Source organism: Rhipicephalus microplus, chromosome 8 (genome assembly GCF_043290135.1).
Source record: "Rhipicephalus microplus isolate Deutch F79 chromosome 8, USDA_Rmic, whole genome shotgun sequence".
Lineage (NCBI taxonomy): Eukaryota > Metazoa > Arthropoda > Arachnida > Ixodida > Ixodidae > Rhipicephalus > Rhipicephalus microplus.
Window position 1 is genome coordinate 70,046,826 of NC_134707.1, and position 72,089 is coordinate 70,118,914.

Here is a 72,089-nt window from a genome sequence, read left to right on the forward strand (position 1 = left end):
GACATGGAACAACCTCCGAACAATCCGGACTACGCGTGGGAGTATTGTAATAGAACAGAAGGCAGCAGAAAGGGGGGTGGTATTGGGGCATTCATTCATAAAAGTACAGACTGGCTGGCAAAGGGTCAAGCAGGAGTGCAAGGAACATTTATGGCTAAAAGGGAAAGTGGCAGGTGAAATGACACTTCTTGGTTTCGTGTACTTGTGGACGGGAGCAAAGGCCAGAGAGGAAAACCAGGCAATGGTAGAGTGTATATCAAAGGACATTCAGGGGTTAGGAAGAGAGTGCGAGATAATTATACTAGGAGACATGAATGCGCACATAGAAGATATAGATGGGTATACCGACCCGACAGGCAAAATGATCATGGATATGTGTGAAAGGCTTGATTTGATCATTTGCAACAGTACCGAGAAGTGTGAAGGGCAAATAACATGGTAGGTAGGAAGGCTTCAGTCGACGATAGATTATGCACTGATGTCACATAGGATGTATGATAAGCTCAGGGAAATGCACATATATGAAAATGGCTCCAGAAGTCTGGGTAGCGATCACAAACGTATCAAGATAAGTTTTGGAAGAGCAGTGAAAGTGGGAAGGAGACAAGATGAGCAACTACAGGAAAACTTTTATCAAGTAAGACAAATTGAAATAGCCACTAAACAAATTGAGAAAGTAATGACGGAGGATAATAAGACAGTGTGGACATACACGAGTCTAATTAGACTCTTTGAGATAGAGCTTGCTAAGACGCGTGACAAGTCACCCCGGGAAAGAAGACACAAACCCAAAAGTTGGTGGGATGAGGAAGTTAAGAGAGCCATAGCAAAACGTCAGGAAGCCTCTAGGGAACACAGACATGCTAAGCAGCGGGGTGAACCGACAGATGATGTGGAAAGAAAATGGGCGACCTTTCTAAGCTGTAGAAGGGATGCATCCCTTCTGATCAATGAAAAGATTAGAAGGAAGGGAGCTCAGTGGCTCGCAGAAGTACATAAAAAAGATAAAAAGGCAGCTGCGAAATTTTGGAACCATCTAAACTCCCTAAGAGATGAGACGAGCCTAAAGCAGAACTTTATAACTACAGCCCAAGGTGCTAGGCTAGAAGGGGACGAAGCTGTTGAATATATAAGAACAAGGGTGACAGAAAAATTTCAACAAAGAAGTACTTCATGCACCACAATAGACGAAGACGAATCAAGTGGTGCAATGGCTCCATTTTCACAACAAGAGTGGGAAAGGGCTGAGAAAAGGGTTCCTAGTAGTACATCAACAGGCCCAGATGGCATTCCAATTAGGCTGATAAAAACATTAGGTCCGAAGTCTAAGCAGGCTTTGAGAGAGGCAGTGAGTACAATAATAATCGATGGTGAAGTTCCCGATGGATAGAAACTTAGCAGGATGAGCATGATCTATAAAGGAAAGGGGGACAAAGCTGACATAAACAACTACCGTCCTATAACAGTGACATCAGTGGTCTACAGGCTGGCGATGCAGATTATAAAGGAAAGACTGCAGGCGTGGATAGAGGATGAGGGGGTGCTGGGGGAACTGCAGAATGGGTTTCGGAAACACAGGAGGTTGGAAGACAATCTGTTCTCACTGACGCAGTGCATCGAAATAGCAGAAAAAGAACACAGGCCCCTGTGGCTAGCATTTTTGGATATCAAGGGAGCGTACGATAGCGTGGTTCAAGAGAAATTGTGGAGAATACTGGACACACTAGGCGTGGAACATGTAGTCACTAATCTTTTGAAGGGTGTTTATAAAGGTAACAAGGTAGTTATAAAGTGGCAAAAACAGATATCCAAGCCTGCAGAGGTAAAACGGGGGCTTAGGCAGGGGTGCCCCCTGTCCCCCTTATTATTCATGATGTACCTACAAGGATTAGAGGCAAAATTAGAGGGAAGTGGACTGGGCTTCAACCTCTCTTTAGTCAAACAAGGAAAACTTATTGATCAGGCACTACCAGCATTAATGTACGCAGATGATATAGTGCTAATGGCCAACAACAAGGAGGATTTGCAGAGATTGATGGACATCTGCGGTAATGAGGGAGATAGGTTAGATTTTAGATTCAGTAGGGAAAAATCAGCAGTCATGATTTTCAATGACAACGAAGGTAGTGAGCTTAGAATACAGGAGGTCACGCTACAGATGACAGATAAATACAAATATCTGGGCGTATGGATAAGCAATGGGACCGAGTATCTGAAGGAACACGAAATATACGTGACGACTAAAGGTAACAAGAATGCAGCAGTCATAAAAATGGGGCACTGTGGAACAATAGGTATGATGTTGTGAGAGGAATATGGAAAGGGGTCATGGTTCCTGGGCTGACGTTCAGCAATGCGGTCTTGTGCATGAGATCAGAAGTTCAAGCAAAATTAGAAATTAAGCAACGTGGAATAGGTAGGCTTGCTTTAGGAGCTCACGGGAATACACCAAATCAGGGAGTACAAGGTGATATGGGATGGACATCATTTGAGGGCAGGGAAGCTAGCATCAAGATAAAATTTGAGAAGTGATTGAGAGAAATGGGGGAAGAGCGTTGGGCTAGGAAGGTTTTCAGCTACTTGTACATGAAGAATGTCGATACAAAATGGAGGAAGCGAACCAGGAAGTTGACTGGTAAATACTTAGAAAACAGCAGGTGGCCAAACCAAAAAGAACTATCGGTTAAGAAAAAAGTGAAGGAAACGGAGACTGACATGTGGAGAATGGGCATGATTAAGAAGTCCGCACTAGAGATCTATCGAACTTTTAAGCAGGAAATTGCCAAGGAAAGGATCTATGATAATACTCGGGGTAGTTCTCTACTGTTTGAGGCCAGGACGGGAGTACTGCGAACCAAGACATATCGGGCCAAATACGAAGGGGTCGACACAATATGCAGTGCGTGTGGAGAGGAAGAAGAAACTGCCGAACACTTGATAATGTTCTGTAAAGGGCTTCACCCTATAGTTCAGGATGATGGCGCAGAGTTTTTCAAAGCACTGGGATTTAGGGACAGCAAGGGCAAAATAGACTTTAAGCGGGTAGACTTAACTAGAAGGAGGTTATCTGATTGGTGGCTAAAGTCAAGGCACCAGTGAAAATTAAACCCTTCACTGCGAAGTACGAATCCTCAACTTCATTATTTAGAGAAAAAAAAAGATAAATGTAATGGTTAGTTCACTAAGTATTACGGCTGGGTGGCGTTAGCCGCCGCCCGATCTAAAGGGTACAGCCACATCCATCCATCCATCCATCCAGCTGCTTTATTTCTAAGGGCATACGTCCAGTTGAACCAAACGTATCTTGATATTCTCACGTAAGAGTGAGGGTAGCCCGAAGACAGGAAACCAGGAGGCTCGTAGAAATAGAAAGGAATCCATTTATTTGGTGGACTTGCGCTCACTAAAGGAAAATATACACATCGGCTTAGCGGGTGGCGGACAGCGAGCTCGACGGCCGTCGGAGAACAGAATGCCCCACTGGATTGCAAGGCGCGTCCACTATCCAAGATACAGTCGTCGTAGAATCTGGGGCTATCTCGTAATCAACTAACGGTCAACGTGCAGGCCACGATCTTCGCAGATGAATCGCGGTGCATCCTGGACCACGATAAGGCCACGTGCCGGCGGTATTGGCATGCGTAACACTATCCGCAATACGCTTTGCGGCAATATAGTCAATACGGTGAACTCAAAGTGTCGTTGAGCGCTTCGCATGCAGTGAGCGCAACGTATCGTGTCACTACGTAGGCTCGTTACATACGCCCAACTAAGTTGTGTCTAATCTCATAGTGATTTTGGGACGTTAAACCCTACATATCAATCAAAGCGTTCGACATAAAATTACGATCGTTGGCAGCAACACAGATGCTATTTGGAGGCGTCGCAGAACAGCGCCGAGATATTTGCCCAGCGGTGGGAAGTCGCAGATCATCTCCGCGGACAACCTTCGCTGATCGAGCGACCGGTTAGCGCACGGCCAATGGTGGGCGACATGGAGGTGGTCACAATGCACAGCCGAGCTGATGCCCAGGTTGGTTTTCACAGCGCATCTCACGTGATATACAACAAGACGGAGCCCCTTCGCAGTATTCCATATGCTTTTCACGAACGTGATAGTTACGGCTGATTGCAGACTGATTACATGTAAAAGTAGAGCCCGCCGATTGGTTCCCATAGTCAGGTCGCAATCATAGATTTGATAGGCCTACTGTACTTTCGGTCGCCATTCCGAGCTAAAGCTTTGCATTGACTAAGTCAGAGAAATGCAGCATGGCATATCGACGCCAGTTCCAGACTTCAAGAGTGCGGCAAAACGTAAAGCAGCATGACACGTTCGTTCACGCGTACGCGTACATCTAAGGCGCCATGGCGTAATATCCACATCACTTAACTAATTGTTGATGTTGAGTGTAGTATATACCTGCAGCATGCAGAAATCGCTTGACCCGACGCAGGGGTGTAGTGGCTAAGGCACTCGGCTGTTCACTTACAGGTCGGGGTATCGAATCGCGGCTGCGGCGGAGTCATTTTCGATTGATGCGAAAATGCTGAAGGCCCGTGTGCTCAGCACGTTAATGAACCCCAGGTGGTCAAAATTTCCAGAGCCCTGCACTACGGCGTCTCTCGTATACATATTGAGGTTTCGGAATGTTAAGCCTCACATATAAATCAATGAATCAATCCACAGCCGCTTGATGTAGCTGTACTGCTAGTGTAACTCGTCAAAATCATGTGCCTATAGACGCAGAGAGAACTTTTTTCCACGTACTAAAGTTCCCTTTTTATAGAAAAAAATTTCTTTCGACAATTTTTGTTGTAAGGGCACCGTGTGTTGTAAAGGCACCTAGTAACACCGTGTGGGTGGTTGAGGTTTGTTCGGGCTATAAAGAATTCGTAAAACATTCTAAAAGGCCTTGATAGTGACGCTATAAGAACCAATCTGCTTAGCTAAGTTACAGCTTCTCACTATACAAATTACTGACCTTCAGGTCATATTGGGGACAACCGCATCACTGTGACTGAAATTCGCGTAGCTGACGCGCTGCCGTGGAAGCCAGGGAGTTACCTGGTTCTTTGCATCTCGAAGGGCAACGCACTGATCATACCGTAAAGATGCGGTAAGCTTTTCTTCATGTAGTGGTAGTTGTAGGGAAATGTCACTATCGTGCTAGTATCACCATGTCATCCTCTTCTGTCAATGCCCAACGAAGCAGTGAAAGCTTTCCCGATGTTTTGAGGGCGACGGGCTTGTGTGAACGCCTCTGGCTTGCAGTGCGGTTACACGCACTGCAGCGAATTCACTGCCCCTATCTCTTTTATCCTTCAGATTCCCCTCTCTCTTATTCTCACCTTTCTATTCGTCTTTCAAAATCACTCAGTGCAAGGTCTCGACCAGAATCCTTTCCAGTTGACCTTACTGCCTTTTACTTTTCTTTTTTTTGTCTTTGTTCGTTCAGGGCAAGAACATATCTGTCATATCGTTGGGCGAAAGTACGGTCCTATTCATCATCCTAGTGTCTTATGATATACCATAGAATTTCTGTCTTGAACAAATCATTGTATTCATAACGACTTAGCCTTCAACAACTGCTTCGCTATTTACACACATGATCTGTATTTTGAACGTCATTGATACCCGGAAAACGGGAACTGCGAAACTATGTAAACAAGTAGTGATCTCAAACAAGCGGCACGATGACCCATCGGAAGCGTCCCGCATCCCGCGCATGACAGCCTTCATCACATGTTTTTTAGGGGCGAAGCTCTTTATAGCGGCACCACTTCGTCCCCCGTATTATGTAACAAGTATAACATTTTGACCTCCAAGGTGGTGACGGTGAGAGACTTCTGTGCGTTGTTGAACAATAAAAAATAGTGCTCAATGTACATGTCAATGGCTGCTAATGGAAAATGAGAGACAGGAGCATTCGGCTCTTAGTTAACGCGCACGCTGCGATCACCATTAGCAGCCATTGGCATGTACATTGAGCACTATCTGACAAGAAAGCATTGCTACGTTATACTCGTTGGCGTAACCTCATTAGCTTTAGAAAGGTTCAGCGAGCATTGAGCCGCAGTGCCATGAATACAATGAGCTTGTATATACCATGAATGAACTCGAGGTGGTTAAAAATAGGAAGTAGATGCGAAGCGCAAGCCGTAAGAAAGTAAAAGGCGAATTCTCCGCCTCTCATTTCCCATTAGCGGCCATTCACATGTACATTGAGCACTATCTGACTGAAAAAGTTTGCTACGTCATACTCGCTGGGCGTAACCTCCTTGGTTTTCTAAAGGTTTAGCGAGCGTCCGGCTGCAGTGCCATGAATACAGTGAACTAGTATATACCATGAACTCGAGGTGGTTAAAGGTAGGAAGTTGAACCGAAGCGCAAGCCGTAAGAAAGTGTGCGTGTGCCAACTGTCGTTTAGTCCTTGCAATGTCCGCTGGATGGCGGTGCTTCTATATGGAGAATATATGATGAAAAGATGCGAGATGGTGGTACTTGGAGTGTTGAATAGATGAAAGAACGGACACATAGACAGATGCATGGATGGACGCATGAACGGACGCAGGGGCGGCTGCATGGACGAACGCAGGGACGGACGCACGAACAGACGGATGCACGGATGGGCCGATGGACGCATGGATGGTCACACTGACGGACGGAAGCAAGAGCAAATGGACAGACGAATTTTTCGCCCCACTCTCCATCATTCACTCCGTGGATATGCTGCCATTTTCTTTAATTTACTTTATGGCTGGCCATTCAGGATATTGTTAAATGAGGCTCTCATAATTTTTTCGCCTACAGTAATTTCTATGGATAAGCTTTTGTTCGAGTAAGGTACACCAGTGGGTCTAGTCTTGACCGTTTGCTTTCAGGAAGCACCGCATGCTGCCCTCTTGAGTTGAAAGATAGTCGCCGAAGAAAAACTTTGCAATACATGAGCGAAGTTTTTAGTGATTGGCAGATCGGTGTGTATGTGGTTTTCGAATCGTGATATCAAATACCATTCATTATTGATACGTGTTTTTGATATACAGGAAATAAACTAGATCAAATGGTAAAAATAGCTCGTTAGCTGACGCTTTCTTTCAGCTCCCTTTCAATATACCTATCCTTCGCGAGAATAAACTTCGGAAATGCGTCTTTACAAACAATAACTTGAGGCTCCTTAAGTAGAGATTACTGCTTATGCAGCAAACAATATGAACGTTGTAAGCTAAGCAATTCATTTTGATCGTCAGTGTTCATAAATTGAAAATGTGCAACGTGTGCTTTTTTTAAATATCAAATTAAGCGGTGGTCCCTTTTCCAATTACATCAAAAGAATGAGGAGACGTGCAACTTCTGAATTGGAGATAAAAAGATTTACGACTGCACAACTACGCACCTACAGATGAAGAGTTCTTCAGCCTAACTATACTTTTAAAATTAGGCGTGCTTTCTTATATGTATAGAAAGAGCAGGATTCATGCTACTTTGCGAGTACTTAATTGCAGTTCTTTTTTGCAAGAAGACATTAGCAGGCCCCATCGGGAATTCCCGGGAGTCCTTGCTTCATCGTCACCTTAACTAGCAACGTCAGGTTAGTGCGTGGTTCCTACCCGATTTGTTTAGTCTAAGCAGATGCTAGCAGCGTTCCGAAGCGTGGATTGTTGCCAAGTACAATTGAAGCGCATCTTATGAGCGGGGAACGCGAAAAATAACACCACGTATGAAAGCGTGTCTTCAAGCAGTCGACTGTTTGCGGACCGCTGTTTGTCTAGTTTACCATGTGCCGTGCAGTGTTAGCAGTTTCCCGTTAAGCGATGAAAACTCCGAAAGAAAGCAGAACTTTCATGCCTTTCCTGCAGTGATAAACACTGATGACAAAATGATGAAGATACGTCAAAGCTGTGCATAACAGATATTTGATATTTATATCACTCTCGTCTTTACGAGATTGCACATGCAATATAACTGTATTACTCATCGACATCAGTCGCCTGTCTCGTCCCGCCACTGTTCGAGTGATATCGTCATGATTTTAGTGAAGAGTGCGGACTGAAGGCAAATTTTTCAAAACCGAGGTTAAATGCTTTACTGAGAATGAATATTGAGCGTCTGAGAGCTATATGGTTGCATATATGTAAAAATGGATATATGTATATATGTATATATGCATATATGAATGACGCACTAAGGCAACAACAACAACCAAGTGAGCAGTGAAGATAACTAGACCAGATGACGAACTTTACAATGTATTTCCTTTTCTTTTCCTTCTACCGTTCATCTGATGCTTTATTTCCAAACGATTTATCTCTCCTTGCGTGGACAGTCCCTGTAAACATATTCCACCACAGCTTGAGTGAATGGATGAATGGAATAACATTAATTTTTATATATAAAGCGTAGGCTCAGTAATACATAAAGAAGATAGCAACGGAAGCCCTCAGTATATATTTTTCACATGTACATTCCTTACGAACATTTATTTAAAGTTCTCAGCTCAGAAACTGCTGTGTCCTTAAATCAGTGGGAAGCCGGTGATCATAATTTTATGCCTGACTCGACAAGCTGAAAATGTTGTCGACGGACCATTCCTTGCCCAACAACATTTGTATGCAATACAAGTCTTCTAGGCTGCTGAATTCCTACGTGAAATTCAGTGACACTGTATCGATGCGTTGCCCGCGACATCATACAAGCATAGCATGGCTCCAACATGGCGGCTGAGAATGTGAAATGACATCACAGTCACTCGGTAGTTGGCCTGCTATCAATATTCGAGAGCTGAGCTAGTTTATGCGTATTCATTACAAAAAAAAAGACAGGGATTGCAAACATGAACCCTTGAAAAATATCAAGGTACCACGAAGAGGCATTTGTACTGTTCTAACCTCGTTAATTTGTTCGCGTTTTGACGCCCTGGCTACTTACAGCCTCTATCGATCTAATAACGACGTCACCGGAACAGTATTGGGTCTCTGTGCACGAATAGCAGAAGAACGAAGATTCAGTGTACTTGAGCACCATGCACACCCATGCCTCGAAGTTGCCTCTAACTTATAGCACTCAGATTTTTTGAGCAGTCACAAACACCAATGAAGGTCATGAACACGCCCTGTTTTTTTTAACGTTGAGGATTTTTATGCCGGTCTAAAATAACTTTGGTATGTACAAGAAAACCATGCTCATCACTTGTACCAGAAAATTGGGATAAATCCGACGTTTCACCAGTGGTCCGCTGGAGATGAAGAAGGGAGCAGACGGACGTCCTACACCAATGCAAGGAATCAAGGTGTGCTGTTAACTGACATTGTCAGCGTTGACGACTAGTGGGTCCGGCACCGTTAGCACAAAAAAGTGACGGAGAAGCCCATATTGGAGCCAAAAGCTTGGAATGTGTGCAACAAGAAGGTTGCAGAATCGATGGAAGCCCAACGTGAGTGACGTGCCCGTAAGTCTATGGAAGATGAGAACAAACTTTTTCAACACATGTTTATGCCACTGGAATGTTGGCCTCAGTGTCGTATTTGCGAATATATGTAGCTGTTTCTCACTTCAGGCAAATTAGGCGCAGGCAAATGAACATGATCTAAAGATCTGACACTTAGACGAGAAGTTGTATTTCACGAAAATCTAAGGATCTCGGGAAGCTGTATCGCGAGGCGCATGTAAGGTAGTACTCTCCAGTATTTAAGGGCTATGGTTGTAACTGAGGCTCTTTTGGAAAAGCATAATAATTACGGAAAAATGGTCATTACAGAGGTCAAATAAACCACTGATAAAAACCGTTCGCCGATTTGTGCGCAAAAGGGCTCCTCATCGTATCGTCAAAATCTACATCTCACGTCGCTTCCAGCCTTGAATAAAAAAACCGGTGCCGATTTTCGCGTTCTGAAATAAATGTTTATCAAATACTTCTTTACTGGCTGGTACACCCAATACAAAGGGAGAAATTCAATAACTGCGAAACACCAGAAAACTACTGTATGCAAAAGTACATGTACTCTAAAAGATACTCATGGTTGAAAGTTGTGCGAAACAGATTTATTATGTGAATAATATTCAGGTTGAAAAAACCAACAAATTTTATCGAGTATAATGATTTTGATCCAGTGTATGTGGTATTTCTTGAGCCTGTAATGTATCATTGCATATATTCAAAGCAGATATCTTGTTGCAGAGATTTTGTATCATATGCGTTCAACCGTAACTGAAAGCAAGAAAAAAAGAGGGAGGGTAGCCAGACTTCATAGGTTCATATATATGTTATGTTCATAATTCAAATATTTTTATTTTCGCAGTCAACAAAGATAATAGAAAACCGATGTATCACATCGGCTGTGTTTGTCTTTGAATTCATTTGTTGTAGAACGGAAGAAAACAGAGTGCTTCAGAAAAGTTCATGCGACAAGCCTTTGTACTACAACTTTTTACGTAGCATTTCCACTCAGTCATCAATGTGAATTCACCGCGACGTGCTGACAAAGAACTATTATTATTTTATGAGGGCGCATACATGTTTATTTCTAATAAAAATGAACAGAAACTCAGACGGCAGTAAACAGAGAGACTAGCAAAACTGGAAACGCCTAGTAATCTAATACTTGCCAAACTATATTATTTCTCGTTCTCTTCTTGCATGCCAATATTGAGTTCCACTATGTGCTTTCTGCACAGAGTGCTTTTACTGCTGCAACGTAGCTTTGCGAATGCTTACACTTGAAGAAGAAGCACGCGTACTCCTGTGCAGTCAGCGTCAGCATTGTGTGCTCTTTGACTCACACTACGCAAAAAAAGTGCTAGTGAGGAACGTGTTTCAGTCTCAATACATTACTTGCGCTCCAGTTGGCAGTGGACATAGAAGAAAATAGTGAATGTACTAATCAAGATCTTTTAAGACAGCCTTGTTTTAGAGTTTATTAGCTTACTCAGGCCTTACAGAAGCATCTTGTGGCCCGAAATACATCCAATCGGGTCATTATAGGGTTTTTTAAGGACCGCGGAAAATGTTTTCAGACAGCACTGAAAATAGAAGAACCGTAGTCACTGAGAAACATCCATGTTAATTGAATTTATCTGATGAGTTCTTACTGATATAATTTATCTTTTCTCAGGATGCTTTTATGGCGGTCGGTTAACTTTTATTCTTTGTCTCGCGAGTGCACCTAACAACGGTCAATGAACAGTTAGGCAATCCGAACGAAATATGGTGTACACGAGAACAACTTCTAGCTTCTCGATTTGTGTGTGTGTGTGTGTGTGTGTGTGTGTGTGTGTGTGTGTGCGCCCGTGTGCGAAGGAGAGCTGCAATACCCTTATGGACAAGCCTTGGGCTACAAACCACTTGTTGACGCCACCTGCAGCCGGCGCTGCTTGAAAACACAACACTCGCTAACTTGCTGCTATATATATGTAGTTCACATCGTACGGGTATCTTGCGCTTCATGGAGGAAATAAAGCAGCCCAGTTTTTGTGAAGTGTAACACGACTGTGAAACACACTACCGAAACAAACAATAATATTAAGGTGACCTCAAATGTGTTTGCAAGGTACTTTATTCACAGAAGTTCTTCGCATCTAATGCAACAACTGCTTGTGTATACTCTAGTGTTTGGTTGAACAAATATGTGTAATGAGTTGAACAAGATAAGCAGACAAATTTGTACTAGCCGCTTGTAATGAAGCGCCTGGGTAACAACGTTCACACACATTCACTGCTTTATGAGTCGTTGTTCCAGAGGTATCTTGCATTTAGTATTTTTGTGTTATATGTAAGAAGTCTTTTTTGCTCCTCCGTGGAACCTAACTTATCCCATATCAACACAGGGGCAGCCAGTTTTGATTCCCGTCTTCGTGCAATATTTCCTGACTGGGCAGGCATTAATAAATTGTTTCCACTTTGTTGACCAGATTAGAGTCACCTTTAACCTGCGGATTTCTGAGTACACCTTAGGACTCCTCTGCACCAGTTCCAACATAGAGTTAGAAATTACTTGGCATGTACAATGAAGCTGTGTAATTCCAAGTTCGAATATTGTGTTTGATCCTTACAAATACGTGCGATAATTTATTCTACGCTTTAACTTGACCAGAATTGGACAAGAGTTTTTGGGAAAAGCCAGTGGCAGTAAATGAAAAGACTGGGTAATCTTCACATATACGAAAGGTAAAAACTTGCCGAACGGCTAAACGTCACGCTGCTAACGTTTAAGCACATCCCGACATCCAATTTTGCAACTCGTTGCCTTTTTTTTTAAGCGCAGATCATTAAGGCAAGCGCTACTAAATTTGTTTCATCACCCATTTTCTTTCAGATCGTCGAAAGCTGTTATTTCGCCGAGCATCTTTGAACACTACGCCGACTGTGACCTATCATATACAATAATGAAAATAGAAAGGGAAATTTTTGAGAAAAAGTAGCTAAAAACTGGTAGGTGGAATCGACATAGATTTCTCGCTCTTTATTGACACCTTACGTTTGTGTTTTTTTCACTTTTTGTGTTTGTCTCTCGCTGCAGTAAAAGTTGAAAAGATAACTAAAAGAAGATCTTAGGCTTTTTGATTTTATTGATCTTTTGACAGGTGGCACCAGGAAAAAGTGAGTAAGATGAAACGCTCGGCCTACGAGCGTTGGGTAAGCACAACTTGACCACTGAGTCCAAAAAAAACTGTGTGTAGGGTCTTAAGGGCCCGATAAGACACTATACCATTCTGAACGAATGTCACCTAAACAAATTGAAGGTCAATTAAAGGATGTGTGGTGCACAAAGTATTGGAGCTTTTTTTATCTTGTAATTGATTTAGAATTTGAAATCCAATCGCAGTTTCCATTCGCTGCGTGAAGTTCTTTTTATGCAATACTGCGGAGAGCCATAAGCGCATTATCTTGATGCTCTGCCATGTCGAAAAAAAAGGGACCAATAGCATGTTTCCATAAATATACTTCTTCATTTTATGTACACTATAAATGGGAACGTTTTGAAGCGCTTTGAAAAGCCTATGCGTGTTATACCCCAAGGTCAGTCAACAATATTTTGTATTAGCCAAATTCATAAGTTACTGCAAAGTTTCCTGCTTCACAAGGATCCTCTCCGCAGTGATCTCAAATGGTCATGTGACGTGTGTAATGCAATGTAGAAGGAAATATTCTGAAACCTACCAGATCGAAACTGATGCTCTAAAAATGTGGCAAAAATGGTGCATGATGTGTGTCAAAAAGTGTACGTAGTAATTGGAGTTCAACCCGCGTCACTAACCCACGCACATTTTGACTTTTCATGCTACCGCTACTTATGTGTGCACCTTGCATGGCCAATAGTGCCTGGTAACCGCAGTCCGCACCTTTTTTTTCGATGCCATGACTACAATGAGCAAGTGCAAGTACAGCTGGTTCGCAAACTTATTCAAGGGTGCCAAATACGTCCAGCGTTGCAGAAACTTATTTGCGTACACTCGACAGCAAGTTTTACTCAAAGGTTTCAAACTTTGATCCGGACTTGCTTGACTGTTGCCAATCGAGAAGTGCTAGGCGCTGTTGGCGAGGTAAGACCTCGGTGTGCTTTGAGAGTATGTTGGCATGCATGGGTAATAAATACCTCGGCATAAGAATCTATCGCTACGATGAGATGACGTCAAACGGCTACAGAACACCCTGCGGAGCGTTCGTGTTAAGCTTGGTGACGACTGTGCAGGCTCAAAATTACAGTACTGTTGCTCCAATAAAAATTATATTCGAAAACGTCAGGGCAATACTGCAACTCTGATCGTCGAGGGTTCAAACATGGTCCCAACTCGCCGCACTTCTGCAATATATGACGATACGGTATCGCATATCAACGTAATGTCAGCTAAGGGGTGGGATGTTGGGAAGGAAAATTTAATTCTCGGTTTGTTCTCTGTCACGCTACCCGACCTCATGAACGTAGGAGCATCGACCGCTATCTCTTGTGTGGAATAGCCAACTACCCTTTTTATCGGCTGTTGCTGTAGACATTTATAGACAGCTGGACTTAATTTTTTAGGAAGAATATTCCACATCGTTATTACAAACAACGACGTTTACATCCATTCTAACACGTGGTAAGTTTGGTTTGATTTCAATGCACATCGGCCAGTCAGTAAATAGGAAACCTCAGCCTGTGACCATAGATGTAGCCAGGGTTGACGGGTTTAAACTTCCTACGCAATGTTCCCTCAACCCTCCCCTCGGTACAGTTTTCAATTTTGCATTTCCGTATATTCTTGCGCGTATGGAAACACGTTTATTGACATATATAAAGTATAATTTATACGCACCCTCAATAAATTGTTTTGCTGCAGATCTGGCACTCGCACTTCTCATTCCAGAAAAGCAAGTAGGTGATAGTCGCTGATGTGCACAATGAATTGAATAGGTCACCTTTTTTGCTTTATGGGGCTTCTCTAAATCGATGAAAATAATTTAAAACTGTCATGTTGCCCACACTTTTGAGTTCATTGTATTGTGCCACATTGCGCTACAATTCTGGTCATGAAAACCATGGCACTGACGTGATGTCCAGTGTGTTTCTGCTTGCCTACACCATAACTGCCATGCCCCGCCACGGTGGTCTAGTGGCTAAGGTACTCGGCTGCTGACCCGCAGGGCGCGGGTTCGAATCCCGGCTGCAGCGGCTGCATTTCCGATGGAGGCGGAAATGTTGTAGGCCCGGGTGCTCAGATTTGGGTGCACGTTAAAGAATCCCAGGTGGTCTAAATTTCCGGAGGCCTCCACTACGGCGTCTCTCATAATCATATTGTGGTTTTGGGACGTTAAACCCCACATATCAATCAATCATAACTGCCATGAGTAAAGCGAATATTTCTTTGCTGGCCATGTCCTTGCAATGACCGTACGTACGTGACTACGTCACGCCACTGGCTTCTTTGTGCTAAAACTATGTACGCACCTGGACGTAACATTTTGTCATCGAGTGGAGTTGACTGATGAACAACGCCCTCGATTTCACTGCTACCGCCAGCAGCACAAGTGGTAGTCATATTTTTGTCTGACGACAAAGATAGAGTCCTATTTGTATGGGGATAATGGTTCCTCAAAGCGATTCATCTGGAATGCTTCGCTGATAAGGTAGATTATGGAATGTTCTTTTCGCAGTGTTTGCTTCATCGAGCGTTTTGCACCCAAAATAAACGTGAAAAAGACGCACGTTTTGCATGGTCCATTGCACCTTTGGTTAAATCATTACACAGTAGTTTGTGGGACATGCGACGAAAAGCCACGTGATGTTTTTCAAAAGAAAGCGTGCATGAAAGAAAGCCCCCTATGTTTCGGTACTCGCTTTGTTGTCGAGACCACCAGCATTACAGCATAATAATGAGCCAACAAGAATGATGCAATACATTTTGCAATTTCTAAATTGATTATACCCCAGTCGTGTTCTTTGCTGCTAGATTTATTATTGTCCCCAGCCAGTCTCCATGTTGAAACTCTTTCGAAGTGCTCTTCTGTGTGCGCGGTGGGGCGTGGCCAACGCATGCAATGCTGTAAAGTCAGCGAAGTGGGAAAGCCGTGCACTATAGCATTAATGGTTCGGTGGCACCATATATTATTCTTACCTGTAAGTTAACTATACTCTTGTGAAGCATTATTATGAACTGCTTCTTTCTCTTTCTGTTTAATGGTGCAGTGTCTCTTGCGTTAGTTGTACAACTGACCTTATCAAGGTAATCTGACGTACCCACATTGAAACTCTTGAGTCGGAGAACGTTTGAAGGTAGCCTCGACCATAGAGTTTCTCAAAATTAACTATAGGGCACTCTGGCGCTGCGATCATTCAGCGACCATGAGAATGATGGGTAGTACACACATTTCCCTAGTCTTCGTAATTGTGGGCGGCGAATCGTACTGGTGGCTTCGTTTATTGCTGTGTTTCGATTTTGTTTTGAAAGAAAGATTCAACTCTTTTAAACTTCGTGATCCGATTTGAAAAGGTAATGAAAAAAAATAGGCTGGTGAAGCGCAATCGCTGAACTTTTGCCGATTTTTCTTTCATGAGAAACAGCTTCAAGCCACACGAACACACACGGAGTCGAAAGCAGGGCAGAAGTACGAAGTTTAGACAAATGAGTGTACTACCCATCATTCCCATGCTCGGTGAAGCACTGTGTGTTGCATTTCCCATAGACACTAGCGCCAGAGTTTTCTCTAGTAAGTATTGTGAGAAGCTTTATGGCCTCGACGTTTCTGCCATAACCACCATTGCCGTAGCGAACCGCAACACTTTGTGCATGCTCAGAATACCGAACACGTAGTATTATTATTATTGAAAATAAGGTCCGCAAACTCCGTACGTAGAAAGGGCGTACCACTCCCAAACTGACCCCCACATGACCGAAGACAAAGGTATAGCGCCATTTCCCGCGGGAGCGTGCTATCGGTGATTTGACTGGTCGATGTAGCACAGATACACGTGCCAACGTATTCGTGTATAGATCATGAAAGTCGTGCTTAAAATAAAAAAATGAATAAAATACTGAATCGATGGCCTGCCTTAAGGGTCTAAGGCGTTACGTCGTCCAAGTGGGATGCAGCGCTATGAAGTCCAAATTAAGGTACACAACTATAGGCAGTCCAACGGGCCAACAACTTGGAGGAGAGGCTAGGCCTATCTGTCCCGACGTGTAAGTTTCCTGCTACGTGTTAGTTGTCGCCCCAACGAACCTAAGTAGGCGGACATGTTTGACGCACTTGTATTTTGATTTAGGTACACATTAAAAAACCCCAGGTGGTTAAAAATTCCGCAGTCCTCCATTACGGCGTCTATCATATACATGAAGTGGTTTTGGGAGGTTAAACTACACATTTTATTAAGGGTAGTCCTTATTGATGCGTACTCATTATATTCTTAAATTGTATTTCTCTGCATCTCTATTCAATTTTTTATGTCAATGAACTTGACGAGTGTCATTCATGTGCGTGCGCTGCAAGGACAAGCACTATCACTAGCTGCGGCAGCCCCCACATTAGACAAAATAACAGATACACCAAAATAGAGAGACAAAACAAAGCACCTAATGCTAAGTCCAAGCATAAGCTGCTCACCTGTGCCTTAGAAGCACCCTAATGAAGCCGCAGTTCCGCACTGTTGTCAGGTACGGAAGACAACGACAAACACCGTAGGATAATTTCTTGTGCATCTGCAATATCCTTACATAAGATGACTTGGACATTTGTATCTGCATTGTTGTCTCTCATGGGGCCAGAACACCGTACATTCGCCTAATCCCGAGAGTTACAACGCTTTACAATGCTTGGGGACCGGAGGGTAAGATCGCCTGCTCCCTTAGATTCTTCTTTATTCTACAAAAAAATAAAACAAATGCTGAGCAGAATGCCTCAGGAGATTTCGCACGAGATAAAAGTGCCGCTTTCACGTCAGTTGCTCTCGGAAGTGTGTTTCTGGCGCACGTTAGTGCGTGTGGTATAACATAATGGCAGCCACCAGCGAGTTCTTAATTGCGCTTGGGGTATCTCCTCAGATTGGGCCACTCCCGATTCCTGGCTGAGTCTTTCATCTTGCTCGACGTAGCGCCGTTCGGCATTGACTTAGGTGCTTCAGCTCATGAGATTGCTACATTTGCTGGGCCGCTCCATTTCGCCAAGTGGGATGATGCAGAAGTGTTTATATACAACCCTGGAGAATACGTGTTCACGGAAGGGCGCTATGGTAAAAACGTTTCCGACATCATGGTACTTAATTTCAATAAGGTTAGTGGAAATGGGGCATTTGATCAACAATAATATTTCTACTCAAGGAATGCACCGACAAAACGGCGTAATGGATAAAAGCGTTGAAATGGCTTCGAAAAGTTGTCATCAGCTTTCATAGAAGGTACAAGTCAAACAACGAGCTTGCAAGAAACAGTGAAGCAAATTGTACAACAGTGGGCTGTCCATGGAGAGAAAAGTTTGTATGTGCATGTATGGCTAACCATAAGTACCCGCCAGTATATACTGCGAGGCATTATTAGAAAACCGTAGAAGACAAAAAAAAACAATTGACAATTGGAACGCAACAGCACTATAGAATTTCGTTGTCATATGGCGTGTATTGTTGCTTCAATTTGCACGTTTTTTTATTGAGATATCATTTATAGAGGCAATCTCGGCTGTATTTCACCGCCGGTGTTGACGTGGGCGTCGACGCCAATGTCACGCACCGTATTGTATACGTATCTATACACATGAAAATGCCATAAAGAAAAAAAAATGCAGAAAAAAGAGTCTAGCGCCTTTTTAAGCTTCTGCTACAACGTTATCAGAATCAAGCAAATCACCGCTAATAGTGGTATGCAAATCAATGCAATGTAGGCCACACTTCCATGTAATGAAGTTGAAGTCTCAGCGCTAATATAAGTGTAACAGTTACGTCAGAACATATGGCGACCTTATGTTTACCATATGGTTGTAGTTGACGTGCCTGCAAAATTCAGAGCGAACGAGAAACTGCTCAAAGTACACAAAGACGCTTATTAGCCCTGTATGGCATCACTCATTACCATACTAGGCGTTGGCTGCAACAAATTTTTCTCTACGTTCTAAATTAAATCTCACAATGAGTGCAATCCTTGGCATGTTTTTTAAATTGATTACGTAGAACTCGTATAACTATATATTGCCTACCCCCAAATCAAGAGTTGTATCTTTATTGCTATTACATAGTTTTCCTTTCTGGTGTAATAACGGGCCAAATAATTGTATGTGCAAGTAGGTTTCACTACCAGTACATCATGATTCACACAAGAATATGACAAATGGCTTCCCACCCTCTTGAGAGACTGTGTGGAAAGTACTGCATGCCGATTCACTTTTCTTAAATATCCATAAACTACGACCACCTTAGAACATAGGCTGGAACAATGGATTGAAGACAAATGAATAATAGATTTACTTTTTCATTTCCACCAAATTGCCTGTTATTTTGAGCTGCAAGAGAAATGTCACCTATGCATACCCCTAAAAATGCCGAGTATTGCGCAAATTAGACGGGCACTAGCCCTCACAATTTTCTCAAGCTTGCTTGTTAAACTAATTTTCTTTCCTTCCTGTACAAAAAGACATGTTCTGCAGAAATTACAGCAGCCCTACATTTATTCTCTAGGACGTAGAGAGCGCGAATGTTCATGATTATTACATACTAACACTCATACACATACGCACCCAGGCATGTGAAAGCCGCTTCAATAACATGATGAAAGATGTATATCAGGCTATAATTCATCGCACTTAGTGTCATGCATACTGTTTGAAGTTTGAAGTTTGAAGTTTATTTTATTTCTTTCTGATACAGAAAGAGGAGTAAGAGGTAAAGGCCGTATTGCCTGACAGAGGCTCCTACTCCCATGTGCATTCGGCATGCCTGTACATGTTTGCATGCGATGCGAGTATACAAACAATAGAGCAACCAGAAAAATCAAAACATGCATGTACATAACTGTCACTGCAAATAAAGCATTACAGGTAGACATTATACATGAAAACTCTTCATGAAAACAAACATATCATACAGACACTCCAAGAATATATACCTATACACATTAAATTGTGAATTTTCAAATTGTAGCACAAACTGTATATGCGGTACACGTTAAAAATTAAACAGATATATTTTATTGATACGTTATCGTGGAATGTTACAGAAAGTTCTCTATAATTTTTTTAAAGCGGGGGGCATGAAAATCGATAAGATGTTCAATACTCATGGTCCTGACGCCCGTAGTTAGTTCGCATAAGTTCACATTCTCGTTTGCTGGCGTAATTGATATCGAGGGGGAGAAACGGGCAGGCTACTGATATGGAGCCTGTGCTTTTTTATGTGCAAAAGTAATCTATAATAGTAGATTTTATTTGCTCTGATTAACCAGTGTTTCTCAAAAAGATTGTGTGCTGGTAAATCTCGCGGTCTACCGTGATATTTTTTGAAAATTCGCATTGCCCTTTTTTGCAATTTTATTAGTTTGTTGTAATTTTTTGCTGTTGTTGTTCGCCATAATAATGCACTATAGTTAAGTTTTGAGTGAAAGAGGGTGTAGTACATTGCCTTCTTTAGTGTTAGTGGTATAAAACTACTAATTTTATACATACAGCTTACTACATTACTGAGGTCGCTGCTGAGTTTATTAATATGATTGTCCCAAGAGAGATTTTCTTGAGACCATACCCCCAAAAACTTTTGTATTGTTACCTGTTCTATCTGCTCTCTTTACAGTAATCTTGACAGGCATCGGCTTATTTATCGGTTTACATATTATATACTTAGTTTTGCTGACATTTAATTGAAGTTTGTTTAACTTCAGCCAATCAGATGATAGGTCTGAATAATCATTATTTCTTTTTCAATCTGTTGTTGGGATGAATTCGAAAAGAAAAAATTAGTGTCATCCGCATGCATGACTATGTTCGGTGTAGGTGAAACGCTTGGGAAATCATTGATGTATATGTTAAATAATACCGGGCCAAGTATGGATCCCTGCGATACGCCAGTCTGTACTCTAAGATATGGAGAGGTCACCTGATTAAGTGAAACATACTGAAAACGATCCGTTAAGTAGCTTCGCGTGAGATCTAACGTTGTACCGTGTATCCCATAGCTATGAAGTTTAGATAACAGTATTTCATGATTCACACTGTCGAATTCTTTACGGAGGTCAAGAAATAAACCGACCGTGTATAAACGATTTTCAATGTTTTGTAGTATTTGATGTTTTATTTGGAGGAGTGCATCCTCACATGATTTATCTTTCCGAAATCCATATTGAGATGTACTAATTATAGCATACTTATTTAGAAGACCTTCTAGTCGAAAAATAATAACAGCCTCAAAAAGTTTTGAGAAGAGTGGTAGTATTGAAATAGGTCGGAAATTGTTTACAGAATTGTCTGCACCCCCTTTGTGAATTGGAGAGACACGGGCTATTTTAAGTTTGCTTGGAAAAATTCGCATTCGAACATTCTATTGATAATATGGGCTAACCCTGTAGATATGATATTCGATACATATTTTATGGGAGATGCCACTATACCATCAAAACCTGCAGCTGCATTGCATTTAAAACTACTGATTACCTATTCAACTTCACCTGCAGTCGTAGGAAATAATACAAAAGAATTTCGCACACATTGTTTCGTTACAGCGGGTCTGACATACCCGGGATTTTCAAAGGAATTGCTGTTATAACATTCAACAAAGTGAGTATTCATGGCACTGGCAGCCCTAAATACTCACTTGAAAATGACTGTGCATCCGCCAGTCATTTTATGTATGCAATGAATAATGCGAGCAGCTGCATTTGCCATGAATAATGGTGGTAAGAGCAGCATATGCAATCTGTGCGAGTCAGTGCGTAAACAGAAGGAATTCAGGGGTACCAGGCTGTTCGTTCTTTTCGTTGCTGGTCTAACATTAACCACTTGGTTAATGACTCTCTTGAACCAAGTTATCATACAGTTTCTTTGCACTGTGCATACCAAAAGCTCATGATCAACGTGCAAGGACCATGTACTATTTACATAATTTTGGATAAATAGATGTTATATACGTACGCACGTCACAATGATTTTGCGTTGTCTGTATTTAGGCTAACCTTTAGAAGTTGAGGGCACAGGTTAGGCGCACAGTCAAATCTCAAAGCAGTCCAAATGGTCAAAAAAAGGTAACCCAAAAAATAAACTAAGTATGAAACCATTACTTCATTTGAATGATCGTTAGTATACAATATACCCCAAGGTTCTGTGGTAGGTTCATATAAGTTGCTCAGGAGGGACAAATATTACGCGCTGCTTCAGCTGCCTCCAGAACAAGCAGATACATTTAGAACTGACAATTGAATCGTAAATGTGGGAGCTTCGGGGCTAGCGACTGCATCGCGAATGAATGTTCTCGTGGATCGCTTTTAATAAATGTTATCACTTAAGGGTCTCAGGAAAATATGATTAACACTATCAGTGTATGCAGCGCAGTACCTAAATTAAACAAAGCTCACAATAATAAATAATTTTTAAACATTTCAATAAGAACATTGTGTGAATGTTACTCACTCATGTGTGCCATAGTAACATAGTAATACTGAAGTATTTATGAATATGTAACGTATGATTCTGGTCAGACTATATGAGCTAATTGATTGATATGTAGGGTTTAACGTCCCAAAACCACCATATGATTATGAGAGACGCCGTAGTGGAGAGATCCAAAAATTTCGACACCTGGGGTTCTTTAACGTGCACCCAAATCTGAGCACACGGGCCTACAACATTTTCGCCTCCAACGAAAATGCAGCCGCCGCAGCCGGGATTCGAACCCGCGACCTGCAGGTCAGTAGCCGAGTACCTTAGCCACTAGACCACCGCGGCGGGGCAGACTATGAGAAAATGGAGGATTAGTGCTACATATGACTCGACTTTTTGTGGGCGGAGTGGATAGTATATGCTTTGAGGAGCAATTCGCAGAATCTGTCGAGGCACGCAGCAATACTTCTAAAACTTCTAATGCGCAAAAAGTGAAGGTTTGGAGTAAAAGCATTAAAACTTTATTTGCGGTAGCATTCACACATTAATGGATACCCATGCAGTTTTTTCAGCGTTCAAAATGCAGTTTTCGGACCTAGCTGTGTTGATCAGTAGACGAATACATTCATTAGTCATTCTTTATATATTTGTCGACTCTTTACGTTGCTTCACAGCAGACGAAACCGAAGTCACCAGGGACGGCTTTAGGCTCTCCTGTGGTCGAGTAGTAAGTACTCAAATTTATTAACCACCTTTTCTAAACACACATCGGCCGAGTGTGCATACATATTCACTGCACTAACAGTGAATGACATGGGTTCACGGCTTTCATGACAGCCTGACAAAACGTGGTCGCGTTTGTTCTCAGAGCTGTGTCTTTGAAGCATGTCTTTACACATTTACTACGTTCGTGCAGACGCTTTCGAAATACCAAACACTATAGGGAATATAATCAAGGTAGGCAGTGTTTTAAGAATGTGAGAAGTGGGCCGCTTAACGGACGGTGGCGTTTTATTCCTTGGCTAAGGAACAGAATATTCATAAGATATGGTTTTTTGAACTGTATGGTGCCTTAACCTGGTGTACGGCTCGCCTTAAAATCTAAACAGCGTTCCTTTGTTGGCATGCTGGTGATTTGTGGCATGGTGTTGTATACTGACGTATTTCCGCTTGTTGAGCAACAATGACGCGCCAATCGTAGCTTTGATTCCTTACAAAATCAGATGCGCTACAAGAACCGTTATATTTGCTGCTAGGCATGAAGTTTCCTAGAAAGAACCAAAGGAGGCTGTGGCACTGCCATTATTCTGCCACCACGGGAATCATGGGTAGAACACAATTTTCGCCCAGTATCAACGTTTTCGTGCTTCGTACACACTTGAAGCATGTTAATTGCAGTGTTTTGGTTTTGCTTCAAATGAAAAAAAGTAATCATCGTTAACTTCGCGAACGAATTTGAAATGGTGAGTCTGAAAAGGTCAAGGTGGTGAAGCCTAACTGCTGAACCTTTAATGAACTTCGTCATCGGCAAAGTGGATTCAGGCCCTACAGAGCCAGAACAACTTTTACACTAGGCAAGAATGGGCCAACTAGTGTACTGTCCCTCAATCTACTGTCGGCTCAAGTGCTGTGCATTGCAGTTCTCATAGACACTAGTGCCTGAGTTGCCTATTGCGTATATATTTGAACCTCTACGTCACTATAGGTTCACTTAATGCGGATCAAGAGGCTCAAAGGCAAAAAGTCCTGCTGCGGCAAAAGAAGCCAACACTGTTTTGCACAACGTAAGATGGTCATGACCCTCCAAGATATTCTCTGGTACTTCACGTCTCTTGGGATAACCTTTGTCTTCAGAGTACACGACACAGTGTTGTTTGTATTAAAGCCTGTTTGTTTGTAATAAACCAACTACGTCACGTAAACACCCTTTCGCGAAAGTTTTGTAGAGCCCGTTCGCGTCTATATACGCACGCATCGCGCTTTCGAGCCACAAAACCATTTTTTATTCAGTTAAATACAGGGCAAACAATTTCTTGTCCGAGTGAGTGATAATCAGTAGTATGGGCTGTTTTACCGGAACCTACAGGAAATAGTGGTCATTGAAAACTACAAAAGAGAACGCATAATTTACTACTATAACGCATAGAATCCAGGCATTCCATTATATCGTAGCGAGAGCTACATCGGCCGTAATCTCGCCATTTCGCAGCGACTTTCGCCACGCCTACTGACATGACGTCAGAGGACGAGCCACTGAAACCGCGTTTCAACAACAAAAAGGTAGCCAGCCTTCCATCGTATATATTAAAAAGCTAGCTCACTGGGTTCTATCGACATATATAGAAAGTGAGTTGTAAAGAACCCCGAGTGGTCGAAATTTCTGGAGCCCTCCACTACGGCGTCTAATCACATAATAGTTTTGGGACGTTAAACCCCACATATCAATGATCAATCAGAAAGTGCGTTGGAGAGTCAGAAGAAAGCCAGGTGTCATCGTGAGGATGCAATCGAGGAATCAAGTGAGCTGAGGACACCGAGGAAAAACGAACCTCACCTCTCGAGATACGTAACCTCACAGAAAAAAACAATTTAAACAAAAATCACTGCATATAAACGGAATGAATACTGATGAGGGGAGTGAAGCGTCCGTCAATTCGTCCGTGCTTTCGTCCATGTGACCATCCGTCCGTACGTACACCCGTTCATGCGTTTGTTCGTGCGTCCATACGTGTGTCCGCCTGTGTGTCCGTCCGTTCGTCCATTCGTCCTTGCAGCTTTCTGTCTGTCTGTTCATCTCTCCGTCCGTGCGTACGCCTGTCCATCTAGTGAACACTTCCAGTACCATCATCTCAATTCTTTTTATCATATATTCATGATATACAAATATCGCCATCCAGTGGACAATCCAAGGACTAAACGAGAGTATGTACCACATTTCTGCTGTCAGCGCTTTGCTAAGAACGAGAGCGTGATAACGACGCCATGCTACGTGTCGTTTTTTGTAACATGTGAATATGCCGGCATGTGCCCGAGAGCGGGTATGTGTCACTGGTATGCAGCTATGTGTCACTGGTTACGCACTACGGCAACGGGACGTACAAACCCCGCCATAAGGAACTTGGCCCCTAAAAGATCGAGCGTACAAATCGCTAGGCACAACCAGACGTAAATAATTAAGCCCAAACCGATGTCTAAACTTGCGTCGGTAGCAGTAAACTGTTATTGCCTCGTGTTACTAATATGCTGATAATATGAAGTCTTTGTTTGGAAGGCCTTTATTAGGCCCGAGGAACCAGCAACCGAAAGCTACGAAGAACGACTCAAGATGATGAACCTACGCGACAACTATGAGGATGCATGAGCAACACATAAGGATGATAATGTACAGATGAAGAGGATGGGTATAATAAATGCCCTCACTAATCCCCCCCGCGTTAAGCGGCCAGCCTGGCCGTGGCAAGTCAAGGGGACAACGACCGTCCCATGAAGGGCTTCATACGGCAGACATGGACGACCCCAATAGTTCGATAACGGCGATCTGCTAGGGTTGCTAGTGGCGTCACGCGGGGAAGTCTCTTCAATAACTGTGTACGGCTCCATAAACTATGGCTGTAATATGTCGCACAAACCAGGTGCGCGGATAGGCGTCAAAAGGAACACTTCGTTTCCAGGTCGAAAGGATACAGCACGACGAGATTCAACGTAAACTAGCTTTTTCTCTTGCTGTCAGGCCTCAGTATTTATACGAGCATGTTGGTGTCACTGTTCAAGTCGTAAGACGTATCCCTCTGAAGTGGATGGAGAGGAATTCGCGTGGCACGTAAAGAAAGAGACGTCCAGGAAGGAAGTAGGGGAGCATTCCTAAACTAGGAAAAATGGTGAGTATCCGGTCGTTCGCTGAACGGCCGTATTGTTGACATAAGTACCGAATGGTGGAACTAAGTCCTAGTTTTTGTGGCCTGGTTGAATATAGGCGGTGATCGTGTCAGCAGGAGGGTGGTGAAATCCCTCAGTGAGGCCGTTAGTCTGGGGAAGATAACTAAAGGCAATCATGTTAGTTGTGCCAGAAACGTGAAGAAGTTCGTTCACTAGTTTTGAAAGGAAAGTTCTTTCATGGTCACTGAGCAACACAAGTGGAGCACGCACAGTATATTGGCTAAGAGTATGAAAACGGCAATTTCAGAAGCTGAACCAGTAGTGACGGATGCTGTCTCGGCGTAGCATGTCAAATGGCCAACGGCTGTTACTAGCCACCGGTTTCCAGCAGCACTGAATAGAAGGGAGCCATAAAGACCAACGCCTACAACTTCGAATGGGGTGGATGGGCACGGAAGAGGCTGTAGTGTACCGGCGGGAGCAGACGCTGGTTGTTTTCTAGATTGGCAGGCAGTGCAGGACCCGACGTACCGAGCTACGCTAGTGGTAATGACTGGCCAATAAAACCGACTTCTCAGGTGATCGTAGGTTTTATAGAAACCAAAGTGACCAGCGGTCGGATCGTCATGGAGCGCTCTGAGGACTTCGGACCGAAGCGATCGGTTTAGAACGGGAACCCAGCGCTGACCGTCAGGATGGTAAATTTTGCGGTACAGCACCGAGTTGTCCCGCTTGAACAACGAGATTTGGTGACGTAGCCTCGCATTAAGTCGACGGGAACTGCCAGTGAGGTAGCCTATACTACGGCGATAGCATGGGTCAGCCAGCTGTCGAGAAGAAAAATTGTGGTGGTCGTTCAAAGGCAGCCGGTCGACAGAGGTGAGACAGGAATCGGCATAGACGTGGACTCCGACGGTGTGTTGTGCAAAGTAATTGTGGAAACACTGAGTGGAGCTGCTGGTAGTGGGCAGCGAAAAAAAGCGTCGGCGTCACTATGCTTTTTGTCACACTTGTATATTGTCACACTTGTATATTGTCACACTTGTATATTGTCACATCTGTCACACTTGTAATATGATGTCAAAATCATACTCCTGGAGGCGTAGAATCCAGCGGGCAAGGCGTCCCGGAGAGTTCTTGAGCGTCGAAAGCCAATATAAAGCGTGATTTTTGGCCAAATTGGTGAAATGGCGGCAGTGCAGATAGGGAAGAAATTTCTGCACTTACCAAAGGATGGCGAGGCACTCCTGCTGAATGATCGTGTAGTTCCTCTAGGCTGCAGAGAGGACGCGGCTGGCGTATGGAACGACTCGTTCTCCCGAAGAGTTGTCGCGTTGCAGGAGCACGGCTCCTAAACCACCCCCGATCGCTCTTGTGTGTAGAAAGGTCACTGCATCATCATGAAAATGAGAAAGTACAGGGTTGGTCGTTGGGGCACTCTTCAATATGTCGAAAGCCGATTCACATTCCCGAGACGACTCAAAGGGCATACCAGAAGAAAGTAGCTTATGGAGCGGTGCAGCTTTGGAGGTAAAGTTTCGTATGAATCGCCGAAAGTAGGAGGTGACACCAACGAAACTTCGCAAATCTTTCGGTTTGTCAGGGCGAGGGAAGCAAAGCACCGCAGCAGTTTTATCGTGGTCTAGACAAATTTTATCCTTGCTGTCGACATGATCGAGGACCTTGATAGATCTGCTGGCGAAATGGCACTCCTAGGCGTTAATTTGAAAGCCAGTGCCGGCAAGACAAGTGAGGACCTCCTCCAAGCGTTGCAAATGTCGAGGAAACGTCGATCAAAAGACAACAATGTTATCGAGGTAACATAGCCAAGTCTTCCATTCCAGGCCACGCAGCATGATGTCAATCGTGCGCTCAAAAGTCGCGGGCGCATCGCATAGACCGAACGGCATAACAATAAATTCGTATAGGCCATATGATGTTGCAAACGCAGTTTTTTCTTTATCATCTTCGTGCATGGGGATTTGCCAATAGCCGGAACGCAAGTCGAGGCTTGAAAAAAATTCAGCACCTTGTGAGAAAACGAGGGCGTCGTCGGTGCAAGGCATGGGGTATACATTCTTTCTGGTGATCTTATTGAGTGCCGGGTAATCAACGCGAAATCGTAGTGAACCGTTTTTACGCACCAGAATGATAGGAGACGACCAAGGAATGGATGAGGGTCGGATCATTGCCCGTTGCAGCATATTGTTTACGTTTTCCTCAATGATTTTTCGTTCGGCAACAGAGACACGGTACGGACGACGTTGCACATCGGATGTTCCGTCGGTCTGAATACGATGTGCTGTAGCGATATAGTCTGGCCAAGGGTGGATCAATAGAGTAGAAAAGACTTTGCATGTGTTATCAACAAATCAAGCAGCTGCTGCTTCTGTGAGTTTGTCAAGTTTCTGTTGATGGCTGCTGTAAAGGCCGAGGAAGCAGCATGATCAGCAGAATGACCTTTAGAGGAGACAGGTGTAAGAGTCACAACGTACACATGCTCCAGATCGGCAACGCAGACGACAGTAGTGCCGCGCGGCAGTAAAAATTTCATCTGATGTGGTGTTCGTAGCAGCGAGGACAGCTGATTCATTGTTGAAGCAAGTCACACCGGATGTGAGAGCTATGCCTTTAATTAATAAGGCAACTGGGCGACGGAGTGACCAAAATGTCACCAGAGTCGACGTCGTTGGACAAAACTGAGACTAATTGCTCTTCGTGTGGTAGTAGCTCGATGTCTACAGCAGCGGTGAGTCGAAGTGGCCTGTAGGTTTCATCGCTGAGCAAGTGGTCTGTGTCAGTAAGATGGACTACACGTTGTGCACAACAAATAGCCGCAGACGCAGAGGAAAGAAAGTCTCAACCTAGAATGAGTTGAAGGGAGCACGGGGATAGCACAGCAAATTCTATAGGGTGAAGAATGTCGTTGATTAGCACACGGGCAATACAGAGAGTGGAAGCGCGAATCGTTGTTCCCTGGGCTGTAACCAGTATTGGTCCATCATAAGGCGTCATGACGTTTTGAAGACGGGCACACAAATTAGCACAATTAACGGAAAACGTAGCCCCAGTGTCCACCAAGGCATCAATGTCCTCTCCCTCAACTGTGACTGAAATAATATTGTAAGGGCGCGCTGGAGAAATTGCAGTACTGTGTTAGAATGTCGATGAGCTGGTTGATGAACCACGCCTTCGCGACACACACCTGTGAGGTAAAATGAGACGTGAGCGAGTTTTTAGGTGTTATCCCACCGGTTAGCGGCATCATCACGTTCGAAATCACCCAGCTACTCCTCCACATCTTCGCTGCGCATACCAGCAAAGGAATGGGGCTCACGCTGGAGGCTGTTAATGACGGGAGAAGGCGTGGCACGCGGTGGCGGAGTGGGAATGGTTGCAGCACCAACCTCATCTTACTGCGACATATTTCCGGACACCTGGCCCAAGCGGCGACCTGATGTAAGCTCCAGGGGGTATAGCGGGCTAGATGACGACGAGGAATCAAATAGCACCCTCCACCACGTATGAAATCTTTGTTTAGAAGACCTTTATTAGGCCTGAAGAACCAGCAGTCCACAGCTACGATGAACGAACCAAGATTATAATCTTACGCGACAACGATCACGATGCATGAGCAACACATGATAACGATGATAATGTACAGATGAAGAGGATGGGTATACTAAATGCCCATAATGTAATTAGATGCGCAAGTTATTTTCTTTTTTTTTCATTTGTTCTGTGCTGAGTGAGATCTGCCCAGAAAGGGAATCAAATCTGTGTGACAAATAATATATTCTCAGCAACCAACCCGCTAAGCCTTGGGCCAGCAGACACTAAAAAAAAAGACGATGAAGCGTCATAAATACGCACATACAAGCTATTATCGCACGAACACATCAGCTTGGGAAGTCTGATAATCAAGGAAACTTAACATAGAAAAAAAGCAGGACATCATTATCGCATTCTTTAGTAAGTAGTTTGTTTTTACTAGGACCGCTTTGTTTTCTGAAATGACATATTAAACAAAACGAAACCGAGGAATACTCCATAGCACATTACTGAAGTTTGAACACCAGAAATATTTTGATACGGTAGAAGCTCTTTGGCGAGAAACCCTCAGGCACTTCTCTGCAACGGTGAGTCGAGAAAACATATATAGTTTCCGTAATGAGGCGATAAAAGTTGGTGAAAATTCTGGCTCATCGTCACAAAGAAAACGGAAGCTATTCACGCAAACTGCTTGCCACGCCGTGTTTGCTCAATATTTCGCAGCTGACTTACGAGACGGGAAGTGGCATTTGAATAATTTTACGCCGTCATTCTCGCAGTTCACGGTTTTTGAATAAATATTTTGCGAACAATCTCCAGAGAAAGTAAACAAGAGAGGCGTTCATAACCCGTTCGTAGCTCTCAGCGTCATGTATGCGTACACGCGGCGCATATTAAGCGTATATTAATCGCCTTTCCTCCCCCTCCCCCCTCCTGCATCGTCTCGGAAAGCCGTGAGAATTTTATGGTTATGAACAAACAGTTACTTTAAGGTTAAGAATGAACGGACGGATGGAAGCATGGACGGACTTACGGACGCTTTACCTCAGTCATCATCATTCACTTCCTAGATATGCTGAAATTTTTTTTGTCAGTTTACTCTCATTTTGATGCTTCCCTAAGTCCAAACGAATGCGATGCGTACAGGTTATTATAACTTTTTTGCTGTTTATTGGACCTAGCGATGATATATGGCTTGGTGAGGCAAAATAAACAGCCTAAATGGCGAAAGATGCCCCGCTGCGGTGGTCTAGGGGATAAGGTACTCGGCTGCTGACCCGCAGGTTGCGGGATCAAATCCCGGCTGCGGCGGCTGCATTTCCGATGGAGGCGGAAATGTTGTAGGCCCGTGTGCTCAGATTTGGGTGCACGATAAAGAACCCCAGGTGGTCGAAATTTCCGGAGCCTTCCACTACGGCGTCTCTCATAATCATATGGTGGTTTTGGGACGTTAAACTCCAAATATTGTTCAATTATTGGCGAAAGACGAAACAATGTCATGCGCTGAGAAAGAGCAAAGACAAATGATTGCGCGTGAGTAGGCTGCAGCAGGCGTATTACCACGTAACTGGTTGTAACGACCGGACGGCAGCGCATTGTTGCGATCCATGATAGCGGTGTTCAGGCCTAAAAAGACTGCAGCAGAACGACTATCAATAACAGTAACAAAGAATTGCAAGGAAGAATAGGGAAATTCAGTGATAGGAAATTGCACATGACGGAGCTGCTGTAGGCTTCTGAATTATAGCTGTGAAATATTTTTCATCATGTGTTTGCATCCCAAGTAGTTGGCAAGGTGGTGATTTCACTGCTATATAGAGCAGCAAAATCACCACCACCATTTGACCATGTTTCTGCTTCACGTAGAGAAGCGGGAACATAGTCAAATAACGCAGTTATAAAGAAGAGCTGAGAGAGGTCATTACTTCTCACGATGAGTTCACTTGTAAACGCAGTAGTATATATCGGGATGAGCTAATGTAATATACAGATAACCAGAAAATAGTCTAAAGTATAGTAATAGCGTGTGATTAAAGTGTGATCATGAAATGCAATTTTGTAGTAGCGTTGCTTCATTGATTATTGTTGGTTTTCATAATTTTGTGGGTGGATTCTACTTCCCAAAATGAGAAGGAGGAAGAGGAATAAACGTCATTGAATGAATTCGCAGGTTTAGGGGGCCGGGCCTAGGCGTCCCGTGAGGGACCGTCCAGGACTTGCCCCGACACCGCCTCACGGTAGTGCTGGGTTGCCCTGGTTTGGTCGACAAAAGCGGCGCTCCACAGAGCGCCAAGGAGCTTCGATGAAAGGGTCGTGGTGGTAGTGTTTCTCTACTGTCCTGGGCACTCCCATATCACTGCAGCTTCGCGAACCCGCAAGTCTAGATCCACGCTTGTCTGGGCTGTCGTGCTGCAGCCGCTCTGCGAGCCCAAAACTCTGGACTGAGTTCCCGCGCAGCCGCGCTGCAAGCCGTCCTGTCTTCATTCACAACGAAGTACACTCCACGAACACGAAAGCGTCAGCCGGGAGCAAGCGTGCTTTATAGCTCTTGGAGCGCCACAGCAAAATAAACAGCTTGACACGAGCGCACGCGCAATCACCGCTTTCCTCTTCTACAGGCGTGTTCCCGGCCGCTGCTTCCAGCACGTGCAAGCCAGGACAAAGGACGTCGGAGGGACAAGGCTCGACCCTTTGAAAGTTCTTCCCTAAAAGGCCGTAGGCTTCTACTCGCTGACTGCATGGCATGAAAATTTACTAGCACAATGCTTGGAACATGAAGAAAATTTTCTGACAGGAATATTTGAAACTATATGCTCAAAGCAGAGAAAGGCGAACACTTCTTTTTGATTTCTATGAGGTCGAAGGTGGGCTAGACATCGATTAACAAACTGCGGTAGAGTTAGACCTCACCGAGTTCTAGCTCAACTGAAGCTCCCATCCTAAGCAGCTGCAAGACCTACAATTTCCGGAAAAAAGCATGAGGTATGTTATCATTTACAGCCGATTCACTCTCACACTTGCTATTTTATTCGGTCAGTTCTGCTACCTGTATTTATATATATCTGTGAATATTCAGTAACCAGTGTCAGTGTATGATGATCACAGCGAATATAAGACAGACGGGCCCTCTGGAAGCTTCATGTTCGAAATATGGGTCCCCTAATTGTCACGAATAAATTTCTATTAGTAGCGAGAAAGACTAACTAGTGCCAATTGACTACAACCTTCGAAGCTAATATTTAAATTATTTCGTTCGTTCGTTTCATCGGACTGCGTTTTTCTGCATTCTACTCCACCTTTTTGTGCGACAGTATTGAGTAAAAACTCACTCCTAAGATGACAATTAGTAGTGTGAAAGGGAGCATCGCGTAGTTATCCTCATCGCGTTTGCCATTTCATCATTCGAAACGAAGAAGTGTTGTCAAGCGTGAACGTAAGCCTTCCACTAATTTCTTAATTTTAACGCCAAAGGCATCGCCCCAGTCGGCGCCAGGTGCGTTTCAAGAGGCCGACCCCGGACGTCCCAGCTCTTCCGCGAACCAAGTGCACAGCGAAAACCTCAACTTATAGATTTTTTTTTTGCGCTGTGCGCTAAAGCGTGCCAGCGGTTCGTGCGTGTCCTGCGACGAGCGCTCATTGATCGAACTTGTTGGAACCGGCTTAAGAACGCCGTGAATCAAGCAGTTCTCGGTAGTCACCTGCAAAGTCGACCTTTTTCCCTGTCATCGGCAGCACTTCTTTCGCTTTCAATGTGCGTGCCACCCAGTGTTTAGTCATTCGAGTTGCTGCGCCACTTCGCTCAAGGTAACACGTAATAGTACCAGAGAACCGCGGAGTCTTTAGGAAAAATAAAAAGAAAAACAACTGATGAATGCCAATGGCTGATTTCTGAATACGACACTTTCTTTGTGCACCTTCTCTGGCCCATACTCATTCTTTCAGACTATGATGGTTGGTCACGCCATTTTGCCCGTTTCCCGAAAAGCTTTCTCTTCCATATTCTCTGTGCGTTAAGAAGTTTGATTGAAATTAACTGTAGTTGAGATGCAAAAAAATTTATGTGGGTCATAAAATGTAAAGAAAGAGCGCCGACTGGCAAATCAAGTTTATCCACCTCGTCGGGGGCAGGGCAAGTACTGCAATCGACTGCTGACCCGAAAGTAACAAGTTCAATCGAAGCCGCAGCAGTCACAGTTTGATGTAGGCAAAATCCTGAAGGTCCGTGCGCTGTGCGATGTTATTGTACGTTGAAGAGCAACAGATTGAAGAAAATATACATAAAACTTAGGGGGGGGGGGTATCACGTAGTACCCCTGCAAACTGCAGATAACTATATTTCCTTGAGAAAGTGGTTTATTATCGTAATGCACCTAAGAATAACTGAACCTAAGCCAGCAATGGGGTTTCCGCATGGACACCTATGTGTTTTTTTTACAAAATCGTTGTGGGTAATGCTGCAATCTTAAGCTCTTGTCATAAACGCTGTATTTTTTTTCAAGCTTATTTTTAGTTTCTAAGTTTTTCGCGTGCCGCGCCGTGGTGGTCTGTGACTAAGACACTCGGCTGCTGACCTGTAGGTCGTGGGATCAAATTGCGGCAGTGGTGGCTGTGTTGTGGATGGAGGCGAAAATGCTGTAGGCTTGTGTGTTAATATTTGGGCGTATGTTAAAGAACCCCCGGTGGACGAAATTTCTGGAGCCCGGCATTACGAAGTATCTCATAGTTGTTATTATTATTATTATTAATATTGTTATTATTATTATTATTTTCGTGAGTACTGCATATCTTTCTTATTGTATATAAACTCTTGGAGTTATCAGTCGAATATACTGAGCTAGAAGACGGCACTTGTTGCGTTTTTCATTTTTCGTGCGTTTTTCTTCCAACATGCAGTATTTTCAAACATTTCCCTACAAACCCAGCTTTACGTTCCGACAGACTAGATTGTACTGCTCGCTCTAATCAGCAGTGCGCAAGAAGACACATAACACATTGTGCGCGCTCGACGAATGGAAGATTTGCTTGTTTTTCTACTGATAACTACGGAGATTCTCATGAACTGTAATAAAAAAAGTGTTGTCAGCTCGCTTCCTTGCTAAACTTGTCAGGTTTGAAAGAAACTAGTTTGTAAGCCAGCCTCCCCCCCCCCCCCCCACATTAAGCAACGTAGATCTACGTCCAGCTCTTGTTAGAGGTCGGGCTCAGCGAGTTAGTCCTGAGTGCAAACCTGGCCTCATGAGCTGGGTGATGGACATACGATTCAACGCTGCAGTTCACATATCTTCACGTCGGGTTGTTTGAGGGGCTCTAAGGTGACACCGAAGAACCAGTCGTTTTGATAGGGACTGCTTTTCTGCTGCATTCTCTGAGTGAAATTTACTAACGGCGAAGTTATTGATGTTTGGCGTTCCAAGGCTACTATGTACTCCACATGCTCATTACATGCACAAAAACTAAATTTTTTTCAGCGTTTCAGAGGGCATATGGTCTACTGATATGTGTTTCACAATACTACGTCATTCTTCACGCGGGAATTACCACTTTTTCAGCTAAATTTGAATCATGTTCATACTTTGGCACGCACATCAGGTCGACATGGCATTTATCTTTCATTCTTCGAATAAACTTAGAGCAATACTTTCAAAGCGTAAAAATGAGAAAGAGGTAAAGGAATAAAAGCGAAACACAGCCACGCAAGCACACATAACTAATCCACTCAGAGTCCTTCCGACAGGCCAGTAGTTCGCAATAGGCCCAGTAGCGCTTGCACGACCATCTTCTGTAATAATGACTCATGAGTCCATGGCGCAGTATACGTGCTTCTGACAGCAGCTAGTAATCTAACTTGTCGAGTGTATTAGAAAGGTACTGTCTTTGTAGATTATAATTCGGGCAATCATATAGAACGTGTCGAATTGTCTCTTCATCTCCGAATTGTGCACAGGGGGCGTTCTCGGCCATCCCTATGCAGGACGCGTACTCACAGGTAAACGCGATGCCCAACCATACTTTGCACAGAACAGTAGCGTCACCTCGTCGTAGTTTTGTTGGCAGCCATAAGCTTAACCTAAGATCAAGGGATCGTAATTCTGCATGCGTAAAAATTCTCCAACCCCAGTGTGGGGCAGCATATCGGACATTAGCATCTGGTTAATCTGCCTTCCTTTTTTTTGTCGTTTCTCTTCTCTTCTTCGGAGCTTGGTTCCAGTGATAGATTTTGCTCTGTACGTGGCTGTGGGCAATAGCGATAGGCAGAAACTATAGACATAAGTGAATATTTTTGCTACAACGTGTCGAAACCCCGCATGATATCGTATTGAGCACGCTTCAATAGGCGTCTTGAAAGCTTCGAATGCGATAGAGATGGAACGCTGGTATAGAAAATACAAGATGAACGCTGTGATCCTCCTCTATTCTCCTATTCTGATGTCCTGCCTCTAGCCCACTTGAAGCTTTTAAGCAACTTCCTCCCCGACATGCGTTTCTCGGTTAGCGCGAATTCATACTTCGAGTGTCTGTTAACGTGCTGGCGAATTTCTGCTTATGACGTTTTTTTTTCCTTTTTTTAATTGTTCGTATTGAAGTGGTATTGTGCTTAGCTTCCCAAGAGTGAAGCGACTATCGCTCTCGGACAGGCGGACACTTAGAAGCAAATATAAAGCACACCATAAATAAGGACAGAACAGGTATAGTCGCGAACTAAATCAACTAAGTGGGGCAACACCGGAAGATAACAATACAGAAAAAGTAAACTAACAAAACGTCAGATGTCTTCCAAACATTATTTAATAAATCACAAACAGCTTGCACTCGTGAAAGCGCATTTTTAAAGAATCTAAAACCGAGTGGTATTTCACAGCACACTATTACTTAACTTTGAATACAGAAGCATTTCCACGTGAAAGCAACTCGTTTACGAGGAAGCCTTAGTCACTTTTTTTCTGAAAACGAGTTGAGAATGCGTAAAGCGTTTCCGTATTGAGGCAATGGAAGGTATTTGAAATGCTGTCTCAGCGTCGAGAAAAAAGCGATCCTGTTTTTTTTTCTCGCAAGTGCCTTGTTATACCTCATTCTGTCACAGCTGAAATTGGGGGGGGGGGAGATGGGATAAGTGGGTTTTATTAAATGTTCACGCATTAGTTTGGGGGAACCGCGTTGCGGGTAAACACTTATCGAACAGACCCCACTTGAGAACAAGCAAGAAAGAGAGCCGTTCATAAGCCGCTCGTCGTCCCGGACGTCGTGAACGTATACGTTTCGCGCGGAGAAAAAACAATGGAGCTTCACGCTGCGTCTCTGAACTCGTGCCAATACAGGGCGAACCTCTGACGGTTGAGCCCTTAGCGTCAGTGGCACCGGAGAACGAGCAATTAGCTCTAGCTTTGACAGCAAGAAAAAAGAGAAAAATAAGAGGAGCATCATGAACAAACCACAGAAAAGAAAGTCGCGTTCTGCGTTCAGGCGCTGTGCCGCAGTCTGAAGCAACGTCGTAAATAAGGTGCCTGAACTGTCGGCGCACGAAGTACTTCCTTAATTGAAAGAAAAAAGAAAACGAGCGCTTCATTTCTTGCGTTTTTTTTAGAGTACGTCACTTTGCTGTCGTCATATTCGGCTCTCCAAGTACTTTAAAAGAGTTGTCTGGTGGGCGACTTGGTGTTTTGACATGAAAACTATTGTGAGTTGTGCAACTAAACCGAATACACAGGAAGGAAGAGACGAGCACTGGTGCACACTGATTTTATTGAAAGCAGATGCACGCCTTCCCACATTAACATACTGCGCAGGGGCATCATCACAACCACCACTGTAGATAAAAATGAAAAGTGAATTCAAACAAGGCGCGAAAAAAAAAAGTTGAACTTCATCGCTGTACAGAAAAATGGAAGTGTCCCTTACATACTCCTCCCCTGCTTTCCTGATACAAACAAAATCTTTCCAACGCCGTTATCATTATCGACGGAGGGTGGGAAGGGACTGAGGGAACCACCTTTTTCTACACCTCACCCTAAGTGAACTGCTGGACTTAAAATAAAGTCTTTTCGTACAACATTACGTGAGCCATTTTTCACGTGCTTCCGCGTAGTAGTTTTCAAAACCAGAATTATGGTCGACATTGCGAGCATGTCATGCCATGGTCAACGAGGTGAATTCTCTTTTCATTGTTAGGAATTATTTCGTGTTCCCTGAGTCGGTCCTTCAGGCAGCACCCTGTTTGGCCGATGAACGTTTTACCCGAGGACAGTATACTCTCCTACATGACGTTGTTGTCAAGCTTAACAAAACGTTTTTCATGCCTTCCTAAAGAGCCATCTTTTTGCTTCAACAAGATGATGAGATGGCTCGGTAGAGAGAGCACCTTCGGGGCCAAGAAAACCAACAGCACATCAAAATGACTAGCTATGTTTTTTTCCAGGCTATGTGTGACTTCGTGCATCAACGGAACCACTTCTGGTCTCTGCCTGTCCACCAGGGACCTCACACCCTGTTTTCAGTCGCATTGCTTGATCTTCTTAAGAAGCGGCTCGGCAACAGACACAACGACCGACCCAGGGAAGTCGGCTGAAAATCCCTCTCCTACTGTCATAATCGTAAGTGCGACACCTGAAATGAAAGCAACTTGAATACATCGCCTTTAGTTGCTAATTGAGAAGCCAGTTTAGCTCGACTTACGTATGCAGTTACCATCAAAAGGTGTGCCGCTCAGTTATCGATGCACGTTGTCATCCGCGGGATGTAATTTTGTAGCGACATCTGCAACGTGTTAGGAACAATATCTCTCCGTCGACTCAAGGGGCGACTCCGTAAACTCGCTTGAAATGCGCCCCCCGTCACCGTTCAAAGTAAACACTGCTCGGAAACATTTACCAAAAGCGCCGGAGGACTGCTTGCACGAGCCATGTGTGCAGTTAACGAAGCTGTGTTTGTTTAGCTTTACTCGCTTCGAAAGCGCACGAGAGGCGCTTGTCTGTTCCTAATTAGTTCCACGACCGAGCGTGCACTGAAGTGCTTCGAGCAAGCGACATCTTTCGGGAAGTTGCTGTCGCCGAGCCTGTCAGACCAGTTTGAGTGAGGTGTTGACGTGGCCAGTCGTTTCAGCCTTTGTAGCCCGAGGCAGCTCGCATGCGAGTAATTACGTGATAGTATTGCTGTCATTCAAACAATGTTATGTTTGTTAGCTTCAACTCTGCTAGCAATAACGGCGCATTCATAAGGTGGCACACTCATAATTTGTTTTGACCGTTCACGTCAGAACACATGCTCTGGCTGTGTGCCCGGTGACACTTGTCCAGTCTAACCACTCTGCCACGTTGGATGAGCCGTTCTGGCCGATCAACTCTGTATAGAGCCCTTCTGGTCGACCAACTCTGAGCTGTCCAGCAGGCTGACGATGCGGCCGAGTGGCCTGGCTTTTTGGTCCATACACATTGGAGCGGCCGGTTGCGTGAAGAGGCACACTTTGTAGGACACTAATAAAGTTTTTGTATTTATACCTGAGAAGGGCGCTTTTAACCCGAGGTTCCCTTAATGTGCTAGCTGATTCATTTCAATAATTATGAATTTATTTAACCATACTGCTAACCCTCTCTTGAGGGTTGTCACAGCAATGGCAAAATGAATAACTTCAAGCACAAACCTACAACAATGGCCAACTAACAAGCAAAATTATATTTGACATATTACCTCTCTAAAAATACCGAAAAATTCATGTATACATCATTTGCTTGCACAGCTTCCTGCGCTAAACTATGTAAATAGAGTTGAGTTTAGATGGGAGAAGACAATGGGGCACATACCACATTAAGACTAAGTGGTCGGGGAGACAAAAAAAATACTATTTAGTATTGACGGCTTTCATCCGTTCATCTTAAGGCAAATGCGGCTCAGACTTCAAAAGAACAGACAAAAAGTTTCTCTTGACAGACTTCGAAAATGGTGCGCTGCTTTTGCTTTATGATGATCAAGCAACTACCTCGAGATGTGCCTTTCACCCTTTTAAAACCGTAGCAACAGCAGCGATAGAACCACGAGTCTTGATGCAATATCGATATATGTCTGTGACGATCGCCTCTACAGCTTTTCTAATACACATATAGTCAAACATTTAGATAAAAAAAGTAGGGTACAAGGGATTATCACTTGTCAACACCGTTGGAGTTCCGCTGTAATCTGCATTGAATCTTTTCCATACGAGCTGAATTGTATTACCGCTATGTGTATGCTAATCCAACGCGATAACCTACGAAAGATACTCAAATAACCAAGAAGAGCTTCAAACAGGCAAAACTTAATCCTTAACACCTTGTTTAGTGGCTGGAACCCAGGCATTTGCAGTACTCGTCCATCTTTTTTTATTTTATAGGCAAAATGCATAGAATATTCATTCGTTATGTGCCTTGTGGTTTCAAGTAGATATAGATGTTTTTGGTTGAAATGCGGAAATGTGACTTGCAAGCAGCGTATACCCCTACCAAGTTTTGCTGGCTAATTGAAACCATGTTATAAAGTATACCGCCTTACTGTCTCAGTTGTAGTTCTAGTAGAGTCTGATATTTCACTATTCACTCTGAAAACTACGTGTTCAATCTGTATGCTGTGAAGATTAGTGACCAATAGCGGCCGATAAATGTTTTGGTAACTTTAATTATTTGTCCATCATACCTAAAGCAGAAAAAGTAATGCTATACTTGAGTCTGTCATATAGGTATGGCGGTAATTGAATGAAAAAAAAACAAACAAATTTAGCCATCAATTTTAGATGGGAGATAGGCCAGTTACATATGCACTTAATTTACGATTGTCTTAAAGACTGAAAATTTTTGGGAGGCCAAGAAATTGGTTCAAATTAAACGTGTGGCATCTATTGAAGACATTAAATATGATTGTTTTTCTTCATCCTCTTTGTGTCTGAATCAGTCATGCGGGTGGAGACGTCCATTCATTCCTTCAATGATTCATTCATACATTCAACACGTTCTCATTGTGTATAGTACAATGCTATGGGGGTAACGGCAATACACTGCAGAAATGGTAGAAATGACTTACTTTGCAGCAACAACGGCAATGATAAAATTCAGAATAACAATAACAATAACTATGAACCTAATAATATTAGTGGTTGTTTTACGGGGGAAAACCCTAGATATGAGTGTAAGGCAGGCCAAACAAGACTTTTTTGTGAGTGTGATGTAACCAAAGTATACTCGTTATGTTTTATTTCTTCTCGCGAAAGAGGAGGGCTTCGAAAATTTCGCCAGATAATAGAACTTACGTGAAGTCACATCGTGAAGTGAGTACGCAGACATTAACATTTCACTGCCTTTGATATGCAACCGATACGGCTTCGAGCTTTCTGGTCAGCATTTGGACACCTTAACCGCGACCGACAGTTATTACAATACCTTCCGATCATGTACAAAGCGAGCACTGCTTGCACATCCGATGAAAAGCATCTGTTCCATCGGCTGGGTGCCCAAGCGACCTGGCCCCCTGTCCCCCCTCTACCCCTAAAAAATTGGACTGAAGGGTGTTCTAGCGAGGAGTAGCAAAAGTAGCTCTTTTTTTTTTCAAGGCTTTCAACAACTCCGTGGCCAAGAACCTGTCGGTTTCCTAAAAGTACAGTTCTTATGCGTATATATATTACAGTCGAAGAACTACGTCCACAAGAAAGTCTGAGGTACTTTTTTATCTTCGCTTCATGACCACATATAGCATATATTTGTCTTTTGTAGGACTACTATTTAGTGATTGAATTTTGTATGGCTGCATAATTAGCACGACTGAGTAGTTAGTATCGCGGTAAAATCAAAGTGATACTGTTGAGTATCAGTACCTCTCTATCAAGACGCATTTGAAGCAGGTGTTTTTATTAAAAATTAGTTCTGCGGAAATTTTTGTGGCATCGTACTACAAAACAGGTGGTTGTCTTCTATCGCTCTCTTAAGGTGTTTGTATCTCAGTAAAGAAATATTTTCATAATAAGTTGCTTTTATTACAGTACTGGCTATTTCGCTGGTATGTCATTACTTTCATTTTATTTGCCGAAAGGAGCCGTCGTGTCTTTAGGAAAAAAAAGATGATTTTTCTATGCTATGCAGAGCAAATGGGCCCTCTGGTCGGTTACACAGGTTAGGTAGCAAAAGGCCTTCGATGCGCAAAGAATGGCCTGTATGGTTAAGCGTCCAAGAAAGCTGACGCTATAGGATCGCGAGTCAGTGTTGCTGAGTGCCTCCGATGAAAGTCGCCATGTCTAGAGTAAGGTGAAGCACCCCTTATTTATTTATTTTTTGGTGGAAAGCATTCCGTGAGCTCACAGGTGTTGCTTTGAAGCCATATCTACGTTGTCGAGAAGGCAGCCTAATTGAGTAGGTGTGGTTGGGTAAGCGCAGTTTACGCAGCAATCTTCTCAGAAAAAATATATGCAGTGTGTAAATCAGTGTTATTAAATACACTCTTTTCTCAAATGAATTGTGTTCATCAGTAATTGTTAACATTTTACGGAGCATTAGCATCCCTGTAATAAACATGTATATCGGTATCTCTATTCCTGTAATTGTAATCCTAAATGTTCTTACCTGTTGTGTCCAAAGTATCTCTGAAATAGTCTGTTTGTTCCAAGATAAATGTATCTCAATCCCTGTGTTTAAGGCTTTGAACGCATGCCTTTCGATATCTGTACACCAAAATACTTTCCTATTTGTGCTCAGGTCTGGTATTCCGTCACCTTGAAAAAGCACATACATGCATGACGTGCACGTATAACTTACAACACAAACACAGGGAGGCGTTAAGCATAGTATACGGTAACGCGTGTTATTAAAAAGCGCACTAGAACTCCTTTCAGAGAGCGACTGTCGGTTTTCTTTTTGCCCTCTTCCTGAGCTCTTCGTAGTATACAATCCTGCTTATTTTTTTTGCTGGATTTATTAGGTCGGTGAAAAAGCGGTGTGCTTGAAGTTTTTGTCTTTTTTTTCCTCAAAAACTGACACACGCGATGGCTTCCCCATCGGGCCGGCGTGTGCAGTTCATGCATACATAGCGCGCTGTCGACGGGGTTCTGAAAAGAGGATATACTAAGCGGACGTGATCAGTTCACACAACCTCGGCCCTTTTGTCCGTCGTCGGCCGCCATCAGCCCGAATGAAAAGAAAACGTACAGACCAAGCTGCTGCCCTTTGGCGTATGCGGGGATTGGCGAAGAACAAGCTGTCGTGTTTGTGTTGGCTCTACCACCATCCGCGTCTACTTTCTCTCGATATTTTTGCATCCTTCTTATTTCGGCTTTACTTTTTAAAATAATTGATACCCCCCCCCCCCCAAACAAATGCCACTCACAGGCGGCGCAGACTAACACTCAATTTTCTTGCACTAGACTCTGGGAGCAGCAAAAAGAAAAATAAACGAGTTGGGGATATGCGGTTATATCCACCGTTTATAGGAAGAAAATTCTTTTCATAATTGGGCGAATGCTTCGGGGCTGCAATAACTACACACGGAGGGCTTTTCTTACAACTCCGTGTACAGCTCCCGCAAAGGAAGTCCACGGATTCTGAAGTGAAATCCAGAGACCTCTTTTCCTGTTAGAGCAACCAGCCACCGCAGATTACAGATACGTACGAGGTTATTGTACTACTCATTTCTTTCACGGCCGCGGCAGCTGCATTTCCAATGGAGGCGAAAACGCTGTAGGCCCATGTGCTCATGCAGATTTGAATGCACGTTAAAAAACAGCAGGTGGTCGAAGTTTCCGGAGTCCTGCACTACGGTGTCTATCATACACTAATGATGATTTTGAAACCTTAGACGCCAAATATCAATCATATCAGTCATTACTACCCATTTCTTTAGTCACGTATCTTCGCGAAGCATAAAGTTGCGATACTAGTACCGACCGTTTTGTTTCCTGCCTGCCGTCACACATCGGCATTCTTGAAGCCTCCATTTAGGCCAAGGTCACAGCAGAAGCATCCTTAGCTATGCCGTATACAGCGTAGTTAGTACGGTTCCAAATTCGAAAAGTCATTCAGCCTAGATAGATGCGCTAGCTAATTAAGCGGCCGGTCGATGGTGCTAACTAAAATATTCTTCCCTTACGGCTGTTCATTACGAATAAGTGAACGACAATTTCTCCTCGGTCTCGTCTCTCTCCGACAGAATAATGACACACGTTTTAAAAAGTCTACCCTTGTGCAACGTGTGCTGAGGACTAATTTTTAATGTCTTCGGGGCAGCTCTTTAGCATCTTCAATTTATTTGGCCCTTTTAGTTCACTCTTTCTGCCCAAACTCCGCAATGAGAGAACTATCTTCCGGTGTATCGATTAAGCTATAGCATATTTTTCAATACTAGTGATTGCTAAACTTGCTCACAATTTCTTTTTCCTTAAGAGCTTTCAATATTGAATGCTCGATTGCAAGAGGTGTGTAGACGCAGTCGCAATGTATATTTGCTGCGTAAAATAAATTAATGCTGCTCGAACGGTTGCAAGAAAAGGCACATTTATTCTGTCTTGGTGTAACCGTTACCGTCTACAAGTACAGCAGTCTACTGCGTAAAATTCAGAGTTGCATGATAGGCCTTTTTGTGGTTCTTTTAACGGATCAAGAGAGGGGGTAGCACGTGCTTGGGTTCTGTTCAAATTAAAACATTAAATACTTATTAGGCAGTATTATCGCCCTCAACGGTTGGGCGAGTACTGATCTTTTACGAAACTTTATTTGCTAAGTGGCGCATAGAAACTACGGATACCCAATTGATTTCGTTGCAACTTACGTGGCAAAGCGAGAATTGAATTTGTTGCCGCTTACGTGGCAAAGCAAGTCATACTCATCGTATGCAACCCCAATTTAAAATCACTGGTATTTATAGAATTGCGTGATTGGATGTGTTGGTGCATATTATTAGGAAAATGATACGTCGTTCTTTTAATAAGCAGGGGCTTCCCTCATGGCGATGCCGCACATATTCCACTATGCGCAAAATCTCTTTGATTGTCAACACGAGAGAAGCAGATGGCTACATGCGTGCCAGCCGTTAGCGCCACCCACAGGGCACGTCTAGTGAGTCTCGAGATAATCAGCTCCGTTTTTTTATAAACTTCTTTCTTCTTCGAAAAGTGACGGATGCTTAATGATATTCTGCCATTTATAACAATCTCAGGATAATATAAGATGGATGTTCTTTCTGGTATGAATTTAGAGTGCCCTCGCCAAACCCCAGCAATAGTGACATCGCTACGAGGGTGGCAAGCTAAACGTCAAACGCAGTTGGCGTTGTTCCAGCGCTTAGCTAAACTATTTAGCAGTGTCGTAACCTTCACTGAAGTTTCAGGGGCGAAGTCATTGCACGCCACGAAATGTCCCTTCATTCAGTATCCTCTGCCCAACGTCTACAGCAGATGTACATAGTAACCCGAAACATCTGTGAAAAACAAAGCAAAGCAAGGCAAACAAACAAACAAACAAACAAACAAACAAACAAACAAACAAACAAACTGTTGCGGTGGTCTGGTGGTTAGGGCACTCGACTGCTAACGCAAAGATCGCGGGGTCGAATATTGGCTGCGGCCGCTTTATTTTCGATGGAGGTAAAACCGTTATAGGTCCGGGTGATTTGGGTCCATGTTAAAAAAACTCCAAGGGGCCGAAATTTCCGGACGCCTCTACTACGGCGTCTCTCATAATCATACGGTACTTGTGGGATTATTAATATTATCAAGAATAATGATGTATGATTATTATTATAATAATTATTATTATTATTAATAATATTATTATTATCATTATTATTATTATTGATATTATTATTATGCAGAAAAAGTTTATCGTGTGGCTGTTAACCAGAACAAAAAAATAGAAGGTGTGTGCCCCAATCTCCGATTTGAGGCACACAACTTCGCCTCATCATCAATATTCACTCGCTTTTTCGATGTTGTTTTCTTTTAGCGTATCAATCTAAAAACTTTCTTACTGTACTTCAATAGCCCATTTTTGAAGACATAAACAACAAAACGATTGCGTTGCTCGCATTCTTTAGGTCTTTTCGTTACACATTATTATTGGCGGCAAGTGATAGGAGGTAATTGCATAATCACGCGTGAGGGACGCTATTTCCCAAAGGAGATCCAATCGAACTATGGGGTTTAGGAGCGGGTAAACTACACGGGGTGAGACTTAAGTGGAAATGACAACCTTCAGGTGACACTCAAGACATGTGCTCGATAAATGATAGCCTTTGCATAGACGCATGTGGCTTTTGTTCCTTTCTCGTTTCAAGTGTTTAAAATCTTTGTGTGCTAGAAAAAATATCAATGGTTTAGTGCATAACGTATATATATAAAACTGCACCTCACCGATGTCAACACAATGCTGGAGTACAACCATCTTCGAACTTCCTTGTGCGTTAGTGGAGTTCAACTTAAAGGAAGGGGGTATCTTTTATCAAAATGTCAAGAATCATACTTCTCCCTACAAGCAGTGAAGCGATATTGTGGAATAAGCTACCAGATGAACTCGTCTGAAACTTGAAAGTTTACTTCGTGCGTTCGGCAAGCTATAAAATGTTTTCTGCCACCTTTCACGTGGTGTAGAGATGCGCTGTGTCTACTTCTGTTTATTCCGTGACTAATAGAACATCGTTATCAACCCTAGTGCTATATTCTGAAATGATTTCGAAGATGGCATCCTGGCTGGGCTGCACGCAACTGTCTAGGAATTCTCGGAAACTTCCTGACGCAAGTTCGCAGTAGCTCTCGGGAGGAATGGGTTGGGGATGAGGCATGATTCAATATTGTTCTTGTTCGCTCTTTCCTAATTATCTGAAGCTGCAATGGTAGCAAATGCCGCCTGGAGTGAATCCTTTTGGTACGTGTCTGGGTGGCAGGGCGCCGACCAGGATTTGCGACTGGGTTGTTTACCTTTCGATCGATAGGTTGGGGGACAATGAAGATAAATTAACGCGTGCGTACGCGCCTGAGAACATCCTGGTGTCTCTTGGTGGGAGAAAAGAAAAATTACGACAGTTTGTTGCCTGTTTTCTTTTGTACCTCGTTGTAGGAACAGTGGCACTAATACAAATGTAGTGGAAGTGCGCTCGAAAGAGTAACTAAATTCAGTATTCAACCCGCAAAAGTAGAGCGACAGCATACGCTAGTGTCGATTCCACGTGAATGATGAAAAGGCGTGTAGTTATAAAAATGGGTGCTCATTAAGGCTTTCCTATGAATGGTTCGTGGTCACAGTCTTGCGCGACATTTTAATAACAATAATATCTGAGCTTTTGCTTCGCAAAAATATGATATGACTACAAGAGACGCCTTAGTGAAAGACTCCGAATATTTCAACAACTCAGTGCTCTTTGTCACACACAGCGATCGTACACGGGATTCTAGCATTAGGATTATGTCAAAATGTGACCACCGCCTATGCGTTTGAACTCACGACTAGTGAGTCGACAGCCAAGCACAATAACCACTGATCCACCTCGGCATACTGGGCTTCACTTCCAGGAAATTTGGTGCACACGATGAGGGAACAACAGCAAACAGCGCGGCGTACTGAGCTGCAACTAACACTGTGACGAGTTGGCAATCTACGTTGTTGTGTGCCGTGTGATTTTGTTGATCTGTATAAGAGATATTGATAATTTTCAATTTTTGCTCCTTCGATCGGTTGCTGCTTTGGTAGATTACGCCTGCTCTCACTCATAGGACTCTGGGTCCTCTGTGCATGGAAGGCACGTTTTCAGACAAATATTTTTCGCTTAGCTGAAAAATAAAAACAAAGTTTGAAAAGATTTTTGCAGTAGGTGTGCTATGCTCCCGTATATGAATGACTTGTGCGGTTTTCGAGTGTCTAAACCTTACGGGCTCTGTTGGACCCAGCAAAGAGTGGTCAGTATTGGTACGGAAAAAATTTTTGTTGCCTCTTCCGTGCTTTCCAAAGCTCAAATGATTGTTTTTCGGACAGCTTGGGGGCGTTTACAAAAGACCGATAGTCACGCAGCTGACTTATGAAGGACTTTGCTTGTTGCAGCATTGAGTTTCGATGCTCTAACCATTGCCAGACCAGTTCAGAGTGTCCTATTCTTTTTCCCGTGTGACCATCGAGGCCATTGAGAAGTCTCACACTGTGTGGTATAATGGAGGTTTACGGCAGATTACATTAGGGTAGATTGATGTTTCGCACCGTCACGGTCACGGCAAGTAAAACCCTAACGACAATAAGCCTAGCGTCTTGTCGTGATAACATTTCCGGCTCAACAAATGCAAGTCATACGATCAACTAGCTTCCCCTGCAATAACTGTTCTGACACTTGTGTATCTAACTAGTAAACACAACGTCAATAACACTCGAAAACACGACATTGCAATACAATCAAACATAGCACTGTAAAAGTTAAACATGATTGTTGCGATTGTCGCAAATGAATTGCTTTGCCTAATGCTTTTTACTAAACACACATTATATAAGATTCAATCGTCCTCATACATCAACATAATTATAGTGAAAATGAACAGAAAAATTTAATGCTGCGTGCAGTGGTTCTAGTACAGATGAGTCACTTAGCCCACCTATGTATTTTATGTGCTCTTTTATTATGAAGACGTGCCTATGCTGCGTGCTCAGGTTCGAACATTTTAGCATACCCCGTTTTCTACGGGAACTGCACAGGCTCGACTTCACGAGAACCTTTCTTTTGCCCTCCCCTTAGTAAGCAATGTTAAATTAGTACTCGTCAACTTTAATCTTAACATAGCTAGTACTCTTCTAGGTTTAATCTCAACATAGTGTAGACTAAACTATGTTTGGTGTGAACAAATGACAGCAGTGTTAAGAAGTGTGGATTGTTGCTAAGCGAATTGGAAGCGATATAATTGAGCAGAAAGTGGGGGAAAATAATGTGTTCTTAAGAGTTCTGGCAGTCGCTTGTGGACCGCTGTGTTTGTGGTGGTTGCCATATTTTATAGGCTAAAAAATATTTCGCGTTAACATAATAAAAAAGACAGCAAAACTACATCTTGTGCAGCGTAAATGCTTTATAGATAATATTATTACGATTAAGTAGGACAGAAACGTTTGTAATAATAATTAACAACGGTTAATAACATAATCGCGTTTTAGGAGTCGGTATAGGGCAATTCGTGTTATTTATCAGTACAACTGGGGTAACGTTTCGCCATGTTACAATTCGTGCGATGACGTCATGGTAATCGCGAAGAGGCCATATTTTATACAAAACCTTTAAATAGATAACTTTTTCAGACTGTATAATAGTTTGATGAGCTGTCTGCTTCATTAGGGAGCTTCAATTAGAGAACACTCAAAACTGGACATAAAAAACGACATTTAGGAGAAGCGTATCGTCTTGTTCTGTTTTCCTCCTGTTGGGATCTTCCCACACGTTTCCTCCATTTCGCATGCTTAACCCTGCGTGTACAAGATGTTTTCGCACGTATTCTAAATACAAAGGGTGCCTGCCGAGACTCGTTATACATCGAGCTCATTCTTCTCAATATTTGAAATGTTCAGAGCGAACACCCCCTTTTAGATTGTTTCATTCTGTTTCATGAATACAGAATATTTATTCTAATGAAAACATCCCTGTGCTTTGAAGCTTTTTTTACCGCATATTGGCCGACACAAAAAGTGGGTGTAGACACTATCGGCCGAGAATTTCTTTTGTAATAGTACTGTTTGAATTGCAAGTCATGTGCACTATGCAATTCACAGACAACGCGCAGTGGCACTGTCTCTCACATCAATGAAACCCTTTGAAGCATGTCGAGTAAGAGCACTGTTACTGTCAAACATTCACGACAACTCTATACCTCTTCAAAATGAATGAACTTCGTATGTAACACCGACCTAGCTCAAAGTGCATGTTTGAGTTATAGCCAGCGCGGACCAGGTTCTGTACGCCATCACTCCCTTGTTCGTTTCAGTGAACGTACTCAATATTGCGACACATAACTCTCTGGGCGGCGAGTGACGCAATCCGGGCGCCATCGAAATGACGTCGCCCTTGCGAAACCACGGTTTTCAGCGCATATGCGCCTCCTTTGGCATGTGAAGATATCAGCTTCGCAGGAACACTCTCAACAAATCAGGTTCGCTGAAACATGAAGAGGCAATGTGGTAATGTAATCTCAAATATGACCAGAGGTTTTGCTGGTTCCAAAATCACAGGTAGCCTATCAAGGTCTGTCTGGCGTCATATCATTTGCACAGCGATTCAATTGTTGAGACTTTGGAAGAGAAAATGAAGTTTTGTGCAATATTGATACAACGTTATGCGTCAGCATACATCACTAGCTCAGGCTTTATCGCGTTTCTAGCTCTCAACTTTACCGATCGACGAATACAAATTTGCTCTGGAGCTCCTAGAGGGCTCAAGTTACCCATAGAATTTTAAAGAGCTCTGTGACTTTGCAAAATGTTGCCTGCATGCCACTGACCTTGCTGATCTTATTGATTTTGTGGGAAATTTAATTCTTGTCGTTTATTAGGCACGAGAGAATATACGGCCCGAATATGCGCCAAGTAACATGAGTATTCTAGGGATCGATGTTCAGAAGGATGAGTGCGAAATCATGAGAGCAATAAGGTGCTGAAATAGTTACCAAGGAATAACAAAAAAACTTTCAATAATCAGCAGAAAAAAAACAAAAAAACATTGAAATACATACCTAAATATGTGCAGATGGTAAAAATGAATTCTTTTATGAGATTAGGCATTTTAAGCAAACTTACATTCCTTCAATACTTATTAAACGCCGGATTTTGTAGTACACTACTAATGGCTGTAATGTTTTGTGAGTACCTGTAGAATATTAGGAGAGCCGGAGGACTCGAACGCTCCATCTGCCTTTTAAGACTCTTGGTAGGGCAGAGACAGACGTACGAATGTCTGTCGAGTTACTAAAAATATGGCATACAGCCAGTGACATAGTTTGTTACTTCTCAAAATAGTAACCAAGAGAATGGAGTGAACATCAAGCAGCCACGTATTGCGAAGTTTAGACAACGCACCAAGAAACAATCCCCTTCGGGCCAACTGGCTGTAAAAAACGTAGCACTGATGTGCCGAGTCTTTTCGGGCTGCCTCCACCGGCCTGTCTACAATTCACAGGAACGCAGTGTTATGCCCTAGGACCAGTTCTATGCTCAGCCATGTATCTTTTCTGCTGAGACATCATACCAGCATTTGTATCTTTATAGTGTGTCACCAGCAGATGCGGCCTTTCAGAAGTCGTGATAGCGTTGCGACACTTTTTCCCTCTAGGAGGAACGCAAAAACAGAGATGTGGAAAGTGCAATACAGCGGAAGCACGAGAACTTACTAGAATTTCTTATTTTCTTTATATTTTTTATCAAGGGGAATGCATTGGGTATTATTGCAAAGTAACTGGATGAACAACAAACTATGGTTGAACTTTCCACGGAACCCCGGACATTTTTGGTACAGGCTATATTTCCTTTCCCGTGGAGATGTTTCTCAAGCATAAAAAGAAACAAGAGAAGACGAGCGAAATTGAGTTTCTCTGAGTCGCATGGTACTCGGATTCGATTTTTGCATAACGAGATGAAATCAATTTTCTCAGTTCAGCATGCATAGATTCAGCGTTCATGTACGCACTGCACAGTGATTCTGAAGTGTATTCGATGGGGTCCGGCCCTCTATCCCGTTATTTTTTTCAAGCAAAGTATTTCCTAGGGAACTTCGGCGACTTTTGCGCTAGCTGATACACACCAAAAGTGGTATTGCGTGACGTGGTTGTATGAAAACATGAATGACAGGTCCTGAAATAGCAAGCATGATATGCACAGCATAATTTAATTCTTGCTGGCTGCTGCTTTGCCTTAATTCAAACTCCAGAATGTCTGAGATCTGCTGGCTATGAAAACATGAATGACAGGTCCTGAAATAGAATGCATGATATGCACAGCATTATTTAATTCTTTCTGGCTGCTGCTTTGCCTTAATTCAAACTCCAGAATGTCTGAGATCTGCTGGCTTTTTTTTCGTTAGCGTGAAACGTCAGTATTCGACGCTGTCTTGCAGCAGGTGGACTCAAATTATCGAGGCTATGGTCGAGTGATGAGCACTGTAGAAAGCTTTTTTTTAAGTGTAACGCTAGGATGGCGCGGAACACCCAGCCTAATACGTAAATAACTTGTTCCTATATTGGAATTATAAACTTTGGGCCAACAGTCCTGATCTTAAGCCTAATATGGAACTGAGATATGCATTTATTGCTTCCATATGCCCGTTAATCCTTTTAAGAAAAGCATGCTTCTTAACTTTACAGACACACAAAGTAAGAGATATCGGCCCCACATGCTGAATGGCTCACAGCTTTCTGGACTTGGGTATGAGGACCACGTCAAACGTTTTTCATTATTCTGGTATTTCGCCATTCGTCCAATACGTGTTGATGTAGTCTGTGAGGTGTTTCTCACCTAATTGTCTAGGTTCCAGAGAATTTTTTTAATAGCCTATCAGGCCCGGTGACTGATATGGTCTTGACGTTCTGCAAGGCAGCTCTTATTTCTTGTTTTAGGGGCGAAGCTTCTTAGGGCGTGGGCTGTGCGTCCCCTGTAGCCTGTATGTAGCCACCTCTAGTTTAGTTCTTGCAGTGTTCACTAGATGGCGGTACCATCCCCTGTATGTAGCCACCTCTAGTTTAGTTCTTGCAGTGTTCACTAGATGGCGGTACCGTCTCCTGTATGTAGCAACCTCTCGTTTAGTTCTTGTAGTGTTTACTAGACGGTGGTACTTGTAGCTGATGACAAGTCCCAAGGGGGAACGTACTCGTCAATTGTCTATGAATATAATAAAACGCACCCTCAGAAGTTGGTGTACGTCGCGCTCAGCCGCTGCACCAACGTAAATAACCTCTACCTCACCAATGCAAAAGGAGACCAGCGGTTCTACCATAAAGACAAGAACGAGGACACGGCGATGCTGAACGAGTTTCAACGTCTAGGCCGACATCGATTACCGACCGTGACGCAGCAGTATCAACGATCTCTGCGATAAGACGTTGACTCTTCCAACGAGTTTACCATTGCCCTTCTCAACGTTCGCTCTCTCAATGCCCACGCACTTGACATAGAAAGGGACCCCTTACTGACCGCAGTCGACGTGCTGTGCTTTACCGAGACGTGGAACGTGACGAGATTGTTCGTCAAAGAATACGTTCCCGTCGTGTGTACCGATGAATCAGAACGTCCTGCAGGTGGTGTCGCCATCTACGCGAGGCAAACGGAAACGGCTGAAGATCTCAGACTACCACTCACGAGTCAAAGCCAAAACGGAGAATATGCAGCCATCAAACTCTTTGACTCTGGAATCGTCCTCATGACCATGTACCTCGCAGCCAACCTGTCGACCGGGAACATCAAGACATTCATAGACACTGCGTTACGAAATTATGAGAACAAATACAAGAATGGACCATTTGTACTACTTGGAGACTTTAACGTGGCTATCATAGACAATAATTGGCTTATCCAACATATGGCTTCTAGATATGCACTCAGACGTATATCGTTTGACCATATGAAACCTACCACGATCCGAGGAACATGCATAAACCTAGTAATTGCAAATTGCCCACTGCAACCCATACAGGAACCGCTCTCCCTTCTTTTCACAGACCATCAAGCCGTCATAATGAAGGGACATCGCAAGCCATCCATCGTCTAAGAACAAATAAAAGTTGATTTGTGTGTATACACACACAGCGTTTCTCACGTCTTTACATGATGATCGACTGGGCGAATTACACGGAATATTCACAGTTTACCGATGAATCCCTCCGGAGCTTCGCCCATTCATCATCATTCACCCCGTGAATATGCCGTAATTTTTTTTTAGTAGTTCATATCCAGATCTTCAATAAATGAGCCTTTTTACTCCTTGTGATTTTTACGTGGAGGTTTCGCAAGCTACTATTTGACAAGATGTTCTCCCATTACTGTCATGTTGGCCTTGTATTGGTGCTTGATCTTAGTCATCTTGGCACTCGATGCTGCGTTGGTGTTGTGTGGGTCGAGTAAGTGTCTAAGAAACCTCCTTGTCTTGGTCGTGTTTATGTTCTTGTCCATAGTTTCGCACCTCATCGCATGCCTGTATGCAAAGCTGTGCGCAGTGTTCTTCTATTTGTTCATTTAGTTGTGTTACTTTTCTCAGATTTCTGTTGTCTTTTTGTGCGCATTCACAAAGAAGTTGGCATATTTAGCGCATTTGTTCAAGCACTTCATTTATATTTGCACGATAGATAAACACGCGACCGGCCTGTGAGTCAGGCTATACCGCACTCGCAAGCCGTGAACAAGCAGTTGGTGGAGCTAGCGGCTGCATTCCAGCAAAATATATTGTTCCATTGTCAACTGCACGTGAAATTGAAATATTTTAGCTTTTTTCAGCTTGGCACTCAAATTGAACCATTTGCAGCGGCACTGTAGAAAGCCATTCTTCCATTTCTACGAGCTCAGCACGATGTACACGCTATAGCAAAATGTCGGCCGCCAGCACTGGGCGGGCTCTAGAGCCGGTCACTTCTACGGCTTCTTTTACCCCGAATATGCTTGTACGGCCCACTTTTCATAGCTGCGTAATAGACACTCAACCACTAGTTTTTGCTGAAAACAAGTTTCTGGTTCACCATGTCATGACCACTTTCATGCAAAAGTTAGTATTCCTTGTGTGGTTGCAATTTCCTTCACTTCCCTTCTACGCGTAAAGCGCTGGTCACATTATAATCTTTCCGATATTCTTGGCGTTCATCATCAGACAGTTATATGACTATTTTTGACGCTAATTCGCGAAAATTGTTCATTGATCTTTGTTGTGATACACACAATCCAACGTCGCCAAACGTGACAAAACTACCCAATTTTTCCAGTGTCGTCTCTCAGGCAGCTGAAGCAGAAGGTCTAAGCTCGCCATTTTGGTTTCTTTACATCCCGTCTGACAATTTCATTAAACGTATTTGTTGTGACAAATTGGTAAACTTATCTTCTTTGTTTCTATCATTTTTCGCCGAGTATAACATATTTCACGCAAATTTCTCGCGTTTGGTAACAATCTGGTTAATGGTCAGTGAGTACCCTCTTGTGAAGGTAACGATGCAGCAGTCAGTGGAATGCAAATGTTCCCATAGTAAATTTATATATTTTGCCAGCAGTGGTGGCCAACCACCATGCTTTTTAGCTAAGAGGCGTCGAAGGACACGCATGGCTGCAGATTACAGTCGTGCGCTACTGGTAAAGCTTATATACAATGCCCAAAACAGGACTCATATACATGATCAACCTGAGCTGTCAACGAAATTCAAAGAACTTGGAAGATATGACAAAAAAATACGGGAAAGAAGGCAATGGGAAGGTGGTAGGAAAGGAGGTAGGAAAGTGTTATGCCAGAAAGGAACGACCTTAAGTTGTTTCAATAATGATTAATGGGATCGTCATTCCGAAACTACTACATGTTTATGAGAGACGCTGTATTGCAGGCCTCAGGAATTTTGGACCACCTGGGGCTTTTTAACGTGCACCTAAATCTAAGCACAGGAACCTCAAGCTTTTCCGCCTCCATCGTAAATGCGGCGCAGCTGTGCAGGGTATGCGACCATTTGTGGTTTGACAACAACCTAGTCACCATCGCATTCATCCGCTAAAATCAGTCCTGTCACGGTCGTGCTGTATCGGGAGTTTCACTGTTTTACTGATTAGCTTTCTGACTTCACACAAGTTATCATCATCCACTTCGTGGAGATGGCAGAATTTCTTTTCTCTCTACTCGTAGTATTTGCCAGCAATGAATGGCTTGCCGTGCCTCTACGAGAATTCAGTGCCGAATGATCATAGAGTGCCGAATTCTACGAGCATTCAGTGCCGAAGAAGTTGTGCAAGTGAATACATCAAATGCGTCTTTTTGCTTAAGGGATGACCGTATTTGACTTATTTTGTCCCCCAATGAACTTGAATGACAGCCTTGTGGTCATTTACAACCTGTGTTTTCCCATATATCGTCAAATAACTGCTATACATTCTGTATTTGCTCTCTAACTTGTCGACTTTAATATTGATATGGTCAGGCTTCACATTTTACGTTAGAAAATGTAGTATTCTAATGTGTCAACTCGGCTAATTCAGAGCCAAAATCTAAAGCTGCTTCGATGCCTTTAGGTATGCGTTTGTATTGCGTTTTATATGTCTCCATTCATTAGACTCTAATTTTACTTAGGTAGGCCCTCTTTTCGTAATCCGTTTGTAACAGTTTCAGACGAAGTACAGCACAGCCTTCACAACAAAGTATATTGCGTAAAAAGTAGAAGTGTAAATACAGGAATATATGTGCGGTAATTTATGATAGACACCAACGTGGGGCCGTAGCACTTCGGTGATACAAGATTAACTATCCTCGGCTTCTGCACCGCCACCGCCATGGGCCCTGATTTCCGAAAAAAACGCTATAGACTGATCATGAATGTTTCAGAACTTGTTAAAAAAACTTGGCAGATCCCCCGTAGAGTTGGAATCAATGATATGAGAAGCACGAATAACAAATGTTGATATGTCACTTTAAAATCAGTAAAACGTTACCAGGTGGAAGCAAATAATGCCCCACACTACTTCGGTGTCATGATCATAATGTTACGATGTGCCCTTTACCTTCGTCATCTATTCACGTCACGTGATACTAAATTTAGTATATCTGGAGCTAGCGAAACGGCCACGAGCACGCTATGAGCGTGGTATGTTGTCATGTTCTTACATGACACGCCTGTCAAAATTATCATGTTTGCACCAGTCATATACTTTCGTCATCCCTTAACGTCACGTAACACTAAATTTGGTATATGTGTGTCACACACGTCCCCCTAATTAGGGAGGCAATCGCCGGGCTAATTCCAAGGGCCGAAGTATCGACCCCCCGAACCGCACCACGAAAGCGTGGACAATTTAGAAGTGGTCCTTTTTGGCGCGCCAGCGCACGCTGGCTGTGGCCCAAAGAACAAGTCAGAGCCGAGAGTTGATAAACAAAAACAGAATTGTATTCTCAATAAAGGCAGATCAAAACAACACACCAGTATGCACACTCCACAACAGTTGAGTACAATATGTCACCAAACGAACAACGTACTACACAGTACAATCAGCCACACTTGAAACAACGGACACAGACAACAATACGCACTACAATGCAGTCGCATGCATTGAACAACCAAGACACTCAAAGACTAAAGAGATAAAAAACCTATTCAGTCCAAAGTTCTTGGAACAAAAGTCTGGATGATACTCTTCCGAGAATCACTCACTCAAAGTCCAGCGTTGTTGTCGTTCCGCTGCCCCTGAAGTTTCTCTTCCAGGAAACCTCGCGTCTTCAATTGCCCTCTCTCCAAACTTCAAACTTCTTCGCCGGAAACACGTCGGCTTCACACACGCAGCTGTTGCCACGCGTCTTCGCTCGATAGCGGTAGACACACGCTCTTGCCTGTAGCTCGAGCCTTCACCCCTCAGGTGGAAATCCTCTTCTTCTTCTCCTGCTTTGTCGCTACGGACAAAACCTTCGCCGACTACACGGCGGTATACCCTACGCGCTCTGGCGCTAACTTCCGTCTTCTCCTGATCTCTCGTCTCCGCTGCTCGGTTAAATACCTTCCGCGCGACATTCCAGAAGGTTCTCGTCGTTTCGTCGGCGCGATGCGCAGCGGAGGCTGGGAAGAGGGCGAGACGGTTGGAATGCCCTCCGCGTCGGATGACTCAACGCGGTATGACCACGCCGCTTTCCTTCTGGAAAACTCCAGTGCTTTCTCGGCCGCCGTTGTAGGGTGAGGAGGTTCGTCGGTGAAGCCACGCTTCCGAGGGGAGAGCGCGCGCCCGGGGAGCCTTGGATGTTTGTTTTCTTTTTTTTCTTTTGACCTCCCGGCCTCTCTCCCACGCGTTATCGCAAGAATTTGGCGGCGCGCCCATTTTTAGCGCTCGTTCTGTGACACTGCCCCCCACTTTAAGAATATTATCTCATAATATTCAAAACCACACAAACGAGCGCGAACAGCCACCACACTCTCTGAAAGACAGTAACACAAACCGTCGCTCATGACTCTTCACACTCGGAATAGATCCTAAGTACAACTGTACATTGTAATTCAATTCCACGACACATGAAATATAGCCACAGGTACATGACTACAACACTTCATCACACATTCCAAACAATACAAATGTATAAAGTTCTCTCATTACAACAATTACTAGACTCACATCATTACTATACATCACATCACCGAGACATCATTTTGACTCACTCAACATACAGTTGCGACACAGGACAACAAGAACATTACCACAACATATGGCACTCAGCCCTGCCAAACACAATCCGATTCTACCTCAGCACCTACCCTGTGTATTTCGAGCTGCGCTTGCGTCCTTTCTTGCGGTGCTCACTCGATCTCTTCTTGTTTTTCCTTGTTCTTTTTCGGCGAGCCTGTTCCAACGACGGTATCTAAGGCAGCGTCTCAGCCATCGTTGTCACTTCCGACCCTGCTAACGGGTCATGACGTTCGACGGGTCCTGTCTGTTTATTTACCAGCTTGATCATGTCTCTATATTTTGCCCGGCTGGCCAACTCTGTCTCATTTACACTGTCGGTGGTTGAGGTCGTGCCGACGTAAGTCCAGTTGCTCGGCCCGTGAACTCATTCAACACGATCATCTTCTCATTCATGGTCTCTTGTACCGCGGCTTTACCTTGGGCTCTAGTGAGATCCGTCACGGGTGGCTCCTTCCTTGTATCTCGCGGTCGCTGGGTTGGCGAGGACTTTATCTTAGGGTCTTCTCCCAAACTTTCCGGATCATTCGGTCCTCGGGCCCCGTCGATGTTTCCGATGACAAGGTCGTAAAGGGGGGTCGTCATACATAGAGTGGTAACCTTCCCGCTGAAGTATGGGGTTTCAACCTCAATCTCTGCTTCGGGAAGCATCCGAACTGTACGGTCAATTAAGCAAACCGGTTTCGTTTTGCCGGTTAACTCACTTTCCCGTACCAAGTTTCTCCGCACGATAACAGTGGAGCTGCCGGTATCTCTTAAAACCGTAATCTTTTTGCCCGCAACTTTCCAGGCAGCGTTGGCATTCCTTTCGTAACACCGGTTGGCTGTTTTGACATTACAGCACCCACAATAGGAATTTTTTCCCATTCTTCAACTCTATGAATCCATCGGTGACGGCATTAATATCAGATTTCGGTGCCGCTTGCACACAAGATACCTGGTGAGTTTGACTCACTCCGTTCCGACAAGCGTCTGCTTTGTGCCCAGTCTGACCACACTTAAAACATTTTACCACCGTAGGGCTCGTAAAGATCGTTCGACAGTTTTTCGCGCGATGGCCCACTCGGTTGCACAGAAAACATCGCGGAATGCTCTCTGGTGCACGCTTCTTTTCTTCGGGTGCCACATTTTTAGAATCTTTGAGACACTCCTTCTTGATCTTGGCCAAATTAGTTCCACCTTGCGCTTCCAAGAATTGATCAGCCAATTCAAGCATGTCTTCAAGTGACTTAGCTCTCCTCTCTTTCAAGTACAGCGACAGGCTTGGGTGGACTAGTAAGAAATTGTTCTCTAATTAGAAGCTCTCTAAGCTCATCGTACTCCTGCGCTGTCCCTGAAAGTTCAATCCATCTGTCGAAATAGTGGCAAAGTCGGGCAGCATACTGCGTAGCCGTCTCACCATCAGCTGGCTTTCCTGTCCGAAATCTGTCCCGGAAACCTTCTACAGTAAACCTAAATCGCTTCAGCAAAGCAGCTTTCACCTTTGCATAGTTGGCTGCATCAGTCGGCGTCAGCCTACCGTACACACTGAGCGCTTCACCACTCAAGCAAGTACTCAAAGCAGTTGCCCATTGATGTTGCGGCCAATTCTGGCTCCTCGCAATCGCCTCAAGTTGGTGAAGGTACGCGTCAAGGTCGTCCTTCCTTTCATCAAACGCCACGAGCAGCTTGCTTGGGTCAAGCGGAAGCCATGATCTTCCCGTTCGCTGCTTTCAACTCCAGGTTGGACTGGAGTTTCACTTCGCTATTGCAAACGGAGCCGCTCGAGTTCTATCTCGTGCCGTCGCTGCCGTTCTCTTTCCTCCCTTTCTTCTTTCGCCCTTTCAGCTGCCAGTCTTTCTCTCTCCAGCTCCAACTTCAATTGCTGCTCTCTTTCTTTTCTCAGCTGTCGCTCCTTTGCCTCTATTTCTTCTTTCGCCCTTTCAGCGGCCAACCTTTCTCTCTCCAACTCAGCTGCTTTTTTTTCCTTGGCCCTCTCAGCTGCCAACTTCTCTCTCTCCACCGCCTCTTTCTCCTTCTGGCTTACCCACTTCCGTAGTTCAGCGCCAGAAAGCCCCATTTTCTCACCAAGAGCGACTAACTATTCGAGATCCATTGTGTCTCGCAACTCGCAAATAAAACCTTGCCGCGTGCAAAAAGTATCTTCCTAAATCAGTCTATCGGAACACTTCCCTGCACTCGTTAACGAGAACACTGAACAACACACAAAATTGTTCCGATAGCACTATCAACACTCGGGGCTCTTTCTCGCTACTTTGGATGCACTGTGCACCAAAAGGTCCTGTCGCGGACGCCAGATTAATTGTCACACACGTCCCCTTAATTAGGGAGGCAATCGCCGGGCTAATTCCAAGGGCCGAAATATCGACCCCCCGAACTGCACCACGAAAGCGTGGACAATTTAGAAGTGGTCCTTTTTGGCGTGCCAGCGGACGCCGGCTGTGGCCCAAAGAACAAGTTAGAGCCGAGAGTTGATAAACAAAAACAGAATTGTATTCTCAATAAAGGCAGATCAAAACAACACACCAGTATGCACACTCCACAACAGTTGAGTGCAATATGTCACCAAACGAACAACGTACTACACAGTACCATCAGCCACACTTGAAACAACGGACACAGACAACAATACGCACTACAATGCAGTCGCATGCATTGAACAACCAAGACACTTAAAGACTAAAGAGATAGAAAACCTATTCAGTTCAAAGTTCTTGGAACAAAAGTCTGGATGATACTCTTCCGAGAATCACTCACTCAAAGTCCAGCATTGTTGTCGTTCCGCTGCCCCTGAAGTTTGTCTTCCAGGAAACCTCGCGTCTTCAATTGGCCTCTCTCCAAACTTCAAACTTCTTCGCCGGAAACACGTCGGCTTCACACACGCAGCTGTTGCCACGCGTCTTCGCTCGATAGCGGTAGACACACGCTCTTGCCTGTAGCTCGAGCCTTCACCCCTCAGGTGGAAATCCTCTTCTTCTACTCCTGCTTTGTCGCTACGGACAAAACCTTCGCCGACTGCACGGCTGTATACCCTACGCGCTCTGGCGCTAACTTCCGTCTTCTGCTGATCTCTCGTCTCCGCTGCTCGGTTAAATACCTTCCGCGCGACATTCCAGAAGGTTCTCGTCATTTCGTCGGCGCGATGCGCAGCGGAGGCATGGAAGAGGGCGAGACGGTTGGAATGCCCTCCGCGTCGGATGACTCAACTCGGTATGACCACGCCGCTTTCCTTCTAGAAAACTCCAGTGCTTGCTCGGTCGCCGTTGTGGGGTGAGGAGGTTCGTCGGCGAAGCCACGCTTCCGAGGGGAGAGCGCGCGCCCGGAGAGCCTTGGATGTTTGTTTTCTTTTTTTTTTTTTGTTTTGACCTCCCGGCCTCTCTTTCCCGCGCGTTATCGCAAGAATTTGGCGGCGCGCCCATTTTAGCGCTCGTTCTGTGACAATGTGGAGCTAGCAAAACGGCCGCGAGCGCATCATGAAGCGCCCAATATACTCAAATGTAGCGTTGACGCACGCTCGGCACGGCGACGCTACATTAGCATATCGCGAGCATTCTATATTCTGACGCCAGACGCGACAGGCGTGACCAGCGTCTGTCGGCGCGGCCCGATGGCAACCGGTGCGAAATGCGACATGCCGCATTTCGCGCCGGTGCGTTACTCAGACAACACTGCGTCTCCTTCTCTTCGTGACGGAGGAACACCGGAAGCACTGAAACTTGCATGCGTCAAAGCAACGCAGCGAGGCGCGCACCTGCGTGTATATGGCAGGACTGGCGCTGGCGTAGCAACGCCGGTGTGACGCGACGAGTCAAACGCCGGTGAGAACGCTCACCGCGTCACGTCGAAATGTATTGGCACCTTGACGGTGTCATGTAGTCATGTTCTCACATGACACGCATCTCATGATTATCGTGTTTCGCTAGTCATATACCTACGTCATTCATCGACGTCCCGTAATACCGAATCTGGCATATGTGAAGCTAGAAAAACGGCCACCAGCGCATCATGAGTGTGACATGCAGTGGTGTTGTTACATCGCACGCATGTCGTGATTATCACGTCTCGATGTGACATTATTTTATGCCATTCGTTCGCGTAGCGTACTACCAAATTTAGTACATGTGAAGCTAGCGAAACGGCCACAAGCGCTTCATGAGCGGATTATGTAGGCATGTTATTACATGACACGCATCTCATGTTCATCATGTACGCACCAGTATCATACCTTCGTCATCCATTCCTGTCCCGCAATACAAATTTGTTTTATAGGACATTAACGAAACGGCCACGAGCGCATCATTAGCGTGGCGTGTAGTAATGTTGTAACATGACACGCATGTCATTACTTTCATGTTAGGGTCTGTCGCTTGTGTTCGCCATCAAATCGTGTCCGACCATACCAGTTTTGCATCATGCCATGCGAACGATACTACCAAAAGAGCTGCAGGACCGTGAAATGCATATAATGACATTTATGACACGCAGGTCATGATTTTCATGTTATGGGTAGTCAAACATGTTTTTAATATAGTCAAGTTATGTCATACCAAGTGTGGTATCGATACCATTATCGAAACGGCCAGGACGGCTTAAAGTCGTAGGCAGATAGATAGATATATGGATACGCTCAAAGTCGCCGAAGTTCGCTAAGAAATGCTTCGCATTTAAAGCATGGGTGTGTGAGCTTATTGGTTGTGCTCTAGACGTGTGCTCTTGCCACACCACCTCCTCTCCAAACGCCACTACAGAGTGACGATCAGGTTAACTACCAAATATCTGCATTCTCTCTGCCTCTTTCTTTGTCTCTCCTATCTATCTATCTATCTATCTATCTATCTATCTATCTATCTATCTATCTATCTATCTATCTATCTATCTATCTATCTATCTATCTATCTATCTATCTATCTATCTATCTATCTATCTATCTATCTCTTTATCTATTTATATCTTTATCTATCTAACTACCTGTCTATCTATCATTATATCTATCCATCTATCTCTTTATCTATTTATCTCTTTATTTATCTATCTGTCTATCTATCTGTCTATTTATTATTCTATCTATCTATCTATCTATCTATCTATTCATCTATCTACCTATCCAGCCGTCAACATCCCGCTCCTGTTTGTCACCTCCTCAAGTTACCGAAATTGACATGATAGTAATCAGAACACTGCCAAGGACTATATAAAGCTTGTTACTAGCACTAAATATAATGCAAATGAAAAGAACGATAGGCTAACAAAAAGATAAATTGCCGGGGGCAAGGACTAAACCTGCAACCTTCGAATAACGCCTTCGATGATACGCCCACAGAGCTACCACGACGATACCACTCTCGTCTACTTGATGCATAGATATGCGCATTTGCGGTTTTATGGTCATATCATGCGCATATACGCTCATCTAAACGCAGGATCATCTAGCAGCGTCGGTTACTTCCCACGTCAAGTTACGGCGAGTTTTCACTTTTCGCATTTACATTGTATTCACTATTATTACCATACCTTGTACCTCGCAGTGTTGTCTGTTCGCATAATATTCTCTCTAAGAATGATAAATGAGCCCTTCAAATAACCACGTCTTTTGTCTGAAATAGAGATGATGGGGAACCGACTTGTGAAGAAAACGACTCGAGGTTCGTGATACAAACAACACGACTGTGTCGTTGAGTACGTCAAGAAGTTTTAAGTGTGAATACACTTTATAAGCGACCCCAAACCATCCACCGCCATCAGCGGCGTCCGCAGTCTTCTCTCTATCTTTAAAAGAAAGAGGACTTGGCAGACCGCAGCACGACGCTCTACCGAATAAGCCACGGACGCGACGCTGATATCGGTGTCAGTAACGCGCCTTATATCTTTAACGCCGCTGCGCGCGTCCCCCTCCCCCTTCGCTCACTCCTCCGCTCTCCTCGCTCGCTGCAGCTGCGCGCGCACCCCTCTATCTCGCGCGCCCGCCTTCTCTCTCAGTCTCCCGTCGAGAGCGGGTCGCACGATGGATGTCCCGGAGGCAACGCTACCATCAACAACGAATGCAGTACAACCGAATGCCAGCACTGCACCCGTAGTTGGAGGTGACGGTACCGCGGTGGTTTCGCCGACGTTGGAAGACAAGGCAGCGCTGCGAAGGGCTCGTGAGACTGAACGTAAGCGGGCGAAGCGTGCAGCGGATGCCGAACTGCGTGCTCGCGAGGCCGAGTGCAAGCGGGCGAAGCGTGCAGCGAATGCCGAACTGCGCGCTCGCGAGGCCGAGGACAAGCGGGCAAAGCGTGCAGAGGATGCCGAACTTCGCGCTCGCGAGGCCGAGGACAAGCGGGCGAAGCGTGCAGCGGATGGTGAACTGCGCGCTCGCGAGGCCGAGGACAAGCGGGCGAAGCGTGCACAGGATGCCGAACTTCGCGCTCGCGAGGCCGAGTGCAAGCGGACGAAGCGTGCAGCGGATGCCGAACTGCGCGCTCGCGAGGCCGAGGACAAGCGGACGAAGCGTGCAGAGGATGCCGAACTTCCCGCTCGCGAGGCCGAAGACAAGCGGGCGAAGCGTGCAGCGGATGGTGAACTGCGCGCTCGCGAGGCCGAGGACAAGCGGGTGAAGCGTGCAGAGGATGCCGAACTTCGCGCTCGCGAGGCCGAGTGCAAGCGGACGAAGCGTGCAGCGGATGCCAAACTGCGCGCTCGCGAGGCCGAGGACAAGCGGACGAAGCGTGCAGAGGATGCCGAACTTCCCGCTCGCGAGGCCGAAGACAAGCGGGCGAAGCGTGCAGCGGATGGTGAACTGCGCGCTCGCGAGGCCGAGATGAGGCGTCAGCATCGAGCCGCGAACGCGGTCCAAGAAGCGGAACGACCATTTGATTGCCATTTGAGCGGAACAATAATTAATTTGTTGAGGCTATCCTTTGCACGCCGGTTTACTCGTGGCGCCTCGCAAGCTCACGTTATGCGTCAATATACGCAATTTACACCATGCAGGACGTAGACCCATCTCATAAAACCTGTCTTAATGTGAAACATAACAGCATAGTTTTCAACTAGCTGATGACTCTTCAAAAAAGTGCTTCCGTCCATGAGCGTGATCGGTTGGCATCCACATACTTAATGTTTGATGATTCACCTTACGAGGCAGTCGAACTGGCCCATAGTTCTTTCGGTGAATCTAAAACCACTAAGCCAGCCTAAAACTTTAACCTAGCCCAACCTGGTGGAGCACCTTTTCGAACATTAGTTCTCAGTTTTCTTCGCCCTTTCTTGTTTATTATAATGGAACCAATTTAAACGATACATGATTGAGCTCCGCGTACTCTCAGGTCATGAGCAATTTGCTCTTGCTTGAATATTTCAGCACACAGATAGGTAAAACAAAATATCCTAACCCCATCATTAACTGTGGTTTCTGCGCACTGGGTGGGTGGCCACTTGGGCTCTGATGGTGTTCAAAAGCAGTGAGTCTTTGCTCTTTGTGTTCATGCTCTTTAACATGTATTCGGGACGGCTCTATGCTCTCCCATAGTGGAGTACCTAGTACTCTCAATCGTTACCCATTATTCTAAACACATTGACTTCTTGTGTATATGTATGCCAACATTGTCAGGTATGCTAGGGCAATGATGCCTTCATTGCAACGTAGTGATATTTGTCTTGGTACAAAGATGTGCCAATGTGTATGTGTCCTTATTACTGAAATGTTGTGAAATCTTTGTTCTTTGTACATTGTGTAAAAAAACTTTTTCTAAAGAGTAACTAGCTAGCTAGGCTCAAAAGAAATTTTTACACACAAGCCGTGGAGGCCTGGGTATCCCAGACAATTGCCTCCGAGATGGCGCCAGCGCAGCAGGTTTCTCTCCGGCCATCCCAAACACATGCAGAGAGCGTGTTTCCAGAGGTGGGCATTGCCCGCTCTTTTGTTCACACCACGGCGCTTTTTCGTGTGATCGAAAAGGCTTCTGCGCTGTTCACGCGGCTTGCATGTAACGAAAAAAAAATTAATTTGCGCTTTTATATAACTTTGCACTTATTCAGAAATGTCGGGCACACGTGTACGAGAGGCGAAGTCAGTGCTCGGGCGTATATATTTTGAAATTGACTTTATTTGCTGTAGATTTGCGCATCCAATGTTAAGCGCTGATCATTGCGATGCCTTTGCAAGAAATCCTGATGTGCTAGAAACTAACTTAGCAGCACGAAAGGTTGGGCGAGTTTCTACGACGTTTAGGAACAAATTTTAAGTCCAAAACACACAGACCGAAGAAATGAGTACACACGACGAGTGCTATTGTCGTGTGTAATCCTCTATTCGGTCCTTTTTTTTTGGGGGGGGGGGCTTCAAATTTGTTCCTTAAAGGAAACTTACTTAGTAGGGAGGGCACGGCAAAACTTAGTAGGGAGGGCACGGCAAATAAAGAAAATGACAGCCCAATCAACAAGCGAAGTCTGAAGAGTGCTACTGTATAAACTCGCACGTTACCGTCAAGTATAAGGGTTCATTTTTCTTTCCTTTCATAAAACAAGTGCCGATTTTCATTATAACACCATCTGGAGAATATTGCCGTCAAAACGCAGAAGCAGAATACAAAGAGGAGAGTGCAGGTGGTCGCCATGCGTCTACTGTGTGCCTAGACTGAGCGTCACTGTTTCTGCGACCACCACGGGCTGGTTACAGGCACGTTTTGGTCACTTATGGTCACCCATTTTCACTGTGAATTTCACGGTGTTCAATTCATACGTTGGGCAATGTGAGAATGAACATCGAAATGCTTTGAGTGTTCAAGAAGTACGCAACGCGCGTTCATAGTTTCATATACCTGGTATAAAACATTGAAGTGTTACATAACAATCAGAATTTGCACTTTAATTGCAATTGAATATATATGGACACCGTTGCTTAAATTTTACTGCTAGCGTCGATGTCGGCATCACTCACGGTATATGTATACATATGTATATATATGAAAATGCAAGAGAGAAGAAAAATTGGCAGCATATTCATGGAGTGAATGATGGAGAGCGTGGCGAAGCATCCCATTTTTTCTCCCACTTTTTGAAAATATTACGCAATTTATTAATAACAAGCGTGCAATCTGCCCTCAATCCTGCCTTGCTGCCTGTTTTGTCGCGTCGCGATAGACTGTTGTCTTCATTGTTGTTTCACAGTCACTTTACTTTTTCGAAATGCACCAATGCCAACCGGAGACTTGATCAACATCCCGGCCTTTTTATTGAGCTCATCCTTATGCTTTGACAATTGCTGACTCCTCACTGGATAATTCCTGTTGATGAGTGTGTATGCAGGCAGAACCGTTTCGCCAGCATGTTGTTTGAAATTCTTACAGAAATGCTGCACATTAACTCAACTAAATGAAGTTTGTTTTTACGATTGGCAACACAAAATCGAAAAACTATGCCCACAGCAAAGCTTCACGTATGTTTTATTCCTACTTTATTAAGGCATATGGCCATTCCTTGTGAAATCACTGAATTGCGAAATCACTGGATTGCTATGTGAGTTTTGTATGGCAACATATTCGGTCAACTTGCGAAATCCCATGGCTTTCGCTTTAGAATACAGTGCTCGAGCGGTTTGCGACAACAACACAAGCAGGCACACAAATACGAATACAAGCGCAAACACTCAAGCGGACAGAATAACGCCTACGAGGAAACGCCATGCCTGTTGTTGCTGCGAAAGGCAACCATCGCTCTTTTTTTGTGCTGGACTCTTCATCTCTTTTCACTACAATGATTCAGACGGAGAAAAGCTGGGGTGCTAGAATGTTCCTTTGGGAAGCGACGGACACGGCGGCCCCACCACCCGGCCGGCGTCCTGTGTACACTTTGCACCGTCGACGAGGCTCTGAATAGAGGATGGAGGGAGCGGGATCAGTCCATACAGACTTGGTTCTTTTGTCCCTCTTCTGCTGCCTTCAGCTCAAATGAAAAGACCTAGTACAGACTCGCTGGCGTATGCAGCGCTGGTGAACTAAGTCATCTTCTTTGTGTTGGCATCACGTGCGCCCGTCTACTTGGGCCAGATAATCTCTACGTCTGTCTTGTTCTTGCTCCTTTAAAACCTTTCTCTTTATTGTATTGTCACAGCCCGTTTCACCTTGTAGACTACCTACCCTCCTTCCAGCCATCATGATGCTTATGGTCTGTAAATTTGGTGTTTTTAAAAGAAATGTTTGATGATATAAATGGGAGACGTTTGACCTGTCAAGTGAAACGGGGCCGCATGAAATGCAGCCACAGGGAACACAGACAAGCATATTTACGAACTTATTGCTTTGGTGTATGCACTTTGTTGTATGTGTTTAGAAAAAGTGGTTAACAATTTAGAGTATTAGGTACTCAACTATGGGAGGGCATGAAGCCGTCCCAAGTGGCGTTGGTTCGCCAATAAAGAACGGAAAACGATCAACCAAGGGCAATGTACATATTTTACGTATACATGAGTTGATGCTATATATACTGGCAAGCTCACTGCTAAGAAAAGTGAGTGATATAAATCATGCTAAAATCAAAACCACTGCATGTGCTCAAGTTTTAGGCTGAATCAATAAAAGTCTTTACCAAAAAATTGGAGCAGCGGGAAGCTTCTTTTGAAGAGATCAATTGATAAACGACAGTGTGGCACCACTTCATACGAAAAATATTGAAAAACTTACAACAAAAAGTCTACCTGACGCTGCGCACAAGTTGCTCCAGGTGATAATTGCTTTGATCTCTACAAAGGATGCATCTCCACGAACCAACAGATAACGAGTGGGTGAAGATTGGTGCAAAGGTCCGCAATTGTCTACACTGAAGTGGCTGAGTACTATAAAGAGTTTGTGCTTACATACGTTTAAGGTTGTTACGTCAGATATATGATTGACATTGGTTTATTTAAAACCCCTTTTTTTCTTAATCACAGACGCACATTTGTGTTGCGTATAGCATCGATTTTCTAACCACCATGACAACAGTCAGTGAATGTCGATGACAGCGCTGTAGGTCTCAAAGTCTATAATGTGTACGTTGAATTTGTCGATAAGTACATATATGCCCTAAGTTTCTAGACATTCTATATTGTCCCGTTGTGCTTGTTTTTCTCATAGCGTTTTGTTTATAGACGAGGGGGCTTTTTGACAACTGTTTAGCAGGTGTTATGGTGCAAAGAGGACACGGATACATCGGACGTCAACAAGGGTAGGCCCTTAAGAGCTTCGTCTTTAATGTTATTTTCAAAAAAATTGGTAACCTCCAGACAACAGTGCTTAGTTTCGTAATTCCACCCCCACTCGATCGTCTCAGACATTCGTTCTGGTAAGCCCCATTTATTTATAGAGATAGAATAATGCATTAGTGCAAGTAATAGCTCGCCTAAGTGATTTCGTGCCGTTTACTCAAAAAGATTGCAAGGATATACCCCATTGAGGCACGCGTACGCAATTTGAGATCACTACGTACATGTTCGGTTGCAAAGTTCATCAGTTTGACGGTGAAAAGTTGCTTTGTATCGAATGTCTTCAATCAAAAGCCCACTAGAGCTTCCACTAGGTGTTTTACATATAAGGAACACAACGACATTATTATAGCTAGCACGCAGGACACGCTCTCCTGATATAATACTTAACTCATCGCACCCTAATAAAAGCAGTACGAAGAGCAAGTGGCTCTCAGAGACATCGCGCTTCAAGTCACTCCCACTCCTCAGTCGTCTTCTGCTACGTCCAGGCAGGGCCGCCGCCATGTTTATAGACTCAAACGTAATTTGGTTTCGGAAATTGCGCTAGCCGATTCAGTGACCGGTCGATGGTGCTACGTAAGACATTCTTCACTAGCTGCTGTTCATTACGGCTCATCGGGAGACAATTTCTTTCCCTTTCCTTATCTGTCCCTTCAATGCAAGAAGTCTCCCCTCATAGAATGTGCGTGGAGTGCTAATCTTTAAGGTCTCCGCTGAAGCAGCTCATGATTTTTGTTGCATTTATTTTGCTTTTTCTTTGATTCATTCTGGTGGCGCAGTTAAAAGCGAGAAGCACATCTCTTTGAATCGATTATGCGATAAAATTTCTTCTTCAAAGATGGTGCTTGCGAAACAAGACAGTTGTTCTGTTCTTTTTATGGGCGCACTCGTAATTCACCAATTGCAAGATATCTGTTGGTGCGGTTGGATTGCACATCTTGCACGTAGAGAAAATTGATGTTCCTTGAATGTTTTGCAGAATAAATTCCATTTTTTTTCTTTCTTGTCATCACTTAGGGCAAGGATAAAAAATACTTAAAACTTACAGCTGCAGAACAGGTCGAGTTGTGGTCTTCTTTACAGAAACAAGAGACCTGGCAACTCATGTCTTTACAGTGTTCGCTTTAAAACTATGAAAATGTAGAGAATCGTATCACTGCCCTTCACGCTGATGCGAGTATTGACGTAGAAATAAGCGTTGTTTGCTGACCAACACAAGGTCACTGAACTAGAGTCACTGAACTGATTTTAGTATAACGCGGCGGTGTTCGAGTGAAGTGAGTGATCCATTGCAAGTTCAAAATTGCTCATATCTATACATAAGGTTAGATCCGTGTGTTTAGGCGTGTGAATACGGAATAACGAATCATTCTTTTCATTATCATAGGTCTACCACAGGGTGACGCCAGAGATACCATTATGCTCAAAATCTCTGTAAATATCGATATGCAGCCCAAACAGATATCTGAATGCGTCCCATGTGTTTGCGCTACTTGCTGATGGAGCGGTTATTCAGTTTTGATAGAATACCTTGCGTTTTGCACCACCTTATGCTTTCAAAAGAGGGCGACGGCTGCGGAATGGTATTGGACTATATATTACGGCCTTTAAAATTATATGTGAATACCTTCTTTGCAGAATCTTTTCTAAGCGCATCAAACACCAGCAGCGGCAATGTGCGGTTGATATTTATTCATGTTTTTCTGGTATGTTATACTTTTATTAGGTATAATTACCTATTTAGGAGTTGCCTTAATTATTTAACTGCCATGAGTACCTGCTAACACTAAAGTCATATGTGTTAGGTGCATGATTCTGTACTATATAAAAAATGGCAGCATATCCACGGAGTGAATGATGGAGAGTGGGGCGAAGCATTCGTCCGTCCATACGTTATTGCTTCCGTCCGTCCATGTGTCCGTCTGTGTGACCGTCCACGCATCCATCCGCCCGTCCGTGCGTGCGTCTGTTCGTGCGTCCGTCCCTGCGTTCGTCCATCCATCTGCCCCTGCGTCCGTTCATGCGTCCATTCATGAATCTGTCTGTGTGTCCGTTCGTCCATCTATTGAACACTCCAAGTACCACCATTTCGCATCTTTTCATCATATATTCCTCATATAGAAGCACCACTACCCAGCGGACATTCCAAGCACTGAACGAGAGGAGGCCCACGCACACTTTCTTATGGCTTGCACTTTGGGTCTTCTTCCCACCTTTAACCACATCGAGTTCATGGTAAATACTAGTTCAATGTATTCATGGCACTGCGGCCCAACGCTCGCTAAACCTTTCTAAAACCAAGGAGGTTATGCCCACCGAGTATAACGTAGCAACCATTTCCTGTCAGGTAGTGCTCAATGTACATGCCAATGGCTGCTAATGGGAAATGAGAGACAGGAGAATTCGGCTTTTACTTTCTTACGGCTTGCGCTTCGTATCTAGTTCCCACCTTTACCCACGTCGAGCTCATGATATATACTAGTTCGTTGTAATAATGGCACTGCGGCTTAACGCTCACTATACCTTTCTAAAGCTAAAGAGATTACACCCAGTGAGTATAACGTAGCAACCCTTTCTTGTCAGATAGTGCTCAATGTACATGCCAATAGCTGCTAATGGGGATCGCAGCATTAGTGTTTACTAAAAGCCGAATGCTCCTGTCTTTCATTCCCCCTTCGCAGCCATTGGCATGTACATTGAGCACTATATTTCATTGTTCAGCAACGCACAGCAGAAATCTCTCAGCAGAACCACTTTGGAGGTCAAAACTTTATACTTTTACACACTACAACGGCTACGAGGGACGAACGGGTGCCACTATAGGAAGCTTCGCCCCTAAAAGAGTGAGCCACGAAAACACTTGTGTACCAAGTAAACTAGAATAAATGAGGCGTACCGACTGTGGTTTAGGTTTATAATATAAAATAATTCGTGGATACTCCAAACATAAGTAATTTCAAATACTACTGGTACAGACGTCCTTATTTCTACATTGTTGGCAGCTTTGCCCATTTCCGTTTACCATATCATCTGAAAACCAACTTCCCGAATCAGCAC